Consider the following 71,593-nt stretch of genomic DNA (forward strand, 5'->3'; position numbering starts at 1 on the left):
GGGAAACGACCCTTTCTGGGAACACCAGTTCCAAAATGATCTTTAACAGTGAGGATGATTTGTGTGTGGAAAGAATTTTGCACCACAGTAGCACTGCTTCTTTTACCTGAAATTGTGGGTAAGCTGGGGTACACTGCATCTGGACTGAACCGTTTCCAAACGTCACAGAAAATTTGCATATGGCCACTCAGCAAAACCACTCCTCCCTAGGGCAGGACTAAGGTATTTACAGGGAAGGACCAGTGGGAATGTAAGGAATCTAGAATTCCCTCAAACACTGATTTGAGAAAGTCAATTAGACTGAACCAGTGGAGATGAACCTTTCTATCAGGAAGGTCTGGGTCCTCTGATCTTGCATCATGTCTTCAACCTTCTCTAAATCATTAATTCACATGTTATCACATGAATGCCTCTGACATACTTCCTCGAGGCCATTGACCAGTGAGCAACAACTGCCTCTATCCAAACATCTCGCTATCTGGGGGTCTATCTGATGTGTGGTTTGTACAGAGACTCTGTCTCAAAATATCAAGATGAGCCAACAATAAAACCATTTGATGTTCTTAACATCCACCATCCACCAAGTCCTTAGCTGTTTTAATGAAATGGTTTCCTGGGGTTGGAGGGATGATGCAGCGGTTAAGAGCACTGGCTCCTCTTTCGGGAGGATCTACATTTGATTCCCGACACCCACATGGCAACTCATAACCATCTGGTCCCAGGCATCCTGTGCCCTCTTCTGGCTTCCATGGACACCAGACACACAATGATGTACAGACACGCATGTAAGCAGAACAGTAATACACATGGGAAAATACTCTTTAAAAAAAAAAAAAAGAAATGGCTGGCTGGAGAGATGGTTTAGCTGTTAACGGCTAGGTTCACAACCAAGAATAGAAAAAGAAATGGCTTAAGTGACACCATTTTATGTCAATCCTGTTCAAAAGCTGTGATCTTCATTTAAAGGGTCTGTGTCAGGGATCAACTTACGCTCACAATACAAGACAATTAGTTGCCATGTTTCTAAAATCAAATACCAGCCACTTATTGATACTGGCATTTTAATGACAATTTTACAAATCGTTCACTTACTTGTATAATCTTATTCCCAGGATCAATAGGTGTATGTCATAGGGAAAGTTTAAATTAGAGAGAAGCTGTGTTGTTGACAAGAAATCTTCCTTCTCCCCTCCCTCCCTCCTTTTTTCCCTCCCTCCCTCCCTCTCCCTTCTTTCCTTCCTTTCTTCTCTGGTTGGCATTGCTATTAGTAGCAATCTTATCAAATTTCGATAGACTGAAGAACAGAGCTGGATTTTAAACTCAACTTAAGCACTTTACTGGTTCTTCCTACAAGTCAAATACATGTGAGCTTGAATGTAATTAAGCCGAAAATTGTTCTTTAAGAAGATTTATTTAAATTTAGTGGGTGTTTTGCCTGCATGTCCTTAAGGGTATGATTTGCATGCGGTATCTGTGGAAGCCAGAAGAGGGTGTCAAATGCCCTGGAACTGAAGTTACATAGAAGGTGGTGAGTTGCCACTGATGTGTTGGTAACCTAAACCTGAACCAGAGTCCCCTGAGAGAGCAGCCAGCATTGTAAACAGCTGAGCCATCTCTCTAGCCAATTTTCTGTCTGTCTGTCTGTCTGTCTGTCTGTCTGTCTCTCCTCCCTCCCCCTTTCTTTGTATGTTTCTTTCTTTTTCTTCCTTTCTTCCTTTCTTCCTAGTCTTGAGCTAGGCCAGGTGTCAGTGCAAACAGAAGAGACCCAATTCCTTCTTCCACAAAGCAAGAAGTAAGAGGGAGACAGCACACAGAGAAACATAAGTCACTGTGTTTATTCATGGAACACAACTTTCTTCCCAGAAAGAACACACACTCTAAGAAATCCCACTCAAACAGATCCTTTCCTCTGTCTTTGCATCTTGAGTTTCCATATCCTTTAGTCAAGGTTTGCACAGAGTGATTGACTACAACTTTTCCCTGAGATCATTAAGGCTGTGTCTTGGCCACTGAATCTATTTTCCTACAAAAATTGAGGATCAGACGCAGGGTTCTGAGAGTCCCTGTTCTGAAGAGGTAGAATTCCTGAGAAAAAGGTGAAGAGCACACCAAATCACTACGTCAATTTCACTCCGTTGTAAACCATTATTGTCCCTTCAACATCTCCAAACGCTCTAGAAGGGGAAGTCACTTTAGTAAGATACAGTCAGCGTACTACACACACGCTGTCTCGGAAACCTGGGGCTTGCAGTGAAATGCACTGCTCAAGAGGTATAGACAGCGTTTTCTCAGTGGATTATGGGAAAGGAAAAAGATCCAGATGTTGACAATTAGGAAACCTTGCTCATCTCAGCATGTGCTCAGTCAGGCCTGGGACACTCCTCAGTGTGGTCTGATACCACAGCAACTACTGATCATGCCCAAGTAGAAACACAGCCACACTTGCTTGTCACCTCAAATCCCAGCCTGAGTCAGCGAGGCATCAAGAGAACAGGCATCACTGTGGGATTCGAACCTAGAAGGTCAACTGTGGACCAAAAGCCACTTCTAGTTGCAAGAGAGAATGCTGAAGTGAGCCTGCTTTCCAGGAAGGGCCACTCTTATATCTTGCCACCCTTCCTCTTCTCACTCATCCCCCCAAAAATGGCACAACAGAATAGCTCTTTTTCCCCACTAAGGATTTTCCTAATGAAACATACACAAGTATGGGACCCCCCATTCGACAGTGGAAGAAGGTAGTAGGCTCTGACTATGACCAGTGGGAAAGAAGTCAGTGATGGAGCCGGACAGAGGCAAGCATGCCTTGGGGGTGTGTAGCGCTTTGAAGGTGGGAACAGAAGGGCGAGCTTCAGTTGGTGTAGCACATCCAGAGGTGTCTTTCATGGATGCCGGGGTCCCGGTCTCCTCCTTAGGTTTTCTTGTGGTAGTTCTGACACGCTTTCACCATGTCTTTCAAAAAGCTTGGAACTCCATTCTGCAAAAGAAAAGAATATGTTTCTATGTGTTCCTCATTCCCTGGAGTGTGGCAGAGAAAAACAACAATGGAGTTAGAGGCAATCAAGGGCAATGGGGCTCCTGATCTAATTTCAACATGACGCTGTCACAGAAAATAGCAGAAGGCAAGACCCAGAGCAGACAGGGTTTGACTTCTGCTAATAAAAACTACAGAGTTCTTTTTAAAATAATTATTCATTAAAATGGAAGGAAGAGAGGTTAGGGATGTGGCTTAGCACCCAAAAGCACATGCGATGAATCTGAGTTCAGTCCCCAGCACCCATGTCAGGCAGCTCACGGCCACCTGTCACTCCAGCTCCAGAGGCTCCAATACCTCTTGTGGACCCCGCAGGCACGTATGCACACACTCCTTATAAACATATGCATGTAATTTCTTTGCAATAAAAAAAGGAAAGAAAAATTAAAATGAAACAAAAAACTGAGATTACAAAGCAAATCAATAGTTGGAAATTAGATTGCTGATACTTCCTTATAAGTGGAAGGGCTTGCTTTACTGTACTAAAAACAGTGTTTGTAGTTAGGGGATGGGATATGCTGTTCAGTGGTAAGCCTGTGCAAGACTTTTTGAAAACACTGTCTCACTGACTTCAACTCCATGCAGGGGACAATATTCATCTTCCGTTTTTGAAAAAGGAAGGAAGTCAGGGCTTCCCTAACTAACAGAAGACATGAAGTAACAGCCCAGATTCAGAATTGCACCTGTTTGCCTTTGACACCTATAGGCATTCGTACTTTCCCATGAGCCACTGGAGTTCACCACGGGACCTGTACAAAGCCTGCTGAATTGTCACAGTGATACAGGATCCTAGGAGTGGCACACTATAGTGACCTGGGCCACTACCACTGTTCCCTGGCCTTAGAGAATGAAAAAAAGGCAAGGACAACCAAACTAGAGACTTCCTTCAGGCCAGGAAGGGTCTGACTGTCTCATAAGCAGATACTGAAAACACTGTTGTTCCTACAAGGGGCAGTCTTATGTCTAGAAGTTCCAGAGCGTGCTCTCGGAGGGCTTGTAGCCACCAGCAGGGAAGGGCTGGCATTCCTGGCTAACAGACTCTTTGTCCTATGTCTCAGCCTCCATCCTGGGTGTTGGCCATTCCAATTCTCCCCAAGTCACTCAACCAAGCTCTTCATAAAAGAGTCTCATTACCCTGGGACAATATGTCTCTTCAACATGACAACCCACAGGCTAAGTCAACATTTGTCAAATGCACGCTCCCCACTGCCTGACTCCTGGGACCTCACCTTGGCTGCCCAGTTAATGAGCCAGGACGGAATTTGGCCACCCGGGTTATCAAAGTAGTACATGAAAACTAAAAGAGAAGAAAAGACAATTCAGAAGGGGGCAGTGGGAGTGGGGCAGTGGGGGTGGGGGCTGGAAAAATACAATAACAAAACCATGCAAACCTGTCTTCCCACTGGGGCCCAGAAAGCACAGAGGAAGGAGCAAGTGAACTGCCCTGACCCCCCTGTGGCTACTGACACGGGAGCATTGTTGAAAATGCAGCCAGGGGAACGCTTGGCTGTGCTTTCTTAGATACCTGATGAATGCTAGACATTTGCAGATCATCTCTCGTTTCAGTATCCAAACAGCCCCGAGGCACTGACAGCATACTCGAGGAAATAAAGACTCAGGAGTGTGAGAAGACAGACCTAGCAAGCATCAGGCTTAGGGTTCAGATTTTTGCCTGGCTCAGGCCACACTCATGCCAGAATGGCAGACACGGATACCCGTGCTTTCCTTCTGGGGGACTGGGAACTCAATGTTCTTGCATTGGCCTTGTGTTTGTCCGAGCTGGGTCCTCGATCCACACCTGCAATCCACTGGTCCTGTCCAGGCTCAGCCCCGATAGCTACAGGTTAAGCCTGAAGCAACTCTTCCCAAACTTGAATGTTCTGATTGCATCGGGTCAATAAAGGATGAAGGGGTGGTGGGTGGGGCTGGACAAACGCCTCAGCTTTTAAGAGCACTTCTTGCTCATAAGGAGGATCCTGGTTCAATCCCCAGCACCCACGTGGTGGCTCACAACCACCCGGAACTCTAGTCCCGGCGGATATGATACCTTCTTCTGACCTCCACAGACATCAGGGCAAGAGACATAGGCAGGCAAAACTGGTGCGCATGAAAGAATAAAATAAGTAAATGTAAACAAACAAAAAGAATGCACCGGGTCAGATGAAACATCTACCATCGAGCCCTAGCCTGGGATGTGGACTAACCTGCTGCTGACGTTCCCACCTGCTGACCTCACCGCTACTTGGTTAGCCAGACCACGGGTTACATTTCCTAGATAAGCTTTTGTACCTACGCTGCCTCCACTCAAGTGGCACTGCTGAGCTGCACCCCAAGCTTTACCTCTGCTCCCCTTCTTGCCATCGCTCTCGATCGCCAGGCTCTGCTTGTACTGCTTCACTCGGATTACCCCAGACTTCTCCGGAAACTGAGGTACAGAGATATTCTGGGCCAGGACCACGTAGATCTTCCTCCCGTCCACATCCAGGTCTCGCCGCTGGCGGGTGTAGACATACTGTACAGCCAGTCAAGGCAGGATGCCAGCTCAAGGGCAGCCCACATTGGGGGCAACGGGAGGTCACTCTGCACCTTCCACTTAGCCTTGGCTCCCTTCTGTGTACTGCCCGCTTTCCCTGCAGAGCTGAACCTCACAACCAATGGGAATTCTCACCGGAGAGCGTATGTCACCTAGCTGTGACCCCCCCAAGCTTTTGGTCATCAGGGATCACATTCCCCCTTTCTCCGAGAAGACGCACCAAGAACACTGTCCACTTAGCTGTAATCCTGGGGAAGCTAATCAAGCACATTCAGGTCACAGGCCACAATGTTCAGGGCATTAGAGAAATCCAAGGGCAGAAGAAACACTGGATAGAAATGGTATCGACCCGTAGATATTGTCTCAGCTGCAGCGGTAACCGCAGACCTCTACCCATGGAAGGCATCTATGTCACAGCTCAACTGTAGGAAATGTATGGATACCTCGAATTTTAGTAGGGAGATGTACTCTTTGAGTTAACACTGGTTTGCCAAGAACAGCAAAAACTCTTCCACCTCTGTAAGCTTGCACAAAACATTCTCAAGGTCCACAGCACTAATTCTACCAATGATAACGACATCTTTAAAAACTTCAATTTTTACTTTCTCTTAATTTTAAAGTCAACGTACGAAGTGACATCTTCTTCCGTGCAAATCACTATGGCTTCCCATCTCTGCTGCCCTTAGAGGGACTATTGTCCGGCAGCCATTTGCTCACAGCAACAATAGTTAATACGCTCAGATGGGAGGGAAAACTCCCTACACTTCAGTCAACTGCTGTACTTTACAAACAAAGAAATGGAGAGCAAAACCCTGCGCCTGGTGTCAAGAGCAGTCCAGAGGGCCATGCTGAGGAGGGGCCAGAAGCAAAGCTGGCGAGGCCCGGTTCCTCTGTCATGTCAGTCCGTCTGTCTGTTAGCTCACTTCCATGGGCCCCGCCTACTCCTCTGTGAGATTAAAAGTCTGGACTAACACTCCTCATAAACAGCTCCCCCCGGACCCCTGAAAGTCACCTTCCAGTGACCCTGGGTGTGGGTCCTGTCTTAAGCGTCACACCCAGAAATAATACTCTGAAGTCCCGGAAAGTCTCACAAGAGGCTCCAGGATTAGCATACGGTTCCTCAGAATCCAAGACCCACAACTCCTGTGACTGTGACGTTAGTGGATCCCAGTGCAAGGGCGGCGGCTGAGGAACACAGCACACACACACACACACACACAGAGAGAGAGAGAGAGAGAGAGAGAGAGAGAGAGAGAGAGAGAGAGAGAGAGAGAGAAGCTCGGGGAATAGAGTGCTAGGCGTGCAGAAAGGATACATCTCTGTTGGACAGAGGGAAAGGGTACTTCACTTCCCAGTATGCCACCATCTGTCCGTCAAACGACTTCTCATAGAGTTCTGAAGGAGAACACAAGAGGTTAGCACACCTGCAAAGTCAATGGCTTCAAGAAGTCTATTCAGCCTCAGTGCGTGACAAACCCCTAACTCACCAGACATAGAAATATTTTTTTGAAACAAAAGCATATTTAATATACTGAAAGCTTGCTGTCTAGGGATGGCCTAGAGGACATGGAAACACAGAAACCCTAAATAAGCCTCCAGCACTTGTCCATTTCCAACAGCATGCTGGGATAGAATGTAAGGAATGGTATCGAGAAACAGCCAGTAGCTTTAAAGCAGGTAAACCACCAGATGTCACTAGAGTACCAGGAGTACCATCAATGTTTGCCTCCCTACTCTTAGCCAAACACTGAGGGAGTCTAGCATGTATCTGTGAAACAAAAGGCCCACAGAGAGCTGTGTTCTCAAACAGCTGCAACATGGCTGAACTATGGCTAACCCTGTGTTCCTTGCTTCTTGCCTCTAAGCACCTGCCACAGCTTCAGTAACCAAATTCCCTCGATGTCCGTGCTCTTGTGCCAGGACATGCAAACTACAGCTCTCAGAGGAGATGGCCAATGAGCAGGCAAGCGCTTTGCCTGTGTGGGGGTGGGGGCTCCCATCTGACCACCCAGCGAGGATGAAGTCATCCGTGAGTGAGATGCGAAGGGTACATGAAGAATTCTATCAGAAACAGACCATTGATTAGGGAGCTTTGTGCCCCATTCCGTGCCATAGGACACTAAAGACAGTCATGAAGGGAAGGGATGAGGGGGCCTCTGCCTGTTCAATATTCATGCCGATCCACACACACACACACACACACACACACACACAGCCTTACCCTTCTCTACTATGAGGTTTAAGTAGGTAAAGTAGTGATCTCAGGGCTTGGAAAAGGAACAAGAAATGACTATGATGTTTGAATGACCAGGGCCTTAGTGTGTTCTTTTAGACCCAATGGGTCACAAGGCTCTTGAGTACTCTTAAATCCCAGATGCAGTACAGTAAGGACTTCCAGATTGTCCTAGCAAATCTAACAACAGCTTCCACTGTACCAGAAACCACAGGGTTAACTGCTGACGGTAGGTTCCGCAGTTACTTTTCCTTTTGTTCCTCAATCAATTTATTTATTCATTTCAGTTTTCTTTTTTTAAAAACAGGTGCCTTAGCTGACTTGAACAAAAGGGGTTTTATAGGCTGTCTGCTTCCTCCCATGGCTCTTTTCCAAGCAGGACTCACACGGGCACCTATTGACAAGGTGTGTGTCACATGATGGCCATACAGCTGCTGTGGAAACTGGGGCAGTGTCAGCCTGCTCCCTTGGATAGGCACAGGTGCTGCCGTTCCCTAATGAGGATGAGTATGTGAAAGCATAAGGCCGCCTGGGACCATGTCCAGGACTCACACGATAAGCAGTCGCTTTGACATGAGCTGTACAGAGTGAGTCCCGGCACTCTGACTGACTTCACTGGGAAAGTGTGGCTCTCTTTCCTGGAGGTATGGGCATGGTTAGAGTAGGAGCCTGCATCTTCTGGAGGACGTGTTCACAAGGAACAGGAGAGTTCTGCCAGAGAGCTAGGTCGATACAGAGGAGCACAGGCTAGAGATGACAAAGCGTCCTGATAGGGTGCCTCTTGGATACTCGCAGGTGTCTTCACTAAAGATTCCATTTGCCCTTGGTTGGCTGTGCAGGTCTCTTTGACAGTGGCTGAGATAACAGGTGACATTTGCCCCCTACCTGTTTAATGCTTTCCAACTCAGTGTTTCTCTCCACTACATAGACCATGTAGGCAGTGGATCATGTCCCTGCCGTGGATCATGAAATGTTCTCAGAGAGGTGGGTCAGGGAACATCACCACCCAGCAACACCAACTGCCAGGGGCTTCTGAACAGGCTGCTTTGCAACTTCCTTTTCGTGGTTCCCTGGACCTCCAGTGCCCTCCAACCACTCCTACCCTCTCACTTCCTCCCATGTATGTGCTCTAGCTTGTTTGAAGATCTTTGATTCAGTTTCCAAAAGGAAGTTATATGCCCATCTTCCGAGAAGGTTTCCATGACAATCAAGCTACACTTGTGAGCACAGCTCAGGAAGCAGGGCAAAGCAATCAGAAGGACAAACGGAAGAGTGACTGAGACATAGTCAGGGTGAGTACTGGAAATGGCAAAGAGCATGCTTCAGCCTCCAGTACAGCAAGACTAAATTAGTCAAAAGCAGATTAACTCTCTAAGGATGTTTAATTTAAGCAAGCCATTACTCACCTTTCACGTACTGGTCCCATTTTTTCCTGTAGTCTAAGTCCATGTAAACGTCTGCGAGTAGAGATGGTATGCAACTTTCCAGGACTCCAAACACTTTATACTCGTAAAGTCCAGTTGACTATGGAAACACAGAGGGGGAAACAATCTGGTGAGACCAGAGTGGAGATTCCACATCACATGCAAAACAGCTGGAGCTGAGGTTCAATCACACCAAACACTGATCTCTTCTGGGGTCTTGGTGACCACAGCACAGAAGCAGGTAGGACTCCTGGTCTCATGTGTCTTATACACAGAGGTAGGTACTGGTGGAGGGACTCGTCATAAGTATTAGCTAGATGATTTCAGCAGGAAATAAGAAGAGTTACACAGTAAACAGTGTTTTGTGGAGGGCTTATGTCAACATGTAGGTAGAAAGAGCCTCTATAGGGACCATCTCCCAAGATTTATCAGGATATTGTGTTCTATAAGTCAGAAGCACTGGCCATTGGGAAATGAAGAAAACCACTTGTGGTAAGAGGAACTGATAGACTGGCGTGATTAAAGAGAGATGTCTAGAACACAGAGTGGGAGGAGCTGATGTTAGAGACGTTGAAGTAGCATGACACCAAAGGCCTTGGGAACCATGGTGAGATTAAACTTTGATTCTCATTTCTCTGGAAAACCAGAAAGAAGACTGTAGCCAGAGATATGGCCAGATATGACCAGGGATAGTTTTGACCAGATCTAATAAGATAGTGAAAGCTCAAAAGTTTTTTAAGTTGGTAAAGAACACTACGGGGAAGAGAAATGATCTTAAAACTCAGCGCATGCTTGCATAGTTGCTATCCATGGGAGGTCTGCCCTTTTCTGAAGAGAAACAGAGAAGTGGTGGGGGCGGGTAGCAGGAACAACTAGAAAAGCAGGGAAGGGAAATTTCCATCAGGATGGGTGGATGAATAGACGGGAAGGAAGGAAGGAAGGAAGGAAGGAAGGAAGGAAGGAAGGGAGGGAGGGAGGGAGGGAGGGAGGGAGGGAGGGAGGGAGGGAGGGAGGGAGGGAAAAGAAAATACAAGACAAGACCCAGTGCACTAGACAATAGACAGCAACAGAAACAGAGAGCTAACATCAATTGTGGGAATACGAGGAAGGTAAATCCAATAGGAATTAGTGCTGGAAGAATGAGAGGAGGGAAATAGATCACCAAAGAGAACTCCACCAACCACTGCTGGACATGGTAGATGAGGGAGTGACTCTACTAACACAGAAGAAAATGGAAAGGGGGATCTGTGAGCTTCTGGTGTGAGCAAAAGTTCTGGTTTGGTCTGGTTGAATTCTAGGTACCAGGTATACACCCATGTTCCACAGGCAGCAGAGTTCTGAGGAAAGGGTATATTCCACATAGCCGGAGCACAATGAAACCAGTGCATCTTGTGAAGTCTTTTACAAGACAGAGCTTTCCAACTGTTTTTATTTGGGTGTGGGGAGTTATTTGTTTTTGTTTTTATTAAAATATTAAATGTTTTTATTTTATGAGACTTAAAAGGGAACAGCTGTCTGTTTCAAACCATGTTGAAACAGGTGGCCCTGTTGTTTAGAAAAAGACAATTTCTAGATTACAAGTACAAGTGAGTTCCTTCCTTCTCCCGCCAAGCCATATCCTTGTCTGCGAGGGCTCTAGGCTCCAGGTGGCCCCACCACACATTTTGTTGGGTCCAGTGGTGACTCAGAATTCTCTGAGCCAGGCCTGGCTTAGCGGCCCTAGTGGGAAGAGGAAGATCTAAGGGACAAAAGCAATGACCCAACAACGAAAGCCATGAAGCAGAGCAAGTGATAAACACAGCCCTTGGAAGGTGCTTGGGTTCCACTAACTACTCACTAAAGAAGCACCTTAAAGCCCACCCTGAGGACCCAAGGGAAGTCTAAGAAAGGCTTGAGAGATCCTTCTAAAGAGTGGCTTCCAACTGGGATGGCATTAACATAACAAACTATATCCCAGTTTAGGACTCTCAGAGGGTTGCGAAGGACCCCCCACTCCCTCCCCAAAGGTGAAATTAGAAGTGAATCTATAGTAACCTGCCAGCTACACAAGCGTATGGCTCGACACGGGGTCTCCCACAAGCCAATGGTGTTTGGCTGAGTTTGAAGACCTATATATTTCAGTATGGATTGACGCCCTGAGGTTCTGATGTGAGGCCTCAGGAGAAAGTGCTTCAGCCTGTCCCCACTGCACTGACAGAAAGGAGGACAGTGAGGGCTTCCCTATACACACATATCAGACCAGTACAGTGCACAGTGCATTTGAGTGTGTGTGTGTGTGTGTGTGTGTGTGTGTGTGTGTGTGTAGAGAGAGACAGAGAGACAGAGAGACACAGAGAGAGGGGGAGAGAGAGACACACACAGAGAGAGAGAGAGAGAGAGAGAATATGAACGAACAGGGGAGTCATTTGAGAAAACAGAAGTTCTATTTTCTATTTTCTACATATGCTCACCAAAAACAGGATACTTACGTGTTAAGATAATGATCATGGGGTGGGGGCCTTCTATGATTTACTGTGGATATCTACAAGAATTAAGACAAACCATTTTCTTAGACTAAGTGGTCCTGTCCCTTCCTGAATGCAGTTGCAACCTTCCGTGACCCTGATTCTATCTGTTTCCACAGAAGAGGACCAGCAAATCAGAGACAAATAGAACGGCCTAAGGCCTGTGCAAACACAGAAGAATGAACTATTGTGACGACTTCCTTTAGTGCCTCCCATTGCGGCAGGACTGAGAGAAATGCCAGCACTCCAGAGGAACAAGACCCTCGCTGCCTGCCCCCTTCCTGGTTTCTCATTCCCATTTTTGCTGAGCTCCACAGCCTGGTCCAAATTCCCGGATCAAAGCTCGTCACCACTCATGATCTCTAAATGCACCCAGCACACATATTCATTTACATTTCCTCCTTCAAAAGATAAAGTGATTTTTAATCATTGTAAAAACAATCCATATTCACTGTTTGAATTCTGAAGACATTATGAAGAACTATGTAACCTCATAGTTCATGCGTATCTATTAATAATAGCTTATAGTATCTCTTTAAAGGGAGCAGATGTTTGTCTTCCTGAATGAATGGATATGATGTGGTATCGACAGCTGGAATTACTCTTACCTCAAATTTAATAGTATATTGGGAGTACGGAAAGCCCGTGTCAGAATATTTTATAGAAATAAGTAGTTTCAAAATGACCATAAGACTCTCAGTTCACGGTCCTAGTTCATTTTATCAATATGGGAGTTTTCCCAGAGATGAGTGTTAGGGAACATTAACATTCATTCAGGGGCAGTTTGCCCTCTTTTCAAATATTTAGAAAACGAGTACACCAGGCTGTTTTCTCAGAAACGAGAAGTGGCTCCCTGGGACTGAGTACCACTGTTTTAGAGTTTGACAGAGAAAAACCTAATGCTTAGTTCTATTTGAGTGGAGTTTATTTTAACAATGTATCGGGCCTTCTGAAAATTAGATTTACAAATAATTGGTAAATTTTGTTTTGGATATTTTTCCAAGCTTCCCGACACTGTAATAAATAACTCCAAATATGTTTATGCGAGAGATGCTTGGATTTTCCTGAAGTCTCCCACAGTGACCTCTAGAAATGTCTCACATCCCCCATTTACAGCAAACCGTACTGGGTGTCTAATGATCCATTTCTAAGACCGCTTCCTACACTTCAAATACTGAAAGGTTATGTGGATGGCAGTGACGTTATTTTAACCAGTATCATGCATGGAAGACAACTGCCAGAAGAAACGAGGTTGGCTGATACGGTATACACCCACTTCCTCCCTTCTGGGAGAGCGCCCAGGAGCATGTGAATGGCTACTAACTTTTCTGGTCTCCTGTGTTGGAGAGCATCCAAGTGACGCCGTCTCCTGCTCTCAATGGGGACACAATATTTGGATCTGTGCCAACTCTTCTGGAACTGAAAAGCAGCAAACACACAGCAGAGTAGAGAGATCCAGGGTTTCTGGCATGAGGGGCCAGTTATAGATCTCCAAGTTATTAGTTAAGCAAGACAAAAAGGTACCTTTATTTAGGGCCTCCTCAGTCTAGGCTTTTTTCTTGTCTTATTTGCTCCTAAAAGCAAGGTTAATTGATTCAAAATGGTGCTCACTGACACTGCAGTATGTTATTCAAAACTTTTGATATTAGGAAACAGTAAAAGTTTAAAGAAAAATGGCCATTCTGATGGTTTGTATATGCTTGGCCCCGGGGAGTGGCACTATTAGGTGTGGCCTTGTTGGAGTAGGTGTGTCACTGTGGGTGTGGGCTATAAGACCCTCATCCTAGCCGCCTGGAAGTCAGTTTTCTGCTAGCAGCCTTCAGATGAAGATGTAGAACGCTCAGCTCTCTTGCACCATGCCTGCCTAGATGCTGCCATGCTCCCACCTTGATAATTAATAATGGACTGAACCTCTGAACCTGTAAGCCAGCCCCAACTAAATAGTGTCCTTTCTAAGACTTGCATTGGTCATGGTGTCTGTTCACAGCAGTAAAACCCTAGGTAAGGGATCTGTGTAATCATAAGGATGTAAGTTTGGATCCCCAGAACCCTTGAAAACCCCGGATGGAAGGTGGGAGAGGTAGCTGAATAGTTAAGAGCGTTTGCTGTTCTTGCGGAAGACCTGGGTTAAGTTCCCAGCAGACACACTGGGCGGCACACAAATTCATGTAACTCCAGTTCCAGGACATCCAACATCCTCTTAAGTCTTCCATGGGCATCTGCATGCACATGTAAACTCATGTAGGCACGCACACATATAAATAAACAGGTATACATGTGGGTTGCGTGAACACATACAAGAAACACTTAAAATCCCAACTCTCCATCTTTTCTGGTGTATAAAAGCCTTACTACAAAGGAAATACAAAACAACCACAGAAAACCACTTCTCCATACGACTGGACGCACTCAAAAGAGCAGATCCTCCAAAGTCCCTTTCTTTGCTTCATAAACCATGAGCTGAGCTGCCTTTCCTCATTGATCAATCAAAAGAAAATATTTGTTAACTGAACTGAATGGACTTTTCTCCTTGCTAAAAGTCCCTGACCTGTGACTCACCCCACAGTGAGCCAGCCAGCCCTCCCTCGGGTGAACAGGCCAGCCTCAGGATAAAGGACTATCTGATCTCTTGCCCAATCATGCAATCCTTTCTCTTCATTTCCCACGCATGGCTCTCTCTAACCCTTTAGTCTACTGTTTAGAAGAAAAAACTCATTTGCCTAACTTTCACCCTGCTGAAGACCTTAGGGCCAGATAGTTGCCCCCATCGCAAGAGCCTCCTGACTCCCTGAAGGTCTCTCCTGCTAGGGCTGAATCGATTCTTCGTTTTACATCACTCTAAAACAGAATGGCAGAAGAGTGTTCAAACTTGTGGCTTCGGGAAAGAAAATATGATTATGCATTACTTCCCTAAAATACTATAGGAATACAAAGCAGTGTTATTCTCTGAGAATAATGGAGCCTCTGTGGTTCCTTGGTGAGTATCATACTTTTCTACTGCTAAGCAGAGACACCATGACCAAGGCAACTTATAGACAGGCTTGTTGGAGGTTTGCTTGCCATCTCAAGAATGACTCCACTACCATCGTTGGTTGTGAGGATAAAGCATGCAAGAGGGCAGACACAGTGCAGAGAGGTAGCTGAGAGCTTACACCCTTGTCCAAAAGTAGGGGGTGAAGTGGGATGGAAACACCCTGGGCTCTTGACTTTTGAAATGTCAAAGCCTGCCCCAGTGACACACTCATTAAAGTGACTCCTTTAGCAGTGCCACTCCTCCTAGTCCTTCCCAAACATTTCCACCAAGTGGGGACCAAGCATTCAAACCTATGAGCCTATGGGGTTAGTTTGCCTTCGAACCACCACAGTGAGCCTGACAAGTTAGGGAGCTACACTGATAATCACTATTCCAATGCGGTCCCAAACCCATGGCTTAGGCTGAAAAAGAATAAAGACATATGAACAAGGAGTCGAGCAAATATTTTAAGAAAAAGTAAAAAAGAAGTCCAGAGAGTGGGAGCACCTCAGAGGGAGGACTATTGATGTATTGCCCCACATGGTCGTCCAGCCCAGTAGCCATATATGGATCTTATGGAAGGAACTGAGTAGGGGCTGAGGTAATTTCTATGGAGACTGGTCAGTTTTGAGAACATCACAGACCAAGGTCATAAGGGGTCCACATGCCTCATTCATGCTTCCTGAACCTCTTTGAAGAACTGAGCATACATTACTTGTTCAGTCAAGTGTGTGGTCATGTGAGCCAAGTGGGCCCCACCCTTCTCCCCAAAGGAGAGTTACCTGTGGTCGCAGGGGGTCTTGACAGTGGGCACTAAATTGATGGTTAATGTTTAACTTTGCAAAGGCACAAAGAACTACACCATGTGCTTCCCTTGGTGACCCATCAGTAGTCACTGTGACAGCCACACGGCTTGTTTGGAGGAGTTTTTCCACTACTTGGACATGCTATGATTCTTTCAATAGTATTAGGGACTGTCTAGCTAGTCATAATTTAGTTTCCAAACAATTTTATAGTCATGTTCTTACTGACTTATCTGTGTGGTCCTTGAAGTAGACAGGGAAGTTGCTGTGGTCTCTGTCTTTATAAGAAATGAAACTCAGAGATACTGGACTCAGACTTCCCTCAGTCTGACAATCAGTGTCAGGTCAAAGAGAAACCATGAGTCTTTTGGCACCTGCTCCTTCTACCCCAAGAGGGTCTTGCTCAGTCCTACCCCCTCTGCATGTTTCATCCAAACCACAGGATAATAACTAAGGTAACCAAGCCACTTTGATGATCCAAAGGCCCGTTACATAAGATCTTATCTCCGTCGGGGGCCAGAGACCAATGATTTAAAAGATCAGGTGACTTGCTAAGAGCCAACCGATGACACTCAGTGACAAAGCCCAGATAACCTGTCCCTTCTGCTGTTCTTGTTTCAGAATGGACGTCACACTGGGAGCTTCCCTGGGTTCCTAAGCCTGGTGCATTTGTCCAGCAGGACCCTTGATGGCCAAAGTGTTGTTTTAGATGCTGTTTCTGGACTAGACACCGCCATGTTTTCCACTGTTAAATCTCTAACCGGTGTCTCCTAAACTCTGTAGCCAGAAAGGATAGCATGGTGGTGGCAGCATGGGCTTGGAGCCTCAAGCTGAGCTAAGTCTATTCACTGTCTACCTATCTATAAATGGGTCAAAGAAGAGCTTCCAATTCATAGATTGTGTTTGAGGGTCGAGTCAGGTGATCCAGCTGAAGTCTAGGAGGGGCGTACATAGACATTTGATCTCCTTTCTCGGGTTTAAGAAGTGAGAACAGAGGACCACAAATTCTCCACATTTTGGGGGAAGGGTAGCCTACATATCACCTGCTCTATGCCAGGTACCCAGCTTAGGGACATAAGCATCAGCATCCCCACTACCGTAAACTGGGGTGACTAAATTTTAAGATGTGATTCTGATGCTCATGGCTTATATAAACCCCACGCTAAGGGGGTCGTGGTGGTTGGAAGGTGGTTTTTGGTTTGTTTTTGTTTTTTTAATGATGGATAAGATTTTTAAGAGTCATGAATTTACTTTCACAGCTAAGGCTACTGACGTGCTCATTTGACCTCGGCAGAGCAAGTGCAGTGAATTTACACGAGAGAAATCGAAACTGCCAAAATGTTATTTACAGCCGACCTTCGCCATTCCCACCTAGAATGATCGCCTGTAGACATAACTGGCCACACCACACCCTCCTAACCTCATCTAGACAGAGGAACCACCCACGAGTAATTTGTAAAGCTTATCTGAACTTTCATCGGTGACTGTTAGGCAGTCCAACCGCCTTTTTCTAACTGTGTAAACTCTCCCCGTGGTGTGCCCTGACTTGGCCTCTCACAGCGGCAAAGAGCCCTTCCATTCCCCGAGGGGACAAAGTGTCCTTGGAGAGCTGTGGGTGCTCACAACTCCAGCCATTCTAAGAAACTTAATAAATCCAGGGGACATAAGAAACAGGCATTTTCACCACTAGAAAGTCAGGGGTCAAGGATGAAGCAGCCATGGCTACAGACTGCTGAGAACACCAGATCCATGTAAGATTTCAAAACTCTCTAAGAAACTGAAATGGGGTTAAGACCTAAGGGTTGCAGGTACTCAGGTAAAATGGTGACAGCTGACACTCGCCAACACACTCAACAGCAGAGGATGAGCTGATTGGTGCCATGGCTTATTTTATTTTGTTCACACAATGACAGATAATATGAGGTTATGGGCTAGCTATTAACCCATTCCTTCCAGACAAGAAAATTGAAGCTTAAAAAACATTCAGAGGGGGATTGGGGATTTAGCTCAGTGGTAGAGCGCTTGCCTAGCAAGCGCAAGGCCCTGGGTTCGGTTCTCAGCTCCGGGGGGGGGGGGGGGGGGAACATTCAGAGGGATATTTTTTTTTAAAAAGACAAATTTATAGATGAAAGCTTCTGTTCAGTATTACCCCCAAAAAAGCTCTGGTTCATCTGGGAATTATAGCCAAACATCCAGCATGTCCGAATCTTATCTATGAGCCTTCAACCCTTCTCGGGGTTCCAGGACCAGATAAAAATGTTTCACTCTGCCTGAAGTCCCCAGCAGGGGTTGGTGAAAGACAGGGCAGACGTCACAAAGCTTGGCTTCCACCTGGGAACAGAAGTGGGGCTTCCTATACAACTCCATCCTCAAATCTAACCCTTGGGATCAGCATTCTCACACACTCACCCTGAGAGAGAAGAAAGGCTGTTACCTGTCTCTATATGCTCCTGGAGGAAGTAGAGAAGAAAACCCTCTTCATACAGGGGGGGAAAAAAACTCTCACCAGTGTCTAGCTTGTAGACAGGCTGGCCCTGCTTGCTTGGAAGCTACAGTTCAATGAGTATCCTGAGTTTGGGAATTCTCCTATTCATCACACTGGCAGCCAAAAGGGTAGGAGGAGCAGGTAGACTAGGTCTATCATGCTGCAGTTAAAAAAAAAAGTCTGTGATACAAACTGGATTAGATCCAGCTATGGGATGGTAGATGAAGCTTCTAGTCTGCTGAGATGGACTTCTGTCAGCTAAGGTCACCCCCGAGCTTCCTTCCTAGGGCTGCAGTACAGCCGGATCAATGCAGTTTCACTGTCCTCTAGGGCCTACAATAGCTTCCTGAGGACAGCGGTGCCAGGTCGAGCCACTGCTGGGACAGGACTGTTGGCTCCTCACCTAGTTGAGACATAGCCAAGAACTAGTACACACTAGGTGAGTCCCTTATCTCCACCTGTGGAGAGATGACCTACTAAGTCATTAGCCGCATCCTTTCAGCCCAGCATCCGTCTACACCAAAGTTGTGACCTCTGTGTGCCAGAGTCAGTCTACAGGCCATGTTCCTGACTATTGCCATGGTAACATAGTCCAAAGCTGCAGCAAGATATGACTGAAGATCACCAGGAAAGATCTCCTAAAGGCCTATGGTTCTTCTTTTCAGGGAACTTACCAGTACTGGTCAGAGGACCACACTTGCTCCCAGGGGTCATTAACTGGAACAGCCAGTCTTTAAGACAGACATTGTTTCTGCCTTCAGCTCCTCTCAGCCCTGTTTTCAACTGTTTATACCACTCATCAGATGAAACAAAGTTCAAGCAAAAGATCAATGCTGGAGAGGCTGGTCCAGAAGAAACTATCCATGTGGAACATGTCACTTATTAAGAAGGAAAGTCATAAGAACATAAAAATGTCAAAAGTTCCCACTTAGGAAGAAGATATATAGGGTGGTGCTTGCCCACATGCCCCTAAATGCCAGCACTCTGGAGGCTGACACAGAACAATCATCCAGAACTCCAGGATAACCTGGGCTACACAGTGAGTACCAGACCAGCTAGAGATCCATGCAGGAAACTCTGTCTCAGATAAACACAGTTAAATGAGGGAAAGTTCCCATTTGTCCAACAACAGGATTCAGACATCTACTTTAAAGGATGGTAAAATTTACTTTTTAATTTAAAATATAATGTAGTACATCGAAGACTACTTCAAAGCCTCTGAATTTGTTTTTAATCCTTTCCAAACCTCACAGTAAAGCCGTCCCAGACGCATTTATAAGGGTACAGTCTGTCTTCTTCTGTCCTCATTTCTACAAAGGATGCTGAGTGGAAAACCACAAGGAGCAGCGAGATTACCACCTTGAGTGAACGACCTCTGATGTGGAGGACTGAAGGCCGAACAGTCACTCACCCACGGTCACCTTGATGCCATGCACAACATGATCCTTAAAAGCCCATCAGTCCAACCAACCTACACAATATCTTCCTAACCAAGCCACTGGAACCCTCAGAAGCAACACAATCTTAAAGTGCCATTTAAATCATGGTAGAGGATCAATAAATATTGAATGGTTACATAACCAGTCTTTGGCCTCTGTTTCAATATATTAATAACGAGGCACTCCACCTCTCCCAGGACTATCCATTCCATCTCCCAGGTGCTCTACCAAAGTATGATGTAGGAGGCAGAGTAAGGAAGGGGCTTCCTTCATGAACAGAAAGCTTGAGTGTTACTCTGGTAACAGCTCTTAGTCCCACGTGTTGGATTATATCATGTACCTTCCAAGAACCCCGATGTCTTTATATCCATGTATAGAGGATGGCCTCCGTCCATGGGAATGGGAAGACGCTGCTGGAAAGGGTGTTCTAAGACTTAGCATCCCACCTAACCTGTGCCTGCTGTCCAGAGATAGAAAGGGTTTAAGAGACAAGTGTGGAACCCCACAGCTGGGTTCAGAGGCCGATTATAACCTAGAACCAACCGACTCATTTCTTCCACATGCTCCTTCCCAAATGGATAAGAAGACAATGATCAAGAACATCTATCCTAGGGCTAACCTTGGAATGGTGCCCAGATTAGAAGACAATATGCTGCAAGTGTTAGCAATCACAATGACTTGTAGCAATTCTATGACGAAGGGTGACAAGAAGAGGACAGCGATAAGATCACAAACTCGCTTTCAAATGCTGGCATGTGGGATGCGGGACGGTGAAGAGGCAGAAGGCCAAGGGACCAGTTATACAGATAAGGCAATACAAGGTGAGAGGTGCGGAGAAGCCAACCTCAGCGAGTGCCCGGTTATGTGGCTGGCAGGGAAAGTGCAGGATTACGGAGAGAGCAGAAGGAGTTTGGGCCCAAAGCGCCCTGTCCACTTTCACACAGCGAGCTGTTAAAGTCTCAATAGGATGTTGGTTCTGTGTGTTGTGTGCGGCATGCCGTCTCTTGTCCATCTGCCAACCTTAGCAAACCACAAACACGGAAAGAAGCAGGCACCCGTGGGTGCACGTGAACACGATTAGCGAAAAGACAAAATATCAGCTAGAGGTCCTTTCTGTGCACTGAAGTTTAGATGGGACATGGCACAAAGCCATCCACCAGGCTGACAGCTATCATCAGTTACTTCCTGTCTGTGACGTGGCAGAAGCATACAGTAAAGTTTCCTATTGCTGACCTCACGAAGGATCCCTAGCCCCACAGGACTGTGAGACTACATCGATCCCAGCTGCCCTGTGACCTCACGAAGGAAGCTCAGGTGACCTCAGCTGACAGGAGTCCACCTCTGCCATCTAGAAGCATCATGCACCTTCACACAGTTTCATCTGACCCAACTCGTCCCACACATGCCTTCTACTCGGCTGTGAACCCTCCAACTGCATCTTTCCTGAACTTCCCCGTGCCTCTGCGGCAAGGTCATTCCATCCCTCCAGATCTTCCTTGACCTGTGAAATCCAAGGCTACCATGATAGATCAGTAATCGGATTCCTTTGCTATACCACTCTGGTCTTGTGCCGGGGAACTTCGGTTGCCTACTGCAAAGCAAGCCTGATGCCAGACCTCCAGTTTCTCCCACCTGGGTAGCTACTTGGTTCCAAAGGCTTCCAATATGCCTCAAGATGCTTACCAACCACCTCCACCCCTCCTCCAACTTCCGTTGCTCTTTCTGCACGAAATTTCACCACCGGATTATTAAATAAATCTTAAAATTAGAACGCACAGAAGATAGTCACTAAAATGGTGGGGTTGCTATTGTTGCCTCTTGGCCAACTCTGAACATCCAGTCCCCGAGTTCTGACTCTTTCCCATCTGCCTCAGGACACGGCCCTTCTGTGCCCCACACAGCACTGGCACCCATCTGGCAGAAACCATGTTCTCTGCAGGCACGGGCATGATCTAGGAAATCAATGGACCAGTGTTTTAATTCTCCTCACAAAAACTGGACTAAAGTTGGACTAAACTTCCAAACCACTCATCTTCTGTTGTCTATCTGCTGATTGTTGCCAAATGCCTCTCTTGGGAATGTAGACAGCCACACACTCCCAAACGTCCGTGGGCACGCCACTCCAGCTAAATATCTGAACCTTGTATTGGACCCACTCCTGGTTATACCCACTCCTGGTGAAAGTCCAGACCCTGGACGGGGTAACTTTGGCGCCTCGCCCCATCTTCAACCACGAGCCATTAAATACAATGCCCTGCTCCCAAGCCTTTGAGTTTTTACAAACTCTACAGAGTAAAGCATACATTACAACAACCCAAGTCCAGCCGCAGGATTAACCTGAGGCTGAGCCAGGACAACTTCCCAACCGCATAAAATCTACACAGGGTAAAGTAGTTCGGAGCGAGGAACCTAGTAATTCCTGCAGAGCACAGGAATTTCCTTGGGGAGTCCTAGCCCAGGCCCCTGATCTCCTCCAGCGGGCGGGTCAGCTGCTACCTGGTCCAGCAGCCGGTAGATGGTTATGCCTGAGGCTTCTACCAGGAGCTGCCAATCCGCCCCAGTTAGCGCCGGCTTCTGGAGCTCGGCACAAGCCTCCCGGAACTGCTCGTCCGAGAAGTGGGCTGCGGGCCCCGCCATCCTTCCGCAGCCGGGATACAGCGCTCCGAGCGCAGGTCACCCACTGGCCCTTAGAGACATCGGGGGCGGGGTCACAAGGTGACCCCAACCTGATTGGCCGGGAGCAGAGAAGGCGGGACTTGGCAGAGGAGGCCGGACGTGGGAGGGCAGGGGTGGAGAGCAGAGGTTGAGGGGGAGGTTCCAGGTCTCGAGGAGGGCGGGGCTAAGCAAAGGGCAGGAAGAATGGGAAAGAAAAAAAATCTAGAAAAAAGCTAGTTTATCTGGGGAAAGAATGAAGAAGTAGGGAAACTTCTGGCGGTAGGACAGACCATCCCATACTCACCTCCACACCCTTCAAACCCGTGAGGCCCCTACCCACCTACCTCTCTGAAGGTATAAAGCCTCTGGATGATGTTTGGGGAGAGGGACAGAACACAAATGCTTGAGAATCTCAGAGGTCAGAGGGTAGAACTGTATTTCAAAAAAAAAAATGCTCTTCTTTCTGTTATACATTTTGAAACACTATTTTGTGAATAAGACCCTTGGATTCTGCAGAAGGGCAAGGAAGTAAGTGCGAGGCACGAAAGACTTAAGAAATCAAATCACAATGGACAAGATTTTGCCAGCCCAGTGGGAACGAATGATATGAAAGATATGGCATCTGGATTTCTGCAGCTTGCATAATTTAGGTCTTTGCAACTCAAAGATCATTTTGTTCATTTGAGTCTCCTGGTGTTACAGACTCTCTCAGCAGAAAACTGAAACCGGGCTTTGAGAGTTCAAAGATAAGTGAATGCAACACTCTATTGCCAAGACAGTCTGGGAAGCCAAATTGCCTAGTCTGTAAAATGGGTCAAGGACTGTGCTACCTTAAATAGTTGAGGGCCATAGATTATGGTTCCCAGTGCCTACCAAAGTATTATTTAATGATCATTCCCTCTTGTTTTGCAGGAATAAACCTAAATGCAATTCTTTCAATACTAGAAAATAAAAGGTGGGTTTTAAAAAAAATGGATTGAAAGACAGTTTACAAAGGCCCCAAGGTCACATTTGCCACAACAAAAACAAATTACTACTTTATTCACCTCAGCATTGGTTTTGTTGTGCAGGACAGAAGGAAAGTAAGTTATTCCAAAACTCACAAAAGATGGCTTCAAGACAGATTTCCTTGCAGTTTCAATGGTGGCTCGTAAGCTTTCTCACTGTCACTGAAACAAGCAATCCACTCACACACACCCAGCAAGAAAACCAACGTGGAGGATCATCAAACCCACTATGAATGTGTGTTTCAATGAAATCGGAACTTTGTCACCACAGAAATACCGATAAATTAAGACAGGCCCAAGAGTTTGAACAGGATCATAGAAGATACAGGAGTTCAAATTTAAGCTGCATTTATTGTACATGTTCAAATATGTTGTCTACTATACACACACACACACACACACACACACACACACACACACACACACACGTTTATTTTATTTTAGTCAGCACAGGACACAATAATGTTGCCGAACAGTTTTTCTTTCATGGAGAAGTATAAAATGACTTTTCTTCTGTCCTGTACAACAAAATCAATGCTGAGGTGAGTAAAGTAGCAATTTGTCTGTGTTGTGGCAAATGTGACCTTGGGGCTTTTGTAAATGCTTTAAATAATTTTTAACCACCATTTTTAAGGCCTGTTATTGTTGATTTACATAAGTAATCCAACCTGATTCCTTTATGAGACAAGGTCTTTTTAGGGGGTAGAGGGTGGAAGAACCAGGTCTCACAATGAAGACCTGACTAATCTTGAACTCACAGAGATGTCCCTGACTTTGCCTCCTGAAATGCTTTCTAGATGAACTGACTATGCAGTCACCCAGGCTCCTGGTCTCAGCTGTAGAAATGCTGAATAAGACAGACCAAAAATAGTTCTATGCACACACCTCGGAACAAAGAAATGCAGGGTAGAGTTCAGAGAGGGGAGCCTGAGTGACAGCCACAGAGAGGTGCGTGCGTACGGGTATTTCAGAACAGATAGCACCTACCCTGGTGTTTCTTCATTCCACACTCCCACCCCTGTTCTGTAATCCTGAGTCTGTGGAGGAACTCCTGTTTCGAAGAGGCTGTTGAGCACGAGCAGAAGAATGATCCCTTTCTGGCACCCTTTTGACACCTATCCACTTGCAGCAAGTCTGCCATAGCTTATGTCGTAAAGCCAAGGAACAGGTCTTGCTGCTGGTATCAAGTCATAAGGAGGCCTGTCATTCCATGCTTACCAAAGAACATCCCCCTGACAGCTTAGAGAGGTAAAGGCCAAGTGCAGGTCCACTGCTGAGTTTAGCACGGATTTTAATCTCTCTCACCTGTAGGAAGAGCATGTATCTCCTGAGGATGAGAACTTCCTATTTTCATCTGAATGACAAGAAGAGTTCATGGAGGATTCGGGCTTTATTGGGGGCCCTGGTATAGCTCCCCACATGTAGGTAGAACAGCATCTTCAATTTGAGCTCAAGCATTAGCACCTCAGCCTTCATCCCTGGGACTTTCTGTCTTCAGGGGTTTGGGGACACCCAAACACAACACTTCTGCCTTTGATACTTGAGTTGAGAATGCACAAGAACCACAGGTAATAAGTAGGCACGAAATTTAACACAGGACCTTTGAACCTCTGGGTTGTTGCCAGAATCAAAACAGGAGATACTTTCACAACCAGGACACATGGAGTTACCACAGAGAACCTAACACCCACAGGAGACGGATGTACGAAACAGAGTAAGAGTCACCTGGACCTGAGGAAACAGGGCCTGTGATTTGGTTCGGTGGCAAGGCAGTTGCCTAGGAAGCATGAGGCCCTAACAATACCCAAGATAACAGCTCTCCATATGAAAAGAATTACGGTTGGGAATTTAGCTCAGTGGTAGAGCGCTTGCCTAGCAAGCTCAAGGCCCTGGGTTCGGTCCCCAGCTCCGAAAAAAAGAAAAAAAGGAAAAGAAAAGAATTAGAAGATGTATAATTAGAACCAAAAAGGTTCTAATCTTTCAATGAAAGCTGATGATGATGATGATGATGATGATGGCGATGGTGATGGCGATGGTGATGGAGATGAGTTCAATATGAAAACAACTAGTTCGTGCATTTATAGAAAGCCAAAAAGGCCCAGGTTGTACTAAAAGAACAGAACACACCACACACACACACACACACACACACACACAACACACACACAACACATACACGTCATATTTACATAAGTGTCTAGCTTTATCGTAAAAATCATGTAGTACCCCAAAGACTTGCCTTTCTTTCAATTCCCACTACCAGTAGACACACTCAGTGACCCAGATCTTGGCTTTTATATACCATCTCTGCTAACTACTTGGCGACACCAGCTGATTATAGGTTCAAACGGGGAACTTACAAACCTAGGACACTGTGTGCCTGAAACTAAGGAGATGCTCAGAGAGTACTGAAGTCATGTCAAAAAGATACAGGAGCTGGCTGCAGAACTATCCACTGGCAAGATTCTGGGAAACACAACATCAAGAAAGAATAAAGGCAACAGTGGATTAGGAGCAAAGATTTAAAAAGAATCCATGGGACTAAGGAGATGCCTCCATGGCTAAATTGTTTGCCACAGAAACTTAAGGACCTGAGTTCTATTCCCAGCATCCATGCAACAAAAATGGGCCTGGTGAGGTACACGGAGATCCCAGCACTGGGAAGGCAGAGATCAATGCCTCCCTACCCCATGGTCATCAAGACCCAGGTCGCAGTAAGAAACTCCATCATGATAAACAAGGTGGGGCCGGCAAGATCACTCTGCAAATGGACGTTCTGAGGGCCTGACTTCAGTGACCAGAATCCACGACACGAGGAGAGAGCTGATTATCATACATATATGCACGCCAGCTGACACCCCCATGCATGTCACGGCACATGCATACACCACACAAACACACAACTCTAGTGATGATAGTAACTTTTAAAAGCTGAATGGTTCCTGAGGAGCAACATCTGAGTTTGACCTTTAACCTACACACATACGTGCATACCCACAGGTACTCAACATGCAAACATGCCTCCACAAACACCTGCGCCCACGCATGTCTTCGGGCTTTCAAACAAAAGCTCTATGTCCATTGATTAGGGGAGAAAGATGTCGAGGAGAAATGACGGGCAGCAGAGAGGAGAAAGGCTCCATCTGTTTTAGGTGAAGTAGAAGTAAACTAGTTAGAAAATTCCCTTTTCTCACCCTCAGTGATTTGTCCCACTTAGGAAAGGATCTCCAACAGATGCTAAGCTGTCATGTGAAAGGTTGGAGGTGATTTATTAATTGCCTCAAAGGACCACCCACAGATTCCTTAAGACATTCACACAGGGATGTGTAGCTGACCACATCTCTCCATACCTGATCAAAGATCAACAGTTTCCCAAATAATAGGACGGCTACCATTACGCTTCCCTGAAATGACAGTGAGTAATTGACAACATCATCTAAGCATATTTTTCTTGGCCAAATGTTTATTTAACCTGCAACCAATCGTAAGACACCAATCAAACAGAGGAAGCAGAAAATCTGTCAGGATACCTACTCTGACTAAAAACAAAATAATGAAATGAAACTGCTCCAAAACTCAAGAGAAATAACAGCTATATGCTATATATAAATTCTAGTTCTATTATAGAATCGCAAAGCTCTGTAGACCTCAGTTAATCAGAAAGCAGCTTGGCAGAGGAGGTGGAGAACTGGGAAGGGTCCTGGGAGCTCTCATCTTCTTCACACTCTGACCAAATCCCACTGGGTTAGAGAGACCTCCCCTGACCACATCTTCCCATAGTTGAGCCTCCAACTCAGGTTTTCTTTCTCTGTTTCTGAGTTTGACTTCAGAATAATGATAAGGGGTATTTGAATATGAAGCTTTCAGATGATGTTATAGAATTGTTCTTAATATCTCTTAAGCATAGAGAAGATGTTGAGAGAATGTGGCTTTCGTTCTTGGAAAATGCCAGCTAAATTTCTCAGGTGATAAATACTATGTTCCCCATAATTTACATTAAAAAGTTTTACATTAAAAAGTAAATATAAACAAAATATAAATAGCAGATGAATTTAGAGCAAGGGCATCCAGATCTCTGTTGTTCTGTCCCTCCCAACACTTTGATACATTCAAAACAATTCTAATACTAACCTTAGGGGAAAATCCAGCAATACATTTTTCAGGGTGTGGTTGTTTCTTCTGATTCCGGGACAAAATACCCTAACAAAAATCAACATGAGGGAGAAAGTGGGTTTATGTGGGTCCCTTTCCATGGTGCAAAATCTCAAGAGGTTGGGGCATCACAGTCCAGAACAGAGTAATGAGTTAATCCTCCCTTGCTAAGTTTCATGGTTTTTAGGTACTACGTGCTAGGGGGACCCTGCTGCTGTGGGTGCTAGTCTGAGGATGAGTCCCTTAATCTGCTGAATGCTCTGTTACCTGTAGAGTCTGGTGTCCTGATTAATGACATCACTTCTTCTAGATATGCATCAAATAATGACCCTTTAAATCCCCCAGCTCTTTGAACCTCCACATGCCTCCTTAGATCATACAAGTTGAGACTTTTGATCTTGGATAGTCAGGATCTCTGCCCCTGCTTAACAGACAAGTAGCTATGAAAAATGGATCATTAGCCATCATTAGTCCTTAAGATTAAGGAATCAAAGTCACAAAAAGGGAAACTGAGGCAGGAGAGAAAAACAGAGGAAATTAAGGCATGGAAAAAAGATCTCTTCCTTTTCCTCCTCCTCCTCCTCCCCCCTCCTCTTCCTCTTCCTCTTTCTCCTCCTCAATCTGGTGGGAGTCTCCTGCTTGTTGAGTCATGAGTTTCAGCACAGGGATGGTCAGATGGCTCAGCAGCTAGAACCTTATGAGCACAGGCCTGAAACTGAATTCAATCCACAGATCACACAAGGTGGCAGAAGAGGTTTGGACTTCACACGTGTGCTATGGTATACACACACACACACACACACACACACACATACACACACACACTCACAGAGAGAGAGAGAGAGAGAGAGAGAGAGAGAGAGAGAGAGAGAAGAAACTAATTTAAAGAATTACATCACAATTAATAAAATTAGCCACGAAGTTTGCCTCATAGAAACAATCTTCCTCTTATCTGGAGATATTTAAAATAAGAATGTTAAAATAGCAATGAAGCAGACCTAAAACCTGAACATATATGACCTTCAAGTGTGACCTTACTCCTTCCCCGGATGCAAACCTGAAGATTTCTGATAGTCTCCTAGATAAGACTATAAACTTTGTTCACAACAAAACATGTCTTAGTTTCCTCATGGAACTCTGTGGCTCAGGGTTTTCTCTTACTAGTTGTACAGTGCAGCCCAGAAACCACCCTATGAGCCCACTTGAGGTCCTCTGAAGCCTTCTGATATACAACTATAGACATGGCCCAAACCTAACACCAGGCAGTTATGCAGATATTTAAGCTTGGCTCTCTTTTGAGAAACCCACACACGCCGGTTGTGGTGGCGCACACCGGTAGGATTTGCTGAAGGAGGCAGAGGCAGGAGGATCACGAGAAACCCACACACATGATACTTGGATGTTTCTTACCCTTGCCCTGGGTTTTCTCCTTCTAGTAGCCTTCTTGTCTAAACCTACATTAAATTCCATTAAACCTCAAGTTGGCTTCAAACAATAATAAATTAGTAAATGAATGGGTGAATAGGCAAATAAATATACCTGCATTTACTACAGCTGTCAGGAAAGTTCCTCCATGAGGTAAACAATGTCTACCCACTCCTTAGTCCCAACAAAAACCTGGGGACTCAGTGACCTTATGCATAGATTGAAGTGAGGGCTGAGGCAGCAGTATGGGTAAGGCTAAGAGGAGGGCTATCCTCAGCTTCCCATGGCATCATAGATGGAGACCCCTCAGTTACCTTCTCCACACTACATCCTCTAGTACCCTCCCCAACCACGGTTCCATGTGCAGTTGGGGCAAACTTGACACAAATGCCTGATAGGAGGGGATGGATCCTGAGCTTAGGGTTCAATGACCCTCTCCGCTCTTTCCCCATCTTTGAGCGAATGCCAACAGTCCACAAGTTCTATCTTAATAGATTCCTTCCTGGAAGCTGATCTCATCAAGATGGCGGAAGGTTTGCTCTTAAAACCGAGGTCTGCAAAAACAGAATGCTAGTCAGCTATTGATTTCCAATATCAAGTTTCTTCCTGCTTTGATACCCAAAGAGGGTTTTATTTCTCTTGGCTGACAGTTAATGAAAACTGTATTCATTCATTAAGATACTCAGCACATCAGAAATGACCAGTCTGGTCAATTTAAATTATAAATCTAGGGGGATTTGGTCGGAAGCTCAGGAAGTGTGTTCATGTCATGTGACACCAGTTCTGAAATTCAGAATTCAGAGAAATGGTCTGGAGATGAAACACTTTTAAAAGATGGAAGGGTTGTGTTTTGGTTTGTTTTTCTGTTTTGTTTTTTTAGTTCACCAGTGGAAAACATTCTCATCCAGCAGCTGGGAAGTGACTGAATTACTTGGCATCTCAGAGAAAGGATCTGAGTGAGGATCAACCCTTCTCACCTCCCCCTAGGTTACTGCTCACAAGGCAGCACTGATTTGCTAAGTGGATCCCCCAGACAGAGCTGTGGTCAGGAGATCTAGGACCTCATTATTTTAAGGATTAGGAAAACCATATTGAAATGTTTAGCTGGCTTTACTTTGTGATAATAAAAGTAATGCTTATCCCGAGGGCTCACCAAATAAACTAACTGAAAACTACACCTCAGAACACTCTGTGAAGTAAAAGTCAGCACATCAGAAATTCCTTTTTAAAGACTCATTTCTTTGTATTTTATGTGTACATGCGTTCTTTCTGTATACACATATGTGAACTATGTATATGCAGTGCCCAAGGTGACCAGAAGAAATCTTTGTGTCATTACAAGGGGACTTACAGACAGCTGTGAGTCACCAAACAGGTGCTAGAAACTAAATTCAAGTCCTTTGAAAGATGGACAAATAGTCCTGACCCTGAATCATTTGTCCAGCACCAGAAAAATCTGAAGCCCCGTTTCCCATCCCAAGCAGCTCTCTCCTGGTAGATTGACCTTGTACAACTGTGCTGAAGTTTGGATCCCAAACATTACCTAGGAATCTGTTATCCTAAATGTTCGATATCCAATGTGTGATCCTACCTGGTGGGAGAACCTGTTGGATGTAGGGTGTCCTGGAAGGAAGTTAAAGGCTCGAAAGCATGCCCTGGAGGGGGATATTGGAAGCCTGGCCCCTTTCTCTTCCTCTTTGTTTCTCATCTTTGGTGATGTGAACAAGTTTCCCCACCTGCTTGCACCATGGTGTACTGATGAAAGCCATGGGTCCAAGTAACCATGAACGGAAACCTCTAAAACCAGGGACTAAAACAAGCCTTTTCTTTCTTATGAGATATGTTGGAAAGCCATATTTGTTACAATAGAAAGCCAACTGACTCAGATAGATCGCTTGTGCCTTAAAATGCTTGCAAGGTTTTGCATAATGGATATCGTATTGGCCTTCTAAGTTACTAATAAGTTTTATCATCATAGCGCAGTGGAGAAACTTTAGAGAATCAACACAGTCTGCGGAGATAGCTCACTCTGTAAAGAGATTGCTGGCTACATGGGCAAGAGAGACCTGAACTCTACTCCTGGTGCCATGTAAAACTGTCAGCATGATTGGCACACACTCCTAATTCCAGAGCTGGGGAGGTAGAAACAGGAGGATCCCCCGGGGTTCACTGCCTAGCTGGTCTAGCTTAATTTGTGACCTCCAGGCTGATGAGGGACTCCATCCGAGATCACAGAGACAGTGTTCCTGAGGGTGATACCTGAAATTGTCCTCTGGTGCCTATGCGCATGCGCATGCGCATCCACACATACAAAATGTGCGCACGCACCACATATTTCAAAAAAGCGGGCCAGCCTGATGTGCCTGATCTCTAAAGCAAACAAGGTACATTCTATACACCAGCCAACCACAGTTCAACCATGCCGAGTTACGCTTTATGAACCAGAAGTTATGGAAAGTGTTTGTGTTTAATTCCCATGATGCCAGTCTGAAATCAACGCTGTTAGAACATTTGGGTTATACAAGAAGCAATTGAGGTTTTGAGAGGTGACCACAGAGCGAGGCAAAGACTGTGCTGATCCACTTTAGAGTTCATTCTCCCATGCGTGGGTCACCCACAATGCATGCGGAGTCTTCTAATCAGATTGTATCTACAAGGGCCTCTGCGCTCAGTCACTTGTCACGAGTCACCACAGCAGTCGAAGTACAAACTCTCAAACTGAATGATTCCCCAACTCCTCTTTAGCAGATTCTACTTTTTATTCTTTCAGATGCTTATAAAGGAGACACCTGAATAGAAGAATCAATTCAAGGCAGCATCTTTTTAAATTAATTTCTTGAAGGCCTTAACAGCTGCTGGGGAATAGAAAGCTGCAGTCATACAGACTTCTGTCCTCAGTCACAGGTCCGTGTGGGTACAGGACACAGCAGTTAAATATTATCCAGACTACAGCTTTCCCATCACGTAAGAAAATGCAAGGATTGGGAGAAAGTCGTTATCCAATGCAGTTACTTTAATCACTGCATACGCCTAGTGTAGTTAACCCGAGACTACATGTAAAACAGAAGCACACAGTAGGGGTCTAGTGAAAGGGCTTTGCAGCTTTGTTTATAATATGAGTAGCGTGCATGAAACAGTCAACGAAGTTGACACTTTAAAGAGCCAGACCTATGTGAATCCTGGAAGACATTCAGAGAATAGAGTCGTCATCCACCTGCCTTCCAGGAAGGGGATTCCAGAGGCAGCTGGCTATATTGTATTACCAAGTCCCTTCCGCTTCCTAATCACTGAGGGATCTGAGTTCAGCACCAGGACCTCTCAGCCCAAGGTGTAGAGTTTCACTGGAGCTGTGATTCTGAAGGCAAAAAGGCATGTTAATTAGCATGAATGCCAGCCTTTTCTCATAAGCCTGAAGTCCTCTCTTTAATGAGGTAGGCTTCAATTTGGGGACAGAGGCTGGCTATCTTCCTCTGGGAATGTAGGCCATGCTCTGGGTAAACTAAATTCAGCAGTATGTCTGGAAAGAGCTTTCATTAGGGTCCCCTTTAATTACTTTCTTGACAGGGCTGGGTGTTCTTAGAACATTTATTTGAATGTGTGGACTCTCTTTTCTATCTCTCAGGGACTCAGTGACTCTCTTATCTGTCTTTCTAACTCACCATTAATGCAGTAAAATAGTCTGTACCCTTCCTACTTCCTCTGCAGCTTGAATTCACTCATGTTTCTTTGTATGTTCTGGCCATACTAAAGTAAGGCCACCTCGACAGGTCCTCTCAACCTTTGACTCTGATCATCTCCTTGCTGGATTCATTCCTCATTCAGAGACTGGGGCAGTTAGCTTAAAACACTAAGTACGTTATGTTATTCCTGTCCTTAGAACTGATTATAGTTTCTGTTGCTCTAGTAAAGTAACCTGACGAAAGCAACTTTAAGGGGAAAATGAAGTTTGTTTGGCTTACAATTCTAAGTCACAGTACATCCTTGTGGAGAAGTCAAAGCAGGAACTGGAAGTCACTCCTCATATTCACAGTCAAAGTCAGAGAGGGAGAGAATGCATGAATGTCTGAGAATGCATGCATGCTCACTTCCTCCACGATAGGATCCTAACTCTAAGGAATGGTGCCGCCTGTGGTGGGCTGAGTGTACTTCTACAAGTTAATACAATCAAGACAATCCCCTGCAGACATCCCCACAGGTGGTTCCTGATCTAGATACCTCAGTGAGATTCTTCCCTAGTGATTCTAGACTGTAATAAGTTGGAAAAAAAAAAACTAAGCATCACACAATCCTTCCCTGTCTTCTCGTGGCATCAGTTAGAAGTGACTCATGCTGTGTTCTCAGACTTTGCCCGCCTGAATCTTTATCCTCGTCATCTTCAAGCTCTCTTTTATTTCCTTTAGATTCTTAGTTCTGTCCAGTGTTTCTGCACTTCCTGAATGTCACCCACGGTGTTTTCTAGTCCATACCTCCTTTCCTCGAACTCTTCACATCTCTTTACCCTACAGGTTTCAGAATCAGTAGTCCTGCCTTGGGCTCTCTTTCCACAGCCCCTCTCCCCATTGTATTTTTGGTCATTATTTTAAAGAGGATTATTTAGTATATTGTAAGGTAACGGTAGAAACTTCTCCTTTTCTTCCTTATAAAAAAGTATTGCTCCTTGTGATTGGGCCTGCACCCCAGTTGAAGCAGTAAGAAAACAAGGGTGGAGGTTGGGGATTTAGCTCAGTGGTAGAGCGCTTGCCTAGGAAGCGCAAAGCCCCGGGTTCGGTTCCCAGCTCTGAAAAAAAGAACTAAAAAAAAAAAAAAAAAGAAAGAAAAAAGAAAACAAGGGTGAACAAGCGCTCATCCCGCTCTGTAATTAGTTGAACAACTGCTTCCTCCATTAAATAATAAGCTTGACTGGAGATGAAGCTTAGGGGTGCAGTGCTTACTTAGTATAGGCAAGGCGACCTCTTGCCCTCCCTTCTCCTCCAGTGGACCCCCTTCTTCTCCTATCCAGTCATTCTTGTACTTTTAAGACTCTCTCTCTCTCTCTCTCTCTCTCTCTCTCTCTCTCTCTCGATCTCTCTCTCTCTCGATCTCTCTCTCTCTGTATGTGTGTACGAGTGTGTGTATGTGTGTGTGTGTGTGTGTGTGTGTGTGTGTGTGTGTAAATGGAGGAGTTTAAGTTCAGTCCACATTGGAAGCCTGAAGATCCTGAGTTCTGATACTAATGAAGAACACAGCAGCAGCAGCAGCAGCAGGAGCAGACAACAGACTACATGAACTTGTTGGTGAGAGCAAACACATGCAGGCACAAAGCCACGTCTCTTTCTTTTATGTCCTGTTATCTGGGTTATCACCAGGAGATGATAGTCACTTTCAGGATGGGTCTTCCCACGTCAAATAACTAGATCAAAAAACCCCTTAGAGCCGTGTCCCTTTAGATGGATTCCAGAGCAGTTTAGCTATGAAGCTCAACCATCCCAGAGCCCTTTAGCCCCCCTCCTCCACATCCTCTTAACACAACGCTGCCTGCAGAGAGATGAGCTGTCTCCGCAGTGCTCCGCCTAAATCACACCTCAGGGCTTTTAAGCCATTGAGCTCTGGCTTGGTTTCTTTAGGTAGCAAGAGAGGACACACATTCTGCACTAAAGAAAAAGCAAACAGAGAGAAATCAAGCTTTTAAAAAGAAAGTCCTACTAGTGTGTATCTTCAGCTGTTTGCTTTGTCCTTTGAATTACGTGTGTACATGTATGTGTCTGTGTGTAGGTTTGTGCATGTGAGTGCAGGGGCACACATAGACCAAAAGAAGATGTAGGATCCCTGGAGCTAGAGTTGCAGGCGGTTGTGAGTCACCTGGAGTGGGTGCTGGGAATAACTCAGGTCTACGGCAAGAGCAATAGATGCTTTAAACCGCCGAGTCCTATCTCTGGTCTTGTGGGTTTTGTGTTAGGTTTTGGTTTGTTATTATTTCTATTTTGATATAGTCCTGCTAAGTAGGACAGGTGAGCCTTGAATTCACTTGTCTTCCGTCTCCCAAATTCTAGGATTACAGGCATGAGATACCGCTCTCGGCTACCTGTCGGTGTTCACATATATCATGGGAATTAGTATCAAGGAAAGTTATTGTTCATTTTTTTCTCTGTGTGAAATAGACATGTTTCTAGCCCTTCTCACTAAGCTCTTTGCTCGTTCCTGGATAGGTACATATTTTGGAATAAAAACATAGATAATCATTATTGTTTAAAATATGCATCTTCAGTCAGGGGTCCCCAGGAATTTTCTGCTGTTCCTGCCTTCTAAGCCATTTATCCAGTAATATATCTTCCTAGCTCCCCACAGCACGTATTTCGTTGAGGCAGGGTCTCGTTATGTAGACCAGACTAGCCTTGAATTTACAGAGATCTCCCAGGATAAAAACATGCACAAACATGCCTGGTTCAACATATATTTTTAAAGAAAAATAACATTCATATGTCAAAAAAAAAAAGGACAAAAGCACAATAAATGTTGATAGTTCTGTTGGAGGGGTGATTAGAATGATTTTTGTTTTTCCTAAATTTTGTCGATATTATTTCATTTTAAGCATTATGACTGTGTTTTCAAAGAGATAAACCATGGGTTTTTTGTTTTTGTTTTTAGGTTGTAACTTTAATCAAAGACTGGACAGAACTGTGATCTTGATTTAGTTAATTTGCTTAGTCAATGCCTTTTGCCGTCGGTAGAGGGCGCAAGATAGAGGCAAAGAGAGTGTGTGGCATGGTGAAAGGCTTCAAAACACTGGTAATTGTTATTTTTCACTAATCTTCGCATGAAATTCGTAAGGCATAAGACTAACTGCAGCTCTATCATTACCGATCGTCTCAGTTCCCACGGTGTGCTCCCCGGAGACTAAGTAGCCGTCGGTGAGTAGATAGCTATCTACCTCTTTTCTGCCAGGTACTGACGTACGCTGTGTATACTGTCGCAGTGCAGAATGCAGCCTTTCTAAGGAATTTTTAAGGAGAACAAATGAACAATATTAAATTAAAATGAATGGGCCAAAGGGAAAGTATTTAGGCTTAGTGTGGTGTTACTCACGTTTAATGCCAGCACCGAGAGGGAAAGAAGCCCGTGGAGCTCTTCACAGAGGTTGAGAGCAACCTCGTCTCCATGTTGAGTTCCGAGGTAGCAAGAGCTAAAGGGTGGGATTCCCTGCGTCACAATAAATAAATAAGTAAATAAATAAATAAATAAATAAATAAATATCAAATAAACACATAGAAAATGCATAGTGAAAAAAATCCAATTTAATAGTATATTAATTGATTTAATTCTGAAACACATATCTAGGCAACACACACACACACACGCGCGCGCAACAATAATGTAATATACACCTAGGAAGTGTGCTACTAAATCTCAGAGTGTTTCTGAAGAAACTGTGGGATGGTTCTAAAAGAAACGAATGAATGAATAAAACACAGCCCATCCTAACAAGGACACGCGCACTCCGTGGCTGCCATTTCTTAGATTCAGGAAGGTCCCCAGTGACCCCCTTCAATAGGTGTTGCTTTAGGAGTTCGTTCCATAACTGATGGGTGAGTCTACAAATGGTGACTCACACAAATGAACTCAAACTTACATTTTGACAGTCGTTCTTGAGCGTGATATAAGGTTTTGATTAAGAAACCATTCAGAGAGTTTGGAAACATGGGCGAAACCTCTGTTACCTCCCCATTTTTAGCGTTCTCATGTTTAATGGTTTATGCCACCCACACTGTAAACATGTCTTTCTCTTAAAGGCGAAGGAACAAGGTTGGGAATTCATGGAGTGTGACAGAGAGTCTATGGACAGGCCTGCATGTATGTGCAATGGTTTCACCATAATGTTTCTCTAATTACTAGAAATGTTAACGTATAACCAGCTTGCTGGTTCCATTCAAACTCCAGACAATATGAACAATATTCATTGTTATTAGAAACCAAAGGATTTAAGTCCACTTAATTTTAATTGTGTTTATCTTTGTAGTTCAGACCTCTGTTTCCTAGGTTGTTTTCTTCTCCCAGAGTTCAGTTCTCAGAAGCCATATTGAGTGTCTCACAACCCTCTTAAGGACAGTTGTAGGACATCTGATGCTTTCTTCTGGACTCCTTGGACACTGGTGCTTACACTCACACATACACAGACACACACACACACACACACACACACACACTTACATAATAAATAAAGATTTTAAGAAATTAATTGTGACTGAATAATGACTGTTTTAAAATAATATTTGTTTAGAAAAAGAAAAATTTGAAACCCTGTGCCTGTTTCCAAAACCACAACACCCCCAACTTCATCTCTCATTTCTCTTTTACTGACCCAAGTCCTTACAGACCGCTGGTTTTCTTCAGCAGTGTGCGTGCCAACATGCTTAGGCCCTCAGAGCTCCCAGAAAAGTCACAGGTGAGCAGTGCAAGCAAATCAGCACGTGGGGACCTCTGTGGTGCAAGTTCTCTAAAGTTCTCAACTAGAAAAATGTTAGTGCTCTAAGAAATGAGGGGTTTTTTTCACGGCGGTTTTAGTAAAAATAAATAAATAAGTAAGTAAACCTAGTTGATCTGCAAAACAGAAGAAAAAACAAACAAACAAACAAACAAAAAACTTGTTTTGAATGCAAGAAAAAACAACTTAGGGATAGGACAGAACCATTTCAATTCCATGAGAAAAAGATTGAATTGTGTTTGGTAAAGGTTAGAAATAGTAAACAACAAAAAATAAAAACGCGTCCTTCAGTCTAAACCTTCATCTGGCTTGTAAAACATTACAATAACCAATACAGTTCAAAAACAATAAACAATACTCTAAGAGCTATCAGAGCTGGAGAAAGAGTTCAGAGGTTAAGAGCACTGGCTATTCTTCAAAGGTCCTGAGTTCAATTCCCAGCAACCACCTGGTGGCTCACAGCCATCTGTAATGGGATCCGATGCCCTCTTCTGGTGTGTCTGAAGACAGCTACAGTGTGCTCATATACATAAAATACATAAACTAAGAGCTATCATCTCGTACAGGAAACAGGGCCTAACCTTGGTCTAAAAGAAGTATATTCCGGGGGGTTGGGGGTTTAGCTCAGTGGTAGAGCGCTTGCCTAGCAAGCGCAAGGCCCTGGGTTTGGTCCCCAGCTCCAAAAAAAAAAAAAAAAAAAAAAGAAGTATATTCGGGGTGTGTGTGTGTGTGTGTGTGTGTGTGTGTGTGTGTTATAAGTGTATGTATGTGTTAATGTGTTTGTGTGTAGGTGCACCTGTGCACGCTACATGCACATGGAGGAAGTCTTTCACTGGACAAAGAGCTCACAATCCCCTGAGATAGACTGGCCAGCAACGTTCAGGAATTCTGTCTCTGCCTCCTTAGCAGAGGGCTACAAGCACATGTCATTATACCCAGGTATTACATTAGTACTGGGATCCAAACTTGGTCTTTCGAGCTTAAATGGCAGGCACTTTGCCAAAGGAGTCATATGTCCTGTCCCCCAAAGGAGCATTCTTTTAAGCGAAAGAAAGAAAGAAAGAAAGAAAGAAAGAAAGAAAGAAAGAAAGAAAGAAAGGGAGGAAGGAAGAAAGAAAGGGAGAAAGGGAGAAAGGAAGAAAGGGAGAAAGGAAGAAAGAAAGGAAGAAAGAAAAAAAGAAAAAAGAAAGGAAGGAAAGGAGAAAGAAAAATAGAAAAGAAAAAAGGAAGAAAGAAAGAAAAATAGAAAACTAAAGAAAAAGGAAGAAAGAAACTAAAGAAAACTAAAGAAAAAGAAAGGAAGGAAGAAAAAAAGAAAAGAAAAGGCAGTATGTACTACAGTATAGGACAGGTAGTAAAAGAAAGCTTAGTACTGGTTTCTTAGGAGGCAACAGAATGGTCCAGACTGGCTTTTGCCAAGGATAGAAGCTACAAAGAAAGCAGTCAGGAGTTGCTTCTGCAGTCTAGCTCCTCCTGGGTTAATATTGGGAGAGTTGATGGGGACTCATGGTTATTTACCTGCTGACAGGGGTTCTGTGTAAGCTGAACTCAATCTGAAGTTAATTCTGCTCCAGAGAGCGGAGAAATCTATAGATCAGCCAGCCGCAGTGATGGGGTAACATACCACCACGATGGGATACCCCAAGTGTACACTCAAGCTACAAAACAGTGACACGGATCCAGAAGACGAGCAGAGTGCGAGAAAAGTCCCCCTGTGAGACTGGAGGCTGTGTGCTGCCACAGGTCTTGTAGGTGAGAACCTGCTTCACAACAGGATGAGCTTCCTGACCAACTCCGGGGATTTCGAGCAGTCCCTAAAGTAAGATTTGCTCGGGCTGGGGATTTAGCTCAGTGGTAGAGCGCTTACCTAGGAAGCGCAAGGCCCTGGGTTCGGTCCCCAGCTCCGAAAAAAAGAACCAAAAAAAAAAAAAAAAAAAAAAGTAAGATTTGCTCCTCTCCTATCGCTGACATTAGAATTCAGGAGTCAAGGAAACGCCTATCCCAGCACAGAGCAGCCTGGAACTAGCTCAAAAAGGCAAAGAAAGGGATGCTCAATCCATCCCAGACACAGAGATCAGACAGGCCTAGGGTAGCGGAAGCTCCTTCAGCCGAGCTCAGTCTTTCTTAGGTGGCTCATCCGTTAGGGCATTCATCACGTACTATACAGCAGTGTGCTGTGTTATGACTGTCCAGCAATGTGTCAGCCTCACTGCTATAATGGGGGTTTGGTTATTTTTAATAGTATTTCCCGTATTTATATTTATAACCATCTACGTTAACGAAACACCCTGGATGCTGTTAGAGAGGATGGCACTGCTGAGGATGTCCAAGCTCTAGGTCAGAGAAAACCAGCAGAGCAGCAGTGACTCATAGGCTATACTGTCTGCACCGTGGCTGTGCCTGTGACTGTACCCTCCACACACTTGTCCTCTCTCACCCCATAGGGTAACAAGACTGGCATTATCAGTTCCTTTTCTACTTGAGTGACATGGACATATTTTAAGCCCACTGAGACCTGATAGTTTCTTTTAAACATTTTTTAAAATTTTTTCAATGTTCACTTATGTGTATGGGTTTTTTATCTGCATGTATGTCTGTGTACCACATGCTTATGGTACCTTCGGGAGCCAGACAAAGAAGGCATTGGATCTCCCGAAACTGAGATAACAGATATTTGTTACCTACCCAAGTGAGTGCTGGGAATCAAACCTGGGCTCTCTTAAGAAAGAGTCAGTGCTCTTAACCACTGAGCCACTTGTCCAGCCTCTGATGCAGAAGCATTTGGTGTAGGCAACAGAAACCTATCAAGTGAGTTTTACCCAAATATATATATACCACTAGTCTCAGTACACATCATGCTTTCTTTGGTGCAGGAGTTACAGATAAATTTGGATTCCCCAAGTTCTTGAGACGCTCTCAATCTCTTAAATTAGAATAGATAAATAAACACACAATTCCTCCCTTATTTGGTGAGGGACGTAGCATAGGTAAGCTCAAAGCAAGGGTCTCAACTCAGGGAGGTTTTGTTCTTTGGGATGATTCAGTAAAGTCTGAAGACATGTGGTTGTCACAACTAGAGGGGTTGTGACTCAGGACGCAGCACTGAGGAACAGGGAGTTTTGCTGTTGGTTGTTCTGGAAGAACATTACAGTCTTTCCCAGTGAGGCAACTTTCCATCTTTGAAGGTCAACATTGCCCAGATGGAGAACCACTGGCATAGAGCATCATGGGACCAGGGCACTGGCAGAGAGCATCATGGGACCAGGGCACTGGCATAGAGTATCATGGGACCAGGGCACTGGCATAGAGCATCATGGGACCAGGGCACTGGCAGAGAGCATCATGGGACCAGGGCACTGGCAGAGAGCATCATGGGACCAGGGCACTGGCAGAGAGCATCATGGGACCAGGGGAGGTTCTCAGACATGTGTAGTCTGAACCCAGAGGAGGACATATCAAGGAAGATGTCTTAGAAGCAGAGACAGGAGAGTCAAAGAGAGATGGGCAAGCAGGATCTTGAGTGGTCAAGAGTAGGAACACAAAATACTGTGTTGAGATTTGAAAAGCGAACCAACCTGGGTCTGAGGCTGACAGGCCAATTCATGATGGCAGGCCGTGGAAGGAGGGTGACTCCTCCTTTAAGAAAAGGGGAGACATACACTCAAAGAAGTTAAACAAGAAGGAAGGTCCAAGCGAGGATGCTCGAATCTCTCTTAGCAGTGGGAACTAAAGAGTTATAGAAAGCAGAGGGAGGAAGGTAAGTGGGAGAGACCCAGAGGACCAGGAGAATGAATGGAAATCTGCAGCTGCCAGGGGTGAGGGAGCGAGGGGAATCTTTAAGAAGTTCCAGGGACCTGAGATGGCAGAAGCTCCCAGGAGTCAGTGCCTGTGACCTTAGTCAAGTTGTCTAACAGGAGACATGGAGTGGGAAGAGACCACCTCCCGTGGCCAGGCAGGACCTGCAGTGGAGGGCTAAGAACACCATCCCACCCACAAAACTTTCGACCCAAAATTTGTCTTGTCTAAAAGAAATGCAGGGACAAAATGAGCAAAGACTGAAGGAATGGCCAACCAATAACCAGCCCAACTTGAAACCCATCCCATGGGCAAGCACCAATCCCTGACTTCATTAATGAAGCTGTTAGGTTTGCAGACAGAAGCCTAGCATGACTGTCCTCTGAAGGGCTTTAACCCAGTAACTGACTGAAACTGTTTGTACCCACAGCCAAACACTGGACAAAGGTCAGGGATTCCTGTGGAAGAGTTTGGGGAAGGATTCGAGACCTTGGAGGGGATTGGAACCCACTGGAAAACTGATAAAATTACCTAACCTGGACCTCTCAGAGATGGAGGCAACAACCGAAGAACATACACGGGCATGAACAAGGCCCTACATATGGAGCAGAAGTGCAGCTCAGTCTCATGTGAGACCCACTAACACTGGAGTGGAGGCTCTCCTTAAAGTCATAGCCTGACTGTGGTATCCGTTCCCCAACAGAGCTGCCTTGTATGGCGTCAGTAAGAAAGACTGCACCTACTCTGGCAGAGACTTCGTGTGCCAGGGTTGGAGGAGATCCACTGGGGAGCCCTTCTTTCAAAGGAGAAGGGGCGTGGGGATGGCAGGAAGGTCTCTGTGGGAGGGGTGCAGAAGGGGGCAGCATTTGATTAAACAAATAAATTAACTTTTCAAAAGAAAGAAAAGGGGAGAATGGGTGGGTTTTCACCAAGGGAGTACTCGGTGTGGTTAAGTTCACATACCTGTTTAAGTTGGCATATTAATGGAAACTAGAGACTTCAAATTTTATATGAATAAAGAAATGCCTGTTCATGGCTTCTCAGCACTCACTGAACACACACACACACACACAGACACACAAACACACACAGACACACAAACACACACAGACACACACAGACACACACAGACACACACACAGACACACACAAACATACACAGACACACACAGACACACACACACTGAACACACACATACACACAAACACATAGACACACAGACACACAAACACACACACAGACACACACACACAAACACACCCAGACACACACAGACACACACACAGAGACACACAAACACACACACAGAGACACACACAGAGACACACACACACAGACACACACACAGACACACACACAGACACACACAGACACACACACAAACAACAAACACACACAGACACACACACAGATACATACACAGGCACACACACACATGCACAGGCACACAAACATATACACACACACACATACACACACACACTCACCTCTAATATCCTAAAGCAACGTAAAACTGACTATGTATCATAAAGAAATCTAATGCATTGAGCAGAGCCATACGATAGCAGTGTCTCTTTTCTGGATTCTGTGGACAGGGAGAAGTGAATCAGTAAGAAAATACACACTCACTGTGACCAGAACACACCCTCATGGCAGCCCCCTAGGAGCCCCGTTGCTTCTGCAAAGCTGGTGAAGCTCCTCTGTCCAAAAGCCTTGTTGGTCCAGGGAGGAGAGCTTCCTGTTCCCAGTGAGTTTCACCCTTGGGCTTTCCTACCCCTCCTCCCTAGAGTTGGCTACACATGTGTCCTGTCACATAAAACTGTGAACTGAGGTCTCTGACTTACGTCACATCAGTCACAGCAGGATGAGGCTCTGTTAGTGTGCCTTCTGGCCCCTGGGGCTTGATTTTTGAATCAATTTTGCAGCCTGTTCTGTGACTTGAAAGTCTCTGCATACCTTATTGTATCGACTCACGGTCAGCGAGATTGTCAGTCAGGGAGCAAACATTGCAAACCTCAAATTTCTCACAGAACCAAAGAAGTGTTTATTCTGTAGTCAGTCCTTGAACCAGACTCCTGAATGGAAATAAATAGATAGTCACAGTTCACGGTACAAGGTCAGTGGCTTTGCGGACAGATAACACACTGCAGATTTTTTTTTTTAAAGTGAGGTTTCCTACAGTCGCTCTGGTGACTTGTGTGTCAGCATTAGCTATGTCCCCTAACTGCTCTCAGCTCTAATGTACTGAGCCCATGTACACTTAGAAAAAGAAAAGAAAAGAAAAGGAAAGAAAGAGTTTTTAAAAGGGTTTACTTGGGATGTCACAAATGGAACTTCCAGCAGTTGGGGTCCCCTGTTCACTGCCTTAAAGAGAAAAGAAGATTCAAATCCAAGTTTCCTGATGATCACTCCATGGATCTTTTCATTGCACAACATGTGCGGAGAGTCAGAAATGCTGGTTTTGCTGTGGAAGCGATCCAAACCCTTATGCTGTGCCCCTAGGAAGGGAAATGATTGAGTTCTACCGGGGCAGTAAACAAAGGTTTTCCTAGTAAAATGATCTTAGAAGATAAATGACAAGGAATAAATCAGGGGAGAGAGGTAGCCCCCGAGAATACTGAGACCATCCAATTGGACGTCCCTCAAACATCCGGATGGCAGAATTACTGACTGAGTGTAAGTGGTCAATTAGAATTTGGAGCCTTGGGTTTCCCACTCTGAGTCATGGTCGGAGAAACATCTTGTTCTCCTTCTGGGGCCATGCACTCTCTTGGGGTTATTGGTTTTTACCAAGTTCCACTCTCTTCTCTCTCTCTCTCTCTCTCTCTCTCTCTCTCTCTCTCTCTCTCTCTCCCCTTCCTTCCTCCCTTCCTCCCTTCCTTCCTTCCTTTCTTTCTTTCTTTCTTTCTCTCTCTCTTTCTTTCTTTCTTTCTTTCTTTAACAAAGACAATAGTGTCTCTTCCTGTATAGTTTACTTAATTAAACAAGAAGGAAGGAGACAATGTGTGGCTGTCCGTATAAAATACGACTTTAATTTTCTTTTCAATCTAGAGAAAGAAGCCAATGGCCACCCCTCCTTGCTCTGCTCCATAAGTTCATAAACAGTTCTATTTTGAATTCAGTTCAGCTGGGCAAACTGTTCTCTTTCCTACTGCCCACCCACGTCACGGACATCAAAGACTTCTTAAGTGGATCCGAATGCGTTCCAAAAGGTTTTGTGAGCTGGTTCTACTCTCAGTGAACTTCTGCGGAGGCCCCGTGGGAAGATGATTGCCTGTTTTTACTGGCAACACGATCATCGTTGCAAAGCCCAAGCCTTTGTTCTAGTGAGAAGACACGACTTGTGAGCCCTAGGAAGAATCTGAACTTGGGAATGGTGTGAAGAAGGCAAGAGTTAGGGGCAATCAAGTGGTGGTTTTAGTCCAGCACGCGCCCATTTTCCATCAAATGTCTAACAAGGCCCTGCACATCTTTGATTGTATAACAGAATTATTTCTTGCACCCACCCACCCCCTTGGATCATTTGTCTAAAGGAAATAATAAATCCACAAAAACAGTATAGGTAATGAAATCAAATGCATATCAACTACCTGTGCTTTGTCCCCAAGTATTTCTGCTGACAGTCTCATTAAACTATTAATTGGGTGGCCTTTAAAGTCTTATAAACTCCTCTCCCTCTCCTAATAGCTGGTACCACATAAAATCCATTGCCAAGTTTTGTTGTTCTTCCCTGGGAGCTGGGGACCGAACCCAGAACCCAGGGCCTTGAGCTTGCTAGTCAAGCACTCTACCACTGAGCTAAATCCCCAACCCCCTTCCCTGTCTTCTTAACTCTTGCTTGTCCACACTTCCTAGTTTAGGGTCCCAGTGTCATGAGTTCTTGCCTGCTCCCCCAGTCTCCTCCCCCGCATATGACTTTCTTCAGGATATTCCAACACTCTAGTGCTGGCCACTCTTTACAGAGCTGAGTATGGTGTACTATTCAAAGCCACTCTGCCCGCTAAATAGACTTCCAATGCATCATTTGGTCCCTAATAGAACCATAAACCATTTCCAATCTCACTCTGGATGTTTTCCGTGTGAGCCATGCAGGCTGCTCCCCACTCTCTGCAGAAGATTCGGATTCTTCCAAGTCGTGTTTACGTAACGCACATTACTCCCTTTACCCAGAATTACATTTCCCCCTCATTCCTTACAGTGCCAAATGCTTGTCTGGCACGAAACTTCCAGTCCACACTCATCTCTGTAGCTCCCAAACCTCGTCCAGAATTGATCACTTCTCTCTGGGGTATGTGTAGCAGCTTGCTATGGTCTCAAATGCAGAGTGTCTGCCTTGGCGTTCCTGTGCCTTTCCCATTGAAGACTTAGCTCCAAGATGAGGCCCTGACTTTGCCTTTGCTTCTCTGTCTGCTCAGCCACAATCTTTACTAAGTCCTTGGCCTCCAAAAGCAGTGCAATCAATATTGGAAAATTATTATTCTCAGAAGGATAAGGGATGGTTTTGGAGACCCCTGAAATGTCCTTACCACTGTAACACCTTCCCAAGATTCACTCTCTCTCACACACACACAGGGCAGCCTGTGTCAATCTTGGTTTCAAACCCACTCAAATCTGCTTGCTAACACAGCCCCGTCTCAATGCTCAGAATCATAGGGGACACAACATGCAATTCAACCATTACGTTTCTTTTGAGGGTACTTACTTGCTCGAAAGTAAACCTAATGACAGTATGCCACCCTGGAACCCCCAAGTGAGAACTATTCATAGAATCTTAAGCAGTCAAAAACAATAGCCAATAGATGGGCACAAGGTAGAGGGCCCTGGAGTTATGGCTTGGTTCCGCCATTTTCCCTCGTAGTACAGATCCGCTAAAGTATCGCACACTGCTAAGTCTCGGGATCCTGCACGGGGAAACACAAACACCAGTCCCTGAGCTGTGTGGTGTGTGATAGGTGTTTATGAACATTCACATGCCCCGTCCCTCTTCTTTCAGTGTACTGGGGAGGTCCATTCCCAACGGGGAAGCTAGTTCTAGAGTTAAGCCTGAACAAAGTGCCAGCCACCAGAAGCTAGGACCCGCATCTAAGAGGTCCAGGGTATCCTTTCTCTCCACGTGTGGATCTTAGGGATTGCCGCGCCTGGAACTTCACCAACAAATAGCAAAACTATGTTTGTATCTAAAGCACATTCTTTCCTCCTCTTACTACTGGTAGATCTTTCTACTTAAAGAAAAATGCCCGGGACGTGTTTGGGAGGGGGAATAGCAAGTGAGACATGCTATCCAAAAAGCACAGATCGCTTTCCAAAATGCCCCTGATTTCAGAGTAGAACTGTAGACACACCCTTTTAAAAAAAATAGCTAGAAGAAAAGCTGGCCAGCTTCCCGAATTTCACTGAACTCAACTGGGCTGGGTGATGACGGCGATCTTCATGTGGTGATTGGACAGAGAGGAGCCTGAGGGACCGGCATCTTCCTAGATGCTGGAAACTAGCCAGCTCAACCACACCAAGCAAAAGCAGAACGAAAGTGGGAGGGAGGGAGAATAATCAAACACACGTGAGGGCAATTCTTCCCCAAATGCAAAGCGCAAGTGTGTTTCCCAAAAGAGAAAATGCCAGCAGAGGCAGTGTGGAAACATCCCAGCCTTTGGCTCCTACAGATGGGAACTGCACCAGTGACCTCTTTGTCCTGGTATTGGACATCTCCTTCCTTCGGTCCACTGCGGTCCCTCTAAGCAACTGTACCTTATTGCTAAGGAAGAGGAGATGTTTTTTAAGTAAAGAGGAATTTTCTCCCTCACGGTGTTATTTGTGAGTTTCTTGGTGGCCTCAGTTCTTCCGAGATGTGACGGTGCAGTGTGTTAGCAACCCCATGCCATCTGGCATCCTCATATGAGGACCATTGGAGAACCAGTTTACATGACTTCATGATGACAGGCCACCCAACCTTATCTTTTATTATCCATCGATTTTTCTTTTATCACTTGAATGTCCTGATGACATATCTGCAGGGGATCCCACTCCCCCTTCCAAATCATTGGAGAACCAGTTTACATGACTTCATGATGACAGGCCACCCAACCTTATCTCTTATTATCCATCGATTTTTCTTTTATCACTTGAATGTCCTGATGACATATCTGCAGGGGATCCCACTCCCCCTTCCAAACCCATGCACATCCCTCCGCCACCCCTACCCACACTCCCCCTCCACCGGTAATGTAGAAGACCAAAGAGGAGTTCTTTTCTGCAGCTTCACATTACAAAGGAGTGATATCAAAAAGAGGTTAGAGAAAAACCTTAAAAAAGAATGCTTGCCTAAGAATTTAAAACTAAGAAAACAAAGCAGGAGAGATTCTGAATGACCTTTTAAATAATTGGATTACTAGGGATTCACTCCTGTAATTACAGTGGATGGTGTGAGCACGGAAAAAAAAAGAGTAAAATACAACAGCATGTAAGGAATTTCCTCTCACCAAATTGTCTCCGGTCCCTTAATGGTCTGTAAGTCTTGCTGAGTACTTTGTGTACGGTCCCTAGCGTGCTGATTTGCATCCCACTCTCGGCCTTGCTGTTGGCCGGCGCTCGCAGCTGTCTCAGTCCGCTTCTGGCTGAGAAAGGTAAGGTTCGGTTTCCTTGCTCTTTGAAAGATCTGGGAGAGACTTGTCGAATGCTTGCCGGCGGGGTTCGCCCTGGGAGGACTGTTACCATTCATGCACTCGGAAGCCTTCAGAAAAGTTTTCCAAACTTGAGCCTTCACAAGCCCTGCACTCTAAAAAGAACCAGGGAGATTTCCTCCTTCTTCTGCACAGAGAGCTTGCAGAAAAAAAAAAAAAAAAAAAAAAAAGACTGGATGCATTGTGATGAAAATTTGCACGTGGGGCCAGGTGTCCAGTAAGCGATTCCCCAGGGAGCTTTATACCAGATAGGCACTGTCTGGGCGGAAGACTGGACATTCAAAGGCATTTTGCATGCGTTGCTGTGAAATTCCTTTTTATTTCTTTTTTTCTTAAGAGATAAGGTTGGTTAAAGATGCTTGTGTCCTTGATGCTTCTTCTACCTCTTCTGGCATGCTTTCTGATTAATCCCTGAGTTTTCCATTTCTTTAAATTTACCGGTTCCAACCAGGAGTCGTCTGATTTTGGAGACTGGCATCTTCATACCTAGGCAGATGCCTTCACATTGTGCTGGGACAGTGGCATGGGACACCACACCTGAAACCAGGAGAAGGCTGAATCGTCAGTGTTAGGAGTAGCAACAAACCTGTGGCCTTCCACCCTGGGGACACAATTCTGTTCACTGTCTCTCCTTACTGCTTCAGCCCCTGGGGTGGGGTGGGGTGGTTCGCTGTGGGCAAGGATGCCTCTCTCCCCTCTGTAGGTTCATTTCCTTACCTTTGGCTTAGGAAGCAAGGGGAAAATGGTCTTCGGTAGGATAAGGTGATGTTCAGAGCTTCCTGGTTGCTATTGGAGATTTGTTTGATTTGCAGAAAATGGCCTTCAGTAGGAATTAGGAAGGACTTGCCCCAAAGGCGAGAGTTCTCAAGTGGGAAGACGTTCTCTTTGAGGGCTTCTTCTTGATGTAGCCTAGACCCCAGGTCACCCTCTTCTGAAATGCCATGGTTCCAAAGATGCCCAGACTCACCTCCAGTGATGTCACTAGCTATATGTGAGACTCCATTTCTCTAAGACTCACGTTGGAAGCCGTGAGGATGATGGCATTCTGGGTTTCCAAGTGGCCTGCAAGTGGCCTCCTCCTATACCCAGCATGTTGGACCTCTAACTCAGACAGGTCTCGGGGATTTCTCGGTGTGATCAACTGGAACGAAGGAACACTTGCTCTGGCTCACATAGGAGGAAAAGGACTCCTGGTCTCTCTGCGTCACCTTGGGGAGGGCTGAGCTGGGAGGGTGAGAGGTCCAGGAGGTAAGCCAGTGGCTAAAGAAAGCTAGCATCCCTCAGACGGAAAGACAATGCTATTCTGTCATTGACTCGAATGAGTGAACTATAGCGGGATTTAGTAAGACTTGCACAGAGGAAAGGAATCATGGGATAGCCTTTAGACACAGGGACAAGCTCATCACAGTGCCCTTATTTTGCCACCGACATTTTCCACCCCAGGCTTTACGCTTTTTAAATACTTACAGTTTCAAGTGGCTTTACTCTAAGAAAGCATGAGCCTGTCGGGTCATCGATGATGCCTTGAGTTTATTCTTCGAAAGAATACTGTGCCGTGTGTGTGTGTGTGTGTGTGTGTGTGTGTGTGTGTGTGTGTGTGAGTGTGTTGGACTATTTAAGATGTGTTGTTGGTTAAAGTGGAACCAAAAACAGCAGACTTGGCATAGGTGGGCTTACCACGAAGCTACTTATTCAGACTCTTCATTTAATAAGCTCAGTGGGTGAGAATCAGTGGGTGAGCTTGCACCATTTCGTGACTGAGGTCCAGTGGGCCTGGTGGTGAAGTCTGTGACTGTAGCTACTGAAGAAACTGAGGCATAGGGATTCATGGGTCAAGGCAGAGAGTGGACTGGGAATATAGCAGAATGATAAAGTACTTACTTAGTACATACGAGACCCTGGGATCCATCTCCAGTATGGGGAAAAATGTGACTGGGGTCTGAAGCAAGAGTTTCTTTGTGAACTTAAGTCATATTCATTTACCTCTGCATGTCCCCATAACTTCACTTACAAATGAATGAGAATTAATACTAACATGTGTCAGTCTTTAATGTCATACCACACCCATAGTAGGGGCTTTGTCCAGAGAGGCAGTGTTGCTGGTGACGGTGGTGGTGATTCCAGGTTTGCCAAAGCCATTCATCCCCCAGCACCTTAAGCAGTAAGCAGTCCTGCTTAAATCAAGTTAACCAGGACTTCCCAGCATAACCAGGAATGTAGTATTTCCCGTCCTCCTCTTCTGTAAATGAAGGAACATGAGGGGAGGGGCCGGCTCACACATACATGAGTGGAAAACTGTCAGAGTCTGAGGCTCTGGTTCTTTGCTGACCTAGAGGCTGGGCTCAGCAGCTTGAGAACTCCACAGCTGTTCCTGTCTCTGAGGAGCTTCTGTTCCCCGGTTCTGTCAGTCAGCTAGGTCTGCAGTGCTGACTCTGGGATTCTCTTATGAATATGCCTGATGGGCAAGCCAGAGGAAGATCTAGAAACACCGAGTAATTCAGAGCAGCCTGCTTAGTAAATGGTGGGAAGAAAAGCCGACGCTGGCTCCTCTCTCTGGGGACTGTGAAGTGATGATCCGGAATTACCATGTCCCTGAACAGAGCTGGAGCAAGCCAAAACTCTGAATCTGCTGGCAGTGAAAAGAAAAAGAAAGAAAGAAGAAAGAAAGGAAAAAAGACAGGGAGAGGCATGCTAGAGGAAGAGGGAGTCAATTGAGAGGGGAGGGGAAGACGAGCCTCACTTAGGAGCTGGGGTGGCAGGAACGAAGAGCTCCGGGATTCAAAGTCTTGTCTACAGTTAAGTATTTTATGTCTGTTCTGTCCCTCAGAGGCAATCCCTGGTCTGTTCTTTTACCAATGCCCCGTGGGTGACAGGCTCTTTCCCAGAAGTTGAACGAGACAACAATACTCTGGCTGGTCCTTCTCTCCCAAGTCAAGTGGCTTCTCTGGTAATGGACTGCCTTTTTGTGAGGTATGTGTTGCTAATTTGGGGACAAATCTTTGATTTTAAGTTGTGACGATCTTAGCATTGAGGGGAGGGAGATTTTAATTTTAACTATTTTATTTCTGAATAAAGTGTCAAATATCCTATCATGGACCTAGCCACAATAATTTTAGGGTATCATTGGATAATGGTTAATAAATAATCATTAATTATTAATTAATCATTAGGGATAATTAATTAGATAATAGTTAATTTGTTGGTGACTACAAATTATATACAAGTTACATCAGGTAGACCTCTTAAATACTTTCATTGCCTGGTGAATGACATTTTGGTCTGTTTTGATTTAATGTTGTGTTTATTTTTGGTCAGTGTTTAATACATTCAAAGGATTAATACAACCAAAGATCTTAAAGTTTCCAACAAATCTGCAGTCTTTGCAACTATGCAGCCTCTCCCGGGGTGCCAGTCCGTGACTCAGTGTCAGCTCTGAGCCTCATACAAGACCTTCTTCCTGGTTTCTCAAACTGGGGTTTCAACCAGATGCCTTTTGATCTTGAGTTTTGTACTAAAGACTTCAAGTTCAAAAAGAGCTAGGAAGGGGCAAGTTTTATACAGAAGGTCATCGAGGAAAAACGATTGGCCAAATGTGGTGTGTGTGTGTGTGTGTGTGTGTGTGTGTGTGTGTGTGTGTGTGTGTGTTATTTATGCTTATTTGTGTAAGCCTCTTATAAAATACAGGATAACAAAACTCCTTGTTGCTTTTAAATGGAGAATTTGTACAACACAGCTAGTTACTCTAATAGTTGGTGAATAGTTAATTTGTATGAAACATTGAAAAAGCCCCCCCCCCAAATTAGCTAGATCCAAAACCTCCTTTTCTTATTTTTCCCTTTTTATATGGGTAGTGGTCTGCTGACACATTCTAATCATTAGTCCTGAAGTGATTGGCGCGTAGGGTTTTTTTTTTTTTTCCCTAACCTGTACCTCAGTCTCGGAGTTGTGGGGGTATGGATGGGACTTGAGGTGGGGTGGGGTGGGGTTGGAAAGGTCCCAAGCACACACTTTACGGTTCACCCTGTTTAAGAAGTCAGTTGATGGAGAAGCATGTCGCTGGTGTACTTGCTGTTGGTCCTGACATTGAATTCATGAGCAGTGAATGGGTGATACCTTGGAAAGAATGCGTGTCATGCCCGGGAAAACTGGCAGAGCTCACGCTGAAGGGAGTTGTGGGAACTGTTTATAGCATATTCTCCTCTTGAATGAGCCATCTTTGGATTAGGATTCAGGCTTTTCTGTGCTTGGAGAAAACACGGGCGAGACGCAAAGAAGGACGCTTATAAAGGATACTTGTAGACCACCACGGGCAGTGAAACTCTGCCAAGCGCTTCCTGCTTTTTCTCTCTCTCCTTTTCTGTGCACAGCTGCTTCGCTCTCCCTTGCACTCGGTGCGAAAGACCCCAACAAACCTAAAATGGGAATAAGTGGGACGTGTGCTCCCCGGGTGACCTGGGACAGGAGGTGCCTCTCCACCTCTCTGCTTCCATTTGCAGGCGCGTGCTGCTGTCTCAGCTGACGTCTCCCGCCTTCTTCTTCACAGCTTCCACCCTGGTCAGGCTTTCTGAACCTAGCCTGTGAAGCGAGATAAGAAACATCCCCCAGGGCAAAAAAAATGACTGAAGAACCCACAAAAGAGAACCTGGGAGGCCCGAAGTCTCCCACACCTGTGACAATGGAGAAAAGCCCCAAGAGTGAAGTTGTGGTCACCACGGTCCCCTTGGTCAGTGAGGTTCAGCTGACGGCCGCCACCGGGGGTGCCGAACTCTCTTGCTACCGCTGCATCATCCCCTTTGCCGTGGTGGTCTTCATCACCGGGATCGTGGTCACCGCTGTAGCTTACAGCTTCAATTCCCATGGTTCCGTCATCTCCATCTTAGGCCTGGTCCTTCTGTCCTCTGGACTGTTTTTACTAGCCTCCAGCGCGTTGTGCTGGAAGGTGAGACAAAGGAACAAAAAAGTCAAGAGACGCGAGAGTCAGACGGCTCTGGTGGTAAATCAGAGAAGTTTGTTTGCTTAAGACTGAGTAAGACCAAAAGAGACATTTCACCCTACCGCCCTACGCTAACTCGGTGACTTCATTCGTACCGAACCAGCCCAGGAGGGGATGGGCTCAACTTTGGAATGAATTACCAGAATGAAAATAGGGCATAGAGAGGACCGAAAGCGAGGCGTCAAGACGGTTCCCCCTTTGTAGGGAATAACTCATCTTCTTTAACGACAAACTTAATCCTAAGGGCTATTTCTAAGACAGAAGAATCAGCTTTCTTTTTATGTTAAACGTTTGGGGAGCGCGGGATATGCACAGCATTAAATAACACTTGCTTCACCTTAGAAAGTACTTAAGGAATGATGGACAAATAATGGACAGGATGAGAACCCTGGCAAGTGGTGTTCCAGAAACGTTCCACCAAAAACCTACATAGGCTTGGCATTCCCATGTACTTAGGAAATTCTGTGCTATATATATATATTTTTTCTAATAAGTTGATTCTTTACCACCCCTTAAAGAATTTTCACTCTCAGTAACAAACAGCATTAGAGGTACTTTATTTTGAAGAATAGACTAATATTTTTTATATTTTAACAATGGACAATTGTAGATGATTGTAATGATACGTCAGAAGGAAACAGAAACGTAGATGAGAACACAGATGACGCGGGGACAGTTAAATTAATACCGAAATAATCCAATACAGCACCTTCGATGGCTTTTATACAAAAGTTCAATGTGCATTTCACTCAAAATAATACATGCTCATGGCTGCTGAAACTTCTTAAATGCTAGTTTCTGCTGTCCTTATTGTTTTCTGATTTATTTTATTTGAATTATGTATATTCCTGAGAGGCTGTGCTGGCGTTTGCGCAGTGAGTGCAGGTGCCCGTGGAGTCCAGAAGAGGGCGCCTGATCTCCTGGAACTGGAGTTACAGGTAGTTGGAAGCTGCCTGGCATGGATCCAGGGAACAGAATTTGGGTCTTCTGCAAGAACGGTGCATGATCTTAACTCTGGTGCCGCCATCCTTCTAGCCCTTGCCTTTATTACTTTTGTGGCTACTTCGAATCGTCCACCTCCCTTCATCTCATTTGTAAAGTAGCAGTTGTGTGTTTCTCAACTGGAGATGTCATTTCTTCTACTGGAAGACTGTCGCTTTCATCTCGGGATACAATATGTTCCGTAGCACTTAATGTATCCTAAAGGGTTTCTGAAGGTGCCAGTAGGAAATCAGTGCCTGGGGTCAAAAATTTAACAATGTTCCATTAAATGTGTATTGTGCTTCTTGTTGATTTAACTATGAGCTCCTGCAGGTTGCATATTCCATTGGTTATCATACTGCACAACTAAGATGAGACCGTGGTTGTGAGCTAGCCCACATCTGTTCCATGTACTCCAGTAAGAGTCATCCCTCGTTACTGTACTTTAAACCTCACTCAACCAGAGTAAGAAGACGATTAAGCTTGAAGCCTTAACATTTGCAGAGGTTGGGGGGGGGGTCCCTATCGTGTTACATTGGTTGGAAGGGATTCCACTGAGGGATTTCCTTAAGTCTGCCAGGAGCCATCTGACATTGGCTACTCCCCAGGCTTTGCTTGCTTTTGTAGTTGGAAACACCTTAATGTTTCTAATAACCAACTGCCAGGGAATGAACGGGGCTCACAGCAGGATATATATGTTGATATATTTGTTGTTGTTTTTTTCATCAAAGACAGGCAAAAAGGTTCAGTACTGCTGCATGAAGAAATTGCTCAGGGAAAGTTCCAGCTTCTCTGGGCTGCTCTAAACACAGCTCATCTTTCAGTCCCAATCCAATAAACCTGCCGCTATGAGTCAGCCAGACTAACTCCACCATCCACTAACTCCACCATCCTGCATTAGGCTCTGGTTTTCCTGCCTCCGTGTCTGTCCAGACTCTTCTCTCTCCCTTATAATAATAACACCATTCCTCCCATCCTCTTCTCCATCCCCGCCTACCCAAATCTTGCTTCTCATCAGCACTCCCGCTCCAAAGGTACCTCCTCCTGGAAGCCTGTCTTCTATGGGAACCCACCTGAGCTTTCCCCAACCAGTGTTTCTTACTGTTTATGGGAATTTCAGTTTCTCATTACCTGGGTCATATAAATGTGTTTAGATTTTCCCTTCCAAACCTTCCTAGACATATCCTTACTGTATGCTGTACCTAGTGTGCTGGTTAGTACATTATCTCACACAAGGAGGGATCTCAACAAATACTCAAGTTAAATAAACTCAAGAATGAAGAGTGAGCGGTTTATCCAGAATTACAGTCTATTCTTAGTTATTGAAAGAAAACATTTCGACTTTCAACTTCCCCAAGAATAGATTACCCAGCATTCCCCAGCTCCATGGCAAAGGCAGGTTAGGGTGAAACAACGTTCCTTTGTTCTTCAGCTAAGTGCCCACCCAACTCTTCAAAATGATTGAAAAGCAAACACGTGCATTACTTCTGTCCACCAGGGGGCCTCATGCTGCTACCTGAGTCCTCAAGGAAATCCTATAGGAAGATTTAACTGCTTGATTAATTGGGATAGTATCTGCCGATAGCAATATGGTTCCTAGCTGAATGAAACAGAGAAGGTGTCTCAAGGGCCTCCTTTCCATCCACTTCCCTAAGTTCTTTTTCTAAACAATGGAAATTTCCAAATATGGGGAGAGTATGGGGATTCACCAGGCCTCATAAAGGCCTGTAAAGCTGTAAGCCACTGAGGTAGTCCTAATATACTGCAAATCGCAACTCCAGTAAGGAAAGCAGAAAAGATTTGAATTACAATTGCAATTACAACGTGCCATGCTTGAGTAGCGTCTATCGTTACAAATGGTTCTATCCTACACAGGCAACATGTGCTAAATGTACCCTCATACATTATGCAAGCTGGAGTGTAAGTGTGTATATATATGCAGGGTCTCCCTCTGGAGCCCAGGCTGGCCTCAAATGTGTGCCAATCCTCCTGTCTCGGCCTCCTGAGTGCTGGAATTACAGGAGGGAGGGGAAGGGAAAAATGAGGAGAAGCAGAAGGCAGGGAGAGAGAGAGAGAGAGAGAGAGAGAGAGAGAGATCATGGGTTTTGAACTTGGAAGAAGTGGTTATATATTATAAACTCTCCAGTTAAACTAAGCCAGGTGATCTTCATTTTCAGAATAAGGTTAGTTTATAAAGAAATATTTTTATTTTCTACCCTATAAAGCATTGTGAGGGCTGCAGAGATAATAACTCAGTGGTTGACAGGACTTGCAGAGAGCAGACTGTGTTTACCTGAAACCACATGTGTGCACTCTCCCTCTCTCTCCCTTTCTCTCCCTTTCTCTCCCTCTCTTTCCCTCTTTTTCCCTCTCTCTCCCTCTCTTTCTCTCTCTCTCCCTCCCCCAGCCCCCCTCTCTCTCATACACACACACACACACACACACACACACACACACACACACACACACATACAAAATTAAATACATCTTAAAAACAACATACTATAAAATTTCAAAATTGGACTTGTAATATTGAAACAACCCCCCTGAGGGTTCTTCCTCAGGGACCTTTCTGTCATTCAATTCACTTTTCTCCTTATCCTTCTGCAGACAGCAAGACTGAGGGAGAAATCTGCAGAGAACCACTAGGGCGTATATTTTCACCCTTGTGCTTTGAATTCCAAGGGCCTGAATCCCAATTTTATGGCACCCATGAGGAATCATGATCACTCCTGACTTACTCTGTATTCACAGGATCCAGGCACAGCCGCTATTAGTCAGTAGAACGTACCTCACCATACCGTGAGGCTACAACACCACTCTGCTTCAGAGGCTTGTGTAACCAAGAACTCACAGCCAGGGAGGCCTAGCACTGAGATGAAGAAGTTGAGGGCATGTGGTGGTTTGAAGTGGAATGGCCCCCATAAACTAATGTGTTTGATGCTTGGTGCATAAGGAGTGGTACTCATAGGAGGTGTGGCCTCATTGGAGGAAATGTGTCACTATGGGGGATGGGCTTTGAGGTCTCAGAAGCTCATTTCAGTTCTCTTCCTGCTGCCTGTGGATCCAGATGTAGAACTCTAAGCTCCTCTCCAGCACCATGCCAGCCTGCATGCCACCATGCTACCCGCCATGATGATAAGAGACTAAAGTTCCGAAACCATAAGCCAGCCCTGATGGAATGTTTTCCTTTATTAGAGTTGCCTTGGTTGTAGTGTCTCTTCACAGCAGTGAAAACCCTAAGCCAGGGAACAACATTACAGTTCATATGGAGTCCCTTTCCTTTTGAGATACTGTAATAAAAAAAACGACATAGGCTGTACAGCTTATAAATGCAGAAATGGATTTGCCTTAGTTTTAGAGCCTCCAAAATCTCAGCACAAGGCAGTGACAGGGCTTCTGTCTGATAAGAGCATTCTCTCTTCAGTTCATAAACAGGTCTCTCACTGTGCCCCCTCAGAAGAGCTGGCCAAAGAAAGAACTTCACAGGGCCACTGCCTCAGCCAAGAGGATAAATCCCCAGGAGCCTACCAGCTTCCAAAGATCCAACCCCAAATACTGTCACACTAGGGGTTTGCTTTTCACATGTAAATTTGGGGAGTACACAAACCTCATCTAGCTCCTGGCTTCATTATTCTTTATAACCAAAATAACTCCCCAGATGTCCCCTTAGGAAAGGAAGATGTCTTAAGCCACTGTCCTATAGCTGTGAAGAGACACCATGACCATGACAACTCTTACAAAAGAAAGTATTTAGTTGGGGCTTGATTACAGTTTCAGAGGTTTAGTTAGTCCTTTACTGTCATGGGGAGCATGGCAGCAAGCACTCAGTTGCTAGAGAAATAGTTGAGACTCCTATATCTGGATCTACCCAGCAGTAGGAAGAAAGAGACTCCGGGCTTGCAACAGGCTTTTGGTAAACTCAAAGCCCGCCCCCTAGTGACATACTTCCTCTAACAAGGCCAGACCTCCTAATCCCTTCAAATGGTGCCACTCCCTGCTGACCAAGTATTTGACTTTATGAGACTGTGGAGGTCCTTCTAATGACCACAGAAGACAATAAAAGTATCCTTACATCCATTTAATATTTTTTAATTAAATTATCATAGATAGGTGGAAAAATGTAATGGTCAATGAATTCCCTCAAACCAATCCTGTGGAACTGTGTTATGATTACAATGTGAGGTAAAGAGTGACTGACGTCAGCAACATCAATGAACTAAAACATCTATGGAGACCATTACTAAATCACTTACATTTGCAACCAGGTCCTCAGAGAACAACCTAAACATAGTTTCAGTGTTTCATAAACATCAAGCTGTCCTCTCCAGCTGGCAAGCATAGAACCTAAAATGATGCTTTTACTCTCAGCCTCCTTGAGTTCTCTATGCAAGGAACTCAAAGTTCAGAATGTCAATGAAGGCAGGGTGGGATGGTTAATGTTGACCAAAATCTTGAATGTTTTAAGGGAAGTCTCTATTGACATGCATCTCTGGGTGAGCCAATCAGCTGAAAGAAAAGTGTATAGCCCAAGTAAGAAGGGAGCAGTCAAGGAAGACTGGGTTTCATTGACCTCTGACCTTCGTATGTCCCCTCACATCCATGTGAAAATGCATACACGCACATACACACAGTTCTGGGAAACACAAATTCATTACCAGAGTTCGCACTTTTTACTGATTCAGACCAGCAAACTTTGGGCACTGAGTTCCCATCTAGGCATTCACTCACTCACTGATCCCTTTGTCCAGTGTCAGCTGATCATGATCAACATCCCAAACAGACCCAGGTACTATACATTCAAATGGGCACAAGGTGTGCATTGCAATTGCTCTGTAAGGAGGCTGGCTAAGACGGATCAGGTGTAAATCTTTTGTAAAAACAGTAAGGCCTAATACAGCCAGCTTCCCGATCTGAATATTAACCACCCCTGTTTGGATTCCAGGACTGTAGGGATCAAGACAGAATGAGAACCAAGAACCTATGGTTTATTTGAATTAAATATCTAGGTGAGTCCTAGTCTTAGAAGTAAGGGGAATGTAAGCCGGGCCTTATTTATTTCTCCATCCTTTTCCAAACATTTTATGGCTCATGACCTTATATGTGTTTTGACATTATTGCTTTAGTTGCGGTCCAACACTGGCGTAATTAATGTATCAGAAGTTACTGAGGGCAATCCCTATGGAAACACTGAAGAGACAGCCACCATCTAGATATACCCTTTTGCCTAGAAACCTTAAATGTTAGCAGGTTCCAGGACCACCGGGGCACATGGAGTTAAGAAAGCCAGTGCGTTGTTTTGACTTAGATGGATCATTCCGTGATCTTGGTTTCTCAGCCTCATTCCTCTTGGTTTCTCAGCCATGTGCATCGGAGATCGCCGGCTATGTTGAAAAGAAAGAATCCTGTGTCTGCTCACCTCAGTTCCCTATCCAGAAAAACAAGCAGATGACCACTTATGTTTAAAGTGCCGTTGCAGAAGAGATTGCTTCTTGGTTTGACCTGTTGCAAATCCTCAGTGAGGACTTAGACATTGCCGTCCTTAAATAAGCTGTACTAACTGAGAAGGGAAAAGTGTAGGGGTAGAGCAAACAGACAGACAAAATCCTAAAACACACACACGCACACACACACAAACATACACAGACACACACACAACTGTAAGTTTGGAGGGGGTGTGTGGATGTGGTCTGCAGCAGTTCAAGTATCTGGCCCATGCACAAAGCACGCTGTCTTACACAGTAGCAAGGCAAGAGGGAGTGGAGACACTGGGAGGCAGGGTTTGTATTGCTCCACTCCTCTGCAACCAGGCTCTATAATAGCAGCGCTTGCATCAGAGAAGGGCTAAGCACACATTTTAGCACTTCCATGGTTCTAACTTAATCTCTGGGGCAGGAAGCTTTCCTGCTCCTGGGAGAGCAAGTTGCGTCACTGGAGACATCTGACTCTGGGATCTAGTGTCAATCACTTTGCCTAAGGTCACTACAAATGCTAGGGTGTCTCCTTACAATATAAAGGCTTTGCCTAGCCGCCAATTAAGAGGAAACACACAGCACCATAAATAATCGAGAAGGTGGATTAAAGAAATACCTTTTCCCGAGCAACAGATGAGAGGAATGTGAGACAGGTCTAAAGCCAAGCTTTTTAACCAGTCTGCCCTCACCACCCACAGTGCTACCTAGCCCATGGCTCTTTTCAAAGTTTAGCTTGCCTTTCCCAGTTATTGAGATGTCTCTGTAGGTACAAAGAAGTTTCTCATCCGTGGAATGAGACAGGTTCAGGAAAGAGATGACATTCCAAGAGTAGCTTTCAAGGGACACTTGTCAGGGGTTAGCATGGTGCAGAATAGCTCCTCTCTGAGCAGAATTGTATTTAGGAATTCATTTGTTCGTGACAAGCTGTAGGTCAAATGGTAATGCCAGACTCAAGCACAGCAGACTTAAGAAGAACTCTCACGCAGCCTGCAAGTGCTGAAACATCTGTGATGGACAAGGGACGCCTCGCCTTTTCCTCTAGAGTCATAAATTGGGGTTTTGAGACTGCCCTCCTCCGCGAGAACAACAACAACAAACTGTTGTCTCCAGAATGAGGACCGAATATGTTACTTCACTATGTCATTCACTGGAGTCCAAGAGGCTTAACCGATGATGTCCCTGGCCAAGTGTTTACCAGCAGAAAGTTCTGGATCCTCTCAGTCAGCAGTTGCTCCCAAATAGATATATTTCCAATTGGGGGGTGGGGTGGGGTGTCAGTGGGGGATGGGGGAGGAATGCTGAAGCGGAAAGATAAAGAAATGGATGAACACACATTTTCATACACGAGCTGCCACCCTGGCTTCTATTTGGAGCGCAGTGGTGATATCTGAAGCAGCCAGTGAAAATAAACCCCTTGGACTTGGACCCGCAGCTACCATGGCATATTTTTAAATGGTTACAGAAAGAGTCTGAGCATCCAGTAGGGCAGTGTCCAAGATTCTTGGGCTGCTCCCTGGATGGCACTTGAGATCCACTAGACAGGTAGACAAGACCTGTCTCACCAAGCTAGGTCAAGAAAAGACAAGAGCAGACGGAAGAGCCCCTTCGGGGATTACCATGCTCTTAAAGAGAAGAATTAACTTCACTACAAACATTTGAGGGCAGACTTTCAGAAAAAAAAAGACTTGTTTTTAAACCGAAGAACTGAGGAAACTTTCCAAACAGAAATAGGAGAGCACAGCATCATCATAAAGTCCAAGGGACTTACCCCGAATTGCACAGTAGAGTTCACGACCATGCCTGGTGTGATTTCACCCTACCCTTAACTCCCACTTACCACTAGAATGTTTGGTGTAAATCCCAGGGAGGATGAAATGGATGGTATAAAGGCAAACTTTTATGAGATTTATGACTTAGTCCAAAATTAGAGAAATTAGAAACTGCATGGAAAAGCCCAACAGGGCTCGGTCACTTAAGTAAACACTTTACAAAATTACACACACTGCCTGGAGGTCTCCATGCTAACCAAAAAAATCAGCTTCTTTCTGGGTTTGCAAAATTGTTCTTGATGGTGCTGTCTGATGGCTAGGCAGTGAGTTATCTGCAGGAGAGCTGTCATTTTACAGGAAGAAGGAGCTGATGAGGAACAAGAGTGGGGTAGGGACAGAGTAGCAGAGAAGCACACTGACCCCAGGAAAGTGTGTAAAATGTCGTGTGAGATAACAGGGGGTACCTGGAGCACAGGGATCAGAGGGCCGGTGTGTGGTCTGCAGCCACGGCTGTTCTTTTCTCTTCATCCTTCATACCAGATTGTTAATCTCCTCAGAAGGCTGCCCTTTCCCTCCTCATACACCCAACCCAACCTGGAATCACACAGAGCAAGAAAGTTGGGGAGCGACCCGCAAACATATTTACTTCTGAGGCATTTCACCTATCTCTTTGCAAAGTGTAGATGTTTAAAACTCATTTCCAGCCAGTTGAGACTTCGATGATGATGTGTGCTCAAGACGTGTGGGGGTTAATTAGGCAAGTATGAATCACAATGTTACCCCTTTGTATCTTCTAACTTCCTCCAGTGCCTTGAAGTATGTTTTGACAGAGGCAAGCTAAATTACATATGCTTCAGATCATACACATTCAACCAGTGCTATATGCAAAGTAAGTATTTATTGGATTCAAAAATAACTGAACAGGATTCTTAAACCAAATACATAAATGGTTATGTGGTTAGAGTGCTACAATTAAAGCAAGTAAACTGATGTCTCAAATGGTACCCATGCAGACCTGGGTTCTTGTCCCCAGCACCTAAGCAAAAAACTAGGCTGAGCTTAAACTGTGGGTGGATCCTTGAAGCTTTTGGGCCAGACAGTCTAGCTGAATCAATGGGCTTCAGGTTCAATGAGGGACTCAAAGAAAGATGAAAAACATGAGGGAAATACACTTGTGGTCAACCTCAGTCTGCATGTGCAAGTACATAAGAACAGTAAGAAATATGTATATCACACACACGTGAGCATGCATAAACACACACACACAAATACATACATATACACTCACACACACACCAAAAACAAATATGAGTATTAAAAATGCTTTCAGTAGAATGTTATCAAGTCTCTACCAATGTGAAATGGAGAATAACCCTTGAAAGGCTTCCTAAAGCTGAGACAGCACTTCAATTGGTACAGTTTAGGTGGAGAGTGAGAGTTTCTTCAGGGGAACACTGTTGCACCATCAGGAAAATGCACACACACACACACACACACACACACACACACACACACACACACGCACACACCACATATTGATGGAAGGAGAAGATTATGAATTAAAAGGCAAGTTGATTGCATAATCAAGGCAAATAAGTGTATAAGGGGGTGTGTTTAAATGCACGAAGTCTAGTACAAGATAATCAGGATTCTACTTCTAGCCCTGAGCTGAGTGACCTTGGACAAGTCCTGAGACATTAAACCTCAGGGTCTATGTAAAAATCAGAACACAAACAGGGACCATCCGGTTAGTCCATATGTTAGCAGTGGTTTATAATGAGGTCTGTTTGGACTATATAGGAAAGGTGAGGAGATTGCACACCATAATGCTCTGTGTCGGTGGGGGTGGGGCTTGGATGGAGTCATATCATCTGCCTTTCCCGAGATGACTCCAGGCAGGTCTGAAGCCCACAACCTCTCATGATAAGCAAAAGATTCATCTGGGAGACTCCCTTTTCTGGTGTTGGCAGCACTATAGAGCTGGGCCTAGATACAAATCGTGTTTGTTATCCCAAGGACACTCCTGGAGAAACAGTTTTTAGTGCGGATTCTCCTGGAGGACCTCCTGCAGGCAAACGGCTGGGATGGTTACCCCTGTTTTATGGAGTGACAGCAGAACCTCCCTTCCTATTTCCAGTGTGTGTGCTTCATGAGGCAGTGAGCCCTGTCTTCCATACCTCGGTTGCAAAACCAAAGGGCACTTGCCATTTGAAAAGGCCTTCAGAGAAAGCGTCCGTGTGGTCTGTGCCCTCTGATGCCAACTGCCAGCACATTGGTGGACTGGCACCTTTCGGTTCCCTTCCCTTTCCAGGATAGCAGCACTTCCTACTGGAAGGGGTGGAGTGAGAACTGATACCAACTTAACGTCTCCCTTCCTGAGAGGCCTGGCAGGATCTCTCCCGCCTTTGTGATTAGAAAGGAAGCATTCACAAAGATGGTTATGCGATCACGGAATGAACCTTGGCTCCAGAGGTGAGTGTTAAAGAGCTCTCCCAAAGTGCAAGTCGTGAAAGAATGCTGGCTACTTCTCACAGGATGATTATACCCAGATGCCGTTAAGATTTGGAAGAATTATTTCTGAGCGATCAGTAGATAATTATCATACACACTTTAACTGTTAACGATGCATTGACTTCTTCTATTTTCACTTACTCGATTTAGATAGCTTACAGTCTCTAATTTTGTCAAAATTCTCTGTAGGGGACATCCAGTTTTGAAACTCCCAGTATACTTGCTAAAAATTGGAGATTTATCTTGTGGCTTTATGGTATTAAGATTTCCAACACTCAAAACCTAATATGATGAGGTTTTGAACATAGAGTCAGCTGGGACCCTCAATTTAAGACTTGCCTCTATAAAATTGACCTCTGAGCATGCGCACAGGAACATTGTCTTGACTATTAGTTGGCTCGGGAGGGCCCAGCACACTGGGGACAGCACCATCCCTAGCAGGTGGCCCTGGGCTATGTAAGAAAACTAGCTGAGCATAAGCCAGAGAGCTGGCCAGTGAGCAGCAACACACTTCTGGGATTTCTGCTTCAGTTTCTGTCCTGACTTCCCTCGGAGACATTGTGACCCAGCTGTGGGAGCTGAGAGAAACTCTTTCCTCCCCCGATTTAACTTTAATCACACTGTCATAGCAACAGAAAAGGCCACAAGGACACGCAGGAATCTGAATTTCAAATTCCTCCCATTTGGATGATTTCAACCATATTATATTTCTAAAACAGAATGGATTTCCATGTTCCTGTTATTCATCTTTAATAATTCAGTCTATGAGCAATCTAATTTGATCCCTATACCCATTTCTGAGTTGGTTTTTTTTTTAATGGCTCAAATCTCTATGGTTCAAACTGTCCAGGTTCCCTCACAATTCCTGTTTCATTATCATTTTTTGAGTGACACATAACAGTCTCATAGATTTGTGGGGGACCCTGTAGCGTCTAAACGCATGTGCTCATTTTGCGATGTCCAAGTTCAAAATAATCATATCACATATTCCAGCATGTGTTGCTTCTTTATGGCAAATGCGTTCTTCATCCCTTCTCCCAGAATTATTGTCATACACACTATATTAGCAACGTCTATAGTCATCCTACTGAACAATTATTGCAAAAAAATATTTTTTAGTCAAAGGCAAAAAAATCTTCCACACAGCCCAATACATCTTTTGTCTGGTCTATTTGCCTTGCAGGACTTCCTGGATTCCTAGTTTTGCGGGTTATACTTCTGTGGTAGCATTTTACGGGTTGGAGAGATGGCTCGGTGGTTATGAGTGTCGGCTGCTCTTTCAGGATAACTGGGGTTCAACTCACAGTGCACCGTGCAGAGCATCTTGCACTCACTTACGACTTGGACTCCAGGGGGCTGCTACAGTATTCTGACCTCCACAGGTACCCATACACATGGGACATATACTCATGAGGACACATGCAGATACTTTAAAACATTGAAAAGTCACTTAATGCATCTGTTGATCCCTCTATTTTCATTAATTTTTGTGTCTGCAACTTATTATGTGCCATTTTATCATGAAGCAGGAGTTATCCAATAAATCTTCTGTTAAAGGTAATATCCCGACAGAGTGGGATTTCATATTTTTGCAATGATACAGGTGATGTGAAGAATCGAGCTTTTCCATAGGGCATTGCCCATCTAATTGTCTTTGCAACATTAGTAGCTATCAGTGGTGACTGTCTCATGTGATGAAGTCACCTGGGATTTTGGTTCTTTGTTTATAGCAATTCATGTGGCGTTTGAGCAAGGGAAAGCCTAAGGATCCTGTCACAGTACCTCTCTGCACACTGCTGCTCATGTTCTACAAATGGTTTCTCTCTGTCTCTGTCTGTCTGTCTGTCTGTCTGTCTGTCTGTCTCTCTCTCTCTCTCTCTCTCTGTCTCTCTCTATCTTTCTGTGTGTGTGTGTCTGTCTGTCTGTCTGTCTCTGTGTTTCTCTGTCGGGGTGGGGGGAGGTGGTGTCACTGGAAAACTTGCAGGACCAGGAACTCCCTACCATCTGGGTTGTAGAGATTAAATTCCTGTCGTCAGACCTAGAGCCAGCACCTCACCCACACAGAAGTTTTCAGCACACACTTGGTTGTGTCTCAAGAATCATAGCCTGGTGTGAGAGAGAGCCAACAGTTTTACACCAATTAAAACAACTGCAGATCCAAGCAGGAGAGAGAAGGGGGGAAATAGAAAGAAAAAGAAAGGGAGGGAGGGAGCAATGGGAGGGAGAGAGGGAGAGGGAGAGAGGGAAAGGGGGAGAGGGAGAGGGAGAGAGGGAAAAGGGGAGAGGGAGAGGGAGAGAGGGAAAGGGGGAGAGGGAGAAAGGGGGAGAGGGAGAGGGAGAGGGAGAGAGGGAAAGGGAGAAAGGGGGAGAGGGAGAGGGAGAGGGAGAGGGAGAGAGGGAAAGGGGGAGAGGGAGAAAGGGGGAGAGGGAGAGGGAGAGGGAGAGGGAGAGGGAGAGGGAGAGGGAGAGGGAGAGGGAGAGGAAGAGACAATTCAGTCCCATTCAGCTGCCTTCCCATTCAGTCTGGGTTGGTGGGGAATTTGCGAGTCTAGATTAATAGCAACATTCCTGGAAACCTGGCCCACTGTTGAGCTTTCTTGTGAACTTCATCCACCTGTCATTGAGTCTTGGAGGGGAGCCAGGGCAGGCAGGAAATAATAGGCTGCAGGATACTGGTGTGTGTCAGTGGCCCCGGCCCTCCCATTCCTGAACACAGATGAGCTGGAAGTCTGGGAAACGTCACCACTGCTGTGGGTGAGCTTGGAAGGCTACAGAAAATCTGGCTGGGGGAGGAGCAGCCCCAGAAGGATGCCAGAGGGTTAAACTCATGGTGGTTCCTTCTCTGGGACTTCAAAACCATCTCTGCAGGAAAACAGTCCTGGCTAAGGCTCAGATACATTCATTGTTCCCGCTAAGCTCGTCCTGCACACATAAGACTGAGCCTAATGCGGGATAGAACATCTGAGTTCTTCCAACTCCCCCGTTTCCCCTGGTCTCCTGGCTAGCCACGGATCTGATTATGATGACATCAACTGGCTAGAATTAGATAAAACTTCCCCTCTCCACTCTGGACTCCTGGATTCATATTTTGTTTTTAATTTCCAATGACTTCACTTTGTCCACATAGGTACTCCCCTATCTTTTTTTTTAATTCCTGTCAATGTAATTACTTGTCTTCCCTTAGGAAGCTTTATGCAATATGCCGGGAGAAATGTGTGTTCTCAGGGTTAGATTAAGATGAGCAACAGTGGCCAAGTCACAAGTAGTTTGCTTTGCAAGCGAAGGAGTCTCGGGTCACTCAGGATGGTGTATTGAAACAGCATTTACGGTTCCTGACTCTGATCGTTTGAGGGAAGTTTATAGATCCGTATGTTCCCCCAGCTATTTGACTATAGTGGTTTTCTTATTACACTGTTTCTCATGTTTTCTCACGCAGCCCTCCAACCGGTGACAACCCTTTGGGAGCTCAGTGGTGTGCTGCAGACAATGCTAATCTAGATGGAAGTGGGGGGAGGGGTCAGCTTTGAAACAGGAAAGTGTTGTGACTTTCATTTCTTGTTATCCCAGCTTCTAAGCATCTAAGTACCCTGTTTGTATCACTCATCTGAAAACGTGATAGCCTTCTAACCCCTTTGCAACGTACAAGAGCGCCGGGTAAGTACTACCGTTCTTTCACGGTGACTTTGGTATTTTACCTCTCACTTAAGAGCCACGCCAAAGCCACATGCTGCTCTTCTCACAGTAATGAGTTTGAAGCAGATCTAGCTGCTCTCATGAGCTCCAGATGTAAACTCTAAATGAGAAAACTGCCAGTCCAGAGAATGGCAGAACTACCAAGAGTTGTCACAAGAGCGGGGACCGGAGAGGGCCCTACGGTTGGGGTCCTCTAATCTGAAGATGGAAAGCACTTCAGTACAGTAGTGGCTTGATGCATGTGGATATTCAGTTGAAATTAACAACTTAACGGAATTTAGAGCTCTGTTCCTTCGTGGGTGAACCGTATTTCAAGTCGTCAGTCACCTTGTATGGCTATAGTGGCCATTGTATTGATGGTGTGGGGGAGGGTAGCTCTAACATGGCAGAAATCTCTACCGGACAGTTGAGTTACAGAGGAATGAAATGCTCAGCCCTGCAAGGGGGAGACCTGCACTAGGATTGGCTGCAGTGTGGGAAGTGAGTGAAGTCGAAGGCACAGGAGTGAGGAAGTGGCATCCTCTTCCTTCCATCCCGTTGGATGTGCAACTTGAGCACCCTGCTTATACCCTCTTTCCGGTTTCTCTTTCTTAAACAATATGGGTACCATGTGATCTTGTTTCCCTATGTAATTCCATGTTAAGGTGGAACGAGACCTTGTGTGCAAAAAGGGCTTACTTAGCATGATACTGGTGCACACAGCACACATTCACGAAACGGCTGGGATTGTTCCCAGAGTTCTGGGCATCAAATGCCTGCCACATTGAGGCCTACTGGTAAGCCTGAAGGAAGAGGAAGCCTCAGAGACGATACTATTGAACAAAACAGTCGTCACAGAAACGGATAAAGACAAAGGAACAGTTGTGGAAAGAAAGTAGCTTTATCGGAAAAGACTCCGACCAGTTCTGCCCAGCAACAGAAAACTGACTAGCCTGTAACCTACATGGGTTTATTTGCTAAGGAAATGATCCTTCTAGCTGTCTGTGCTACATCTCCAATACCTTTTATTCTCACAACTATGTGAGTGGTGACCCCAGGAGCTCCATCTGTATACTTAGAAAGACAAATGGGCTTTGCCTTTTCATTCAGAAGGGGGCCACTTCCACCTGGGTTCCCTCCAATCCTGTTGACCAAAAGGAGTTCCTCACTGCCCTGAGCTGAAAGATTAAGAGGAAGGGGATTTGGAATGAACCTCGTGGAACTGATGGGGGTTGAGCATTCTTACCAACAAAGAGACTGACTGTTTGATACAGCACAAGCTAGGAGTCAGACACACAGAGTCCTGAATGAAACTGGGATTCTGTTACACAAGGACAAAGCATATCCACTGGCAGACACCCACCATAGCACCATCCCCCACACCATGTCTAAGTCAAAGCACTCGTTGAAGACAACTGTTATGGCACTTTGTGGAAGGAGGAGGAGGAGGAGGAGGAGGAGGAGGAAGTGAGGAAGAAGAGGAGGAGGAGGAAGAGGAAGAGGAGGAGGAAGAAGAAGAAAAAGAAGGAGGAAGAGGAAGAGGGGAGAGAGGAGGAGAAGGAGGAAGAGGAGAAGAGGAGGAGGAAGGGGAGGAGGAGGAAAAGGAGGAGAAGAGGAGGAGAAAGAGGAGGAGGAAGAGGAAGAGGAGGAAGAAGAGGAGGAGGAGAAATCTAGATTCCTTAGTGGAGAGCTACAAAGCTGAGATAAAAAAAAAGTACTACTCTGTTTAATCTCAAAGTTCACGCAATTGGAACATTTCACACACACACACACGAAAGCCCCCTCCTTGGAAACAACACAAAATTCAAAGAAAGCGTTGGGTTTGATCAAATGTGTAGCTCATTGATGCTTACATGGACCCCAGCTGTGTGACCCTTTCCCAGAGGTCTCAGTCACAGCAGAGATGAAGTGAGACTGCACACGAGTGCAGAGGAAATGCATCGGGTTGTGTCGTTAGGGTTTAGTTCTATTTCTATGCCACCTTCTCCCCTTGGAGGAAATGACTATCTGCTTTCAAACTGAAAGGAGACAGAAGGAACATGGGGGAGAGAAGGTGGTGTGGGCGGGAGGCTTGCTTTGGTTTGCTTTGGATGTTATAGTTTTCTTTCCTTTTAGAATTTAGGTGGATTTTTCCTTCCAAAGGACAAAACTTCATTATAATTAGAGACAACAAACCCACAGGCTTGTCTAAATAGTGTGAAATCTCTCTCTTTATCTGACTATTGAATTCCATGATTCACACCTCAGAAGACACATCTTTCCAGTTTCCTGGTATATTGTTATCTATTGTCAGGTTTATAAACAATCTGGGGTTCCCACCCTCCATCTTTAACTGCCTGTTGAGCATTACCCTTGAATGTCTCAGAGGCGTTTTAGGATATCCAAAATTTTCATGAACAAAACAAAGTGCAGTGAAGCCTCACGTCTTCTTCTAGTGTGAACCTTCCTCCTAAAGGACACCAACATCCACCCGGTGGCTTAGAACCAAAGACTGGAAGTCGTGGTTGAGTCTTCCTCATTTCTCTCTTCTCCTCCCTCTCTGTCTCCCCTTCCCCACCTCCTCGACTCCCCCTCCTCTTCCTCCTCCTTCGGCTAATCTTTTTTCACACTCAGACAACCCCCAAACCTGTCAATACTACTTCCTAAACCTTGTATACCAAGATTTTCCAATGCAGGACATTTGCTACCACTATGAACCACCAGACTGTGAACTGGTGGTGTGTGTGTGGGGGGGGAGGAAGCTTGTGGTGTGTCTCGGCCCTAGCACATGCCTTTTATCCAAGAGCGCTCTGTTTATTTTACAATGAACAGGTTGTTGTGATGTAGCTCAGCCCTAGCACACACCTATAATCCAGAGAGCTTTTTGTAGACAAGATTAAATAAAGTCAGCAGTAGGTCAAGAGGCAGGACTAGAAACCAGCGGACAGAGAGTGAATATAAGTAAAGAGAAAGAAGGGTCTTTGAGTTGAAGGGTATTTAAGACAGCGTGGGGAAGCAGAGGGGGCTTTTTCCTTCTGGTACATCAGTGGAGGTGGAAGGTCATCTGGCTGCTTTCTCTGCCTCTCTGAGACAGTGGACTTTCACCGTAGTGTCTGAGTCTTTATTTAGTAAAATGAACTATTGGTATTTTATATTAAAAATAACATTTTCCACTATTAAGTGGAGTATTTGCAAAGTTTAGCCAGATAAGGGATATAACAGTCTTATCCAAACCACAGGTGACCCACCTTGGAGGGCTGCCATGTAGTTTCATCGCTGGTACGTTATCTCCATGTAGGTCTCTGGAGGACCCTTAATTCATCACTCTCTAGTTGACTCCATATCACATTATTGTTATAAATTCCATCCCAGCTAAGGAGCCAGAAGTAGATGGCGTAAGTGTTGAAGAGTTAAAAGTAGCCCTCTTCCTTCGAAATGACACCTCAAGAAAATAAAGTATCTTTCTTGTAACATATCCCCCCCCCCAAAATCTAACAGATTTTAAGCATAGGCAGTCCTCTGAGAAATGTTCTTTAGGTGTTGGGGAAATGAGGAAGGTGTAGAACGTTCATCTCATTTTTTAATCCAGAAACATCGTTAATGATCATTCTTGGTGCTCATTCAAGCCTTTTATCTTTGCAATATCTGGGACACCTTGCATTGGAGCAAAGTCAGGAGCAACTTGAGGAGTTTAGTGTTACCACCCTCAGAGGTCTATTTATTAGTTCCATTTCTGCTATCATGACCTGAAGAAAACATTTCCATTCTTTAAATTGCCTTATTAGAGGGAACACAGGATTTGAAATCTCAATTTGCCACTTGTCATCCTGTGATTTGTCCCCCCCCCCAATTTACTTGAATCTACTTGATTTTTTTCAGCTGGAGTCTGAGAAAGCTGATGACAGGAGAGTAGAGGATTCAAGAATATAACACGATAGGAATATCGAGCATAGCTCCCAGGATAGAAGAGATAATCAGTTAGCAAAGGTATTGTACTGGCAATAATTGGGCCATCCTGGCCTCTTGCAACACTGTCAGCATCCAGGGAACTTTAAAGTATTTGGGACTCACCCAACCATTCACTAATGAACCAGGAACTCTTAGACAGGAACCCATACTTCTGACTGTGTTGAATGGTGGTTAAGTAGGTGTAGGAATGTCTGGGTCATTCTGAGAGTGTGCTCACGTTCTATCCCAGTAGAATTTTTGGTTCACAGCACAGATACTGAGGTAGTTCAGAGGTGCCTAGAACTCCAGTGCCAGGAGATTCAATTCCCTCTTCTGGATGCCAGGAGGTGTGTGTGTGGGGGGGGGGGGAGACAATACAACAAGCAAGGAAATTTAAAGTATCAATGTACGCAGTGGATAAATTAAAGCTAAGATATATGCAGGCGAAAGGCAGGGGAGAAGAGACAGGAACTTTAAAATGAAGAGTTAAGGATGTTCTCTGACCAGGTGATAAGGAGCTGGTTGTAGGATGCTGGTGGGAGGAGCTATCTGACAGAGACAGTCTTCTTGTATTTGTAACCTAAGACAAGAGCGGCTAATATATAAGAAATAAATGGTGGGACACGAAGAC

At 45.1% G+C, this 71,593-nt stretch overlaps 2 protein-coding genes and 1 long non-coding RNA gene across 52 annotated transcripts in view; 2 read left to right on the plus strand and 1 right to left on the minus strand.

The window, feature by feature from the left end:
- Positions 1 to 1,816: 1,816 nt before the first annotated feature.
- Positions 1,817 to 49,847, minus strand: Pctp (phosphatidylcholine transfer protein). 47 transcript variants are annotated; one of them, XM_087571162.1, is made up of 10 exons: positions 49,103 to 49,182; positions 42,915 to 43,033; positions 35,767 to 35,880; positions 35,542 to 35,669; positions 11,690 to 11,742; positions 9,204 to 9,321; positions 6,880 to 6,959; positions 5,372 to 5,543; positions 4,261 to 4,328; positions 1,818 to 2,974 (listed from the first exon to the last, which is right to left on the minus strand). In XM_087571162.1, the coding sequence occupies exons 6-10, from the start codon at positions 9,244 to 9,246 to the stop codon at positions 2,909 to 2,911; spliced, it is 429 nt and encodes a 142-aa protein (XP_087427288.1). In that variant the 5' UTR covers positions 9,247 to 9,321; positions 11,690 to 11,742; positions 35,542 to 35,669; positions 35,767 to 35,880; positions 42,915 to 43,033; positions 49,103 to 49,182; the 3' UTR covers positions 1,818 to 2,908.
- Positions 47,562 to 53,417, plus strand: Tmem100 (transmembrane protein 100). The gene is made up of 3 exons (NM_001017479.1): positions 47,562 to 47,578; positions 50,463 to 50,605; positions 52,179 to 53,417. The coding sequence occupies exon 3, from the start codon at positions 52,251 to 52,253 to the stop codon at positions 52,653 to 52,655; it is 405 nt and encodes a 134-aa protein (NP_001017479.1). The 5' UTR covers positions 47,562 to 47,578; positions 50,463 to 50,605; positions 52,179 to 52,250; the 3' UTR covers positions 52,656 to 53,417.
- A 9,304-nt stretch (positions 53,418 to 62,721) lies between these two features.
- Positions 62,722 to 71,593, plus strand: part of LOC103693415 (uncharacterized) — a 26,055-nt gene continuing 17,183 nt past the window's right edge. Inside the window, exons 1-3 of one of the 4 annotated variants that reach the window (XR_015631280.1) lie at positions 62,722 to 63,324; positions 64,547 to 64,745; positions 66,931 to 67,017. This is a non-coding gene — a long non-coding RNA (uncharacterized LOC103693415). The remainder of the gene's footprint in view (positions 63,325 to 64,546; positions 64,746 to 66,930; positions 67,018 to 71,593) is intronic. The other 3 variants (XR_015631282.1, XR_015631279.1, XR_015631281.1) reach the window with 3 other exon arrangements.

Source organism: Rattus norvegicus, chromosome 10, assembly GCF_021556685.1.
Source record: "Rattus norvegicus strain SHRSP/BbbUtx chromosome 10, alternate assembly SHRSP_T2T, whole genome shotgun sequence".
Taxonomy (NCBI): domain Eukaryota; kingdom Metazoa; phylum Chordata; class Mammalia; order Rodentia; family Muridae; genus Rattus; species Rattus norvegicus.

Bases quoted from the DNA above. Each gene is read 5' to 3' on its own strand.
- Pctp (XM_087571140.1), bottom strand. From the start codon at position 22,102: ATGGCGGGGCCCGCAGCCCACTTCTCGGACGAGCAGTTCCGGGAGGCT. The intron at 6,960-9,203 runs GTGAGTAATGGC...GTTCTCCTTCAG, and splicing joins ATGGGACCAGTACGTGAAAG to AACTCTATGAGAAGTCGTTT. The intron at 5,544-6,879 runs GTATCCTTTCTG...CTGGCTGTACAG, and splicing joins TCCCTCTGTCCAACAGAGAT to TATGTCTACACCCGCCAGCG.
- Tmem100 (NM_001017479.1), top strand. From the start codon at position 52,251: ATGACTGAAGAACCCACAAAAGAGAACCTGGGAGGCCCGAAGTCTCCC.